This window comes from Paramormyrops kingsleyae, chromosome 21 (assembly GCF_048594095.1).
Source record: "Paramormyrops kingsleyae isolate MSU_618 chromosome 21, PKINGS_0.4, whole genome shotgun sequence".
In the NCBI taxonomy this organism is placed as follows: Eukaryota; Metazoa; Chordata; class Actinopteri; order Osteoglossiformes; family Mormyridae; genus Paramormyrops; species Paramormyrops kingsleyae.
The window spans coordinates 2953910-3017893 of NC_132817.1; the positions used below are offsets into that span (position 1 = coordinate 2953910).

The following is a 63984-nucleotide window of genomic DNA, read 5'->3' on the forward strand; positions in this document are numbered from 1 at the left end:
TCCAGCCCCACCCTCGATGCCCTGGGCCTGGCCGCCGGCCCGGGACTCCCGGAGCTGACCCCGGACCCAAACCTCACCCCCGACCCGCGGGCCTGCAAGCTCTTCACCATGGAAGGCAACGGCCTCACCTCCGCCTGCTACTCCAGCTCCACGGCCGGGGGGGGCGCCGTCCGGCTCAATTTGCCATGTGACCCAGCTGCCACCTAGCAGGGGGGGTGGGGCACTCAGGACCATGATGCACCTGGGCCTGTGGACCTGCCAGCTACCCATGGAAATCTCTACAAAAAGCTTTTTGTAGCTGCTCTCCACGCCCACCAACCCAGATGACATTGCAGGCTGCAGGCCACACCCACACAGCGCCGCGCCCTTTACCGGCCTCCCAAATGGCCGAGGAGGGGGTGTTTCAGAGCTGTCAGGAAAACATTGAGACCCCCAGCCGGTGGTCCATCACCTCCACTGAGAAGATTCAGCTTTGGAGAAGTGCTACCACTCTGAAGGCGGCTTAACAGACCCCAGACCGAACAGACAAACAAGCCAAACATGATGCAGAGATAAGGCCACAACTGTTAATACATAGAACATTATGCTCCGACTGAACGCGTGACACCTTTCCGAAACTATGGTTATGTTTTACAATCACTGTGTTTGTAGCTATGTAACATTTCTACGGTGCAGTACATGCACATACCTACTGCTTCCTGGCCTCACTATAGTGTCAGACAGCTGTGGGCAGGTGAATGTAAAGTAGCTTCTTCCTAGAGATGTATTCTCACTCAGAATGACAACACGGACATTAGTAATCCCTTAATAATGATAAAAAAAGATGAGGAAGCACCCGTCTGAGGCAGCCAGTGGGCCTGAGGCAGCCAGTGGGCCTGAGGCAGCCAGTGGGCCTGAGGCAGCCAGTGGGCCTCCGTGTTTGTTTTCTGAGTCCATATGTGTTGGTTGCAGCACATTCATGTCTTGTGGGGCTGTTCTGCCTCAGATGGTCATTATTCAGTTTCAGGGCCTCCCCCCCCCGCCCCCCAGTAAATATGGCCCCTAATAAGACAATAGACACTGACTGTTGAGATCCGTATGTCTTGCAGAGATGCAGCATGTTGGCTTGAGTCACCTGATGCAGTTCTTCTGCATTGCTGTCTTTACCGATTGGGTTTATTAATCACCATTTTTCCATGGAAAAGTCATTAATCATAAAGCCAAACAAGTAACTGCCCTTCGAGTTAAATATGTGGTAATAAGAACTGGCTGCGTGTGTAACACAGCATCACAGAGAGCAGCTGACAGTGACTCCTGTGAAATCAGAGGCCAGATCACAGCCGTGGGAGTCGGCCTGTGGGACCACAGCCTGTGGCTTCACTGGGAGAGTCAGGGCTGGGAAATCAGCAACACTGATGATGCACCAGTACCATGTAGTTGGTAAGGAGCCCCCCCCCCCAACCCGGCTTCCCATCTATCTATCTCTAATGAGTCAGTTTTTCCCAAAGGAAGGAAAGAAACAAGTGAGACGATGCCCAGGAATGGCTGAGGTGTGTCTGTGCGGAGGGAGGAAGACGCTGAGCGAGATGCCGCACTCCTGCTGCTGTACAATGAGCTACATCTGATGTAGATAGAACCTTCTAGCATGATGGAAATGTGTGTTTCGAAAACCATATCCTCTTTTCTATTTTGTGAGGCCGTGTGAGTTTATCTTGTGCTCATGTTGTGGTCTGGCTCACAGATATTCTCTGTATTTTTAGTGTTTTTTTTATTGATTGAAAAGCACAGTGATTGTCAGCAGATCTATCTCCTGATGATGAGAAGCGCCCATGTTAGTGGCCAAGGTCGGCATCCATGTAGCATGGTGCGTAAGTGTTTAGACTGAATGGTGAGTCCAGATAAGACGCCCCCTTCAGGCAGCGGGGATGCATCTCCAAACAGCAGCTGGCAACTTTCCTGCAACTGGGTCTCACCCTGGACTTTTGAGGGGGCAGCTGCTGAAATATCACATGACCTGTAGCTTCAACCAATCATTGAGCTGCAGCCTTAGCCAATCATCGGGCTGCCCAGACTTCAGCAGTCTCCCCTTCACTTGCTCTACCCAGTTAACTGTCCCCATTTGGGGACACAATGTGCCAATTGTCTAGGTCCAGTGACTTAAGTGGATGGTATTTTTCTCTACAAAAGAACCATCCAGTAAAAATAATGAGAAGAAAAGGCCCATAATGTGCTTTAAATTGCCACCGAAGGCAGCTCTAGGAGGAAAGGGGCATTTTAAACTAAGGAAGGAGGAAAACCAGCAGGAAGGAGCTGCAGAAACAGCCTTAAGTCTCAGGCTGCGGCTTGATGTCTGACGCTAACCAGAGCTCCTGCTTCTCACCAGCATTCGCACATTTTAAGTGTTTTTTCTAGTGAGAAATCATATTTGGGGGGGGGGGGGGGATTGATTCCTGCAGGGTCTTGGAGAAGTATTATTTAATCTCCTCTCCAAGGTTCTCAGGATTACTTTAAGTTTGGGTCAATAGAGGATTTAAGCTGTAAAAGCCATAGATGATCTACAGTATCTCAAAACCAAAAGTAATAAGAAATTACTGTTTCTGATTTGACTGAGGCGTTTTATTGTCCCCATTGTTGAAATTCTAGGAGTAATAATTTAAATCAAATTAGACTCCCCATATAGGCCTAATTATGTCCTCAAGCTTGCAGTTTCCAGACAAACTTCTGGGTTTATATCATCTTACACAGACAAACTTCTCCCAAACCCCACTGCAGACATGCCCGATAATGGTTATGCACCTGGGGAGGCGTGACCTGAAGCCGTAGTATGGGTGTGTGTGGCTTAGCGTGTGCTCAAAAAGCCTGTGTGCACATGACACCAGCAGGGGGCGCTGAGGGTGTGCTGCTGGCTGGCTGTGCTGTCCTGGAGGTGTTTCCTGTGCCTGTAGCGTCAGCCAATCACGCATCTCCCACGCTCACTGTGCCGTTTTAATTATTTGCTCAGCTGAACTCTGCTGGGGGCTGGTAAGCTGGGCTGGGCCGAGACGTCTGTTTCTGAAAGAGGCTGGTGCAGTGTGGCGCTCTGGCTGTGTATGGAAAGTTCCAGTAGCTCGGCCTGGGTCAGAGCACCTGCCATCTCAGGTAGCGCCCGCGGGCCCCTCACACAGGTGTTCTCGCGCCTTCAGCTGGAGGCCCTTGTCAGAGCGGAGAGCGTGGAGCACTGCATGAGAAAGCACAAGTTGCTCGGGCTGCGCTCCCACCTTAGCTGGTGAGCTCTCTGCACCGCACTGGCTAACCCTCACTGCAGGGGTGTACAGGCAACAGCAGTTCACCTCACAACCACAACCTTTTAACTCCACCTGCCTACCCTGTGATGATCAGGCCCGCAAAAGCTACCCCCAATTAGTGTTTTTTACGTTAGAAAAGCATCTGACCTTTAAAGCTTTTTGACATCCTACAACTGCACGGAGGAGAACGGGTCCCTGGCGTCTCGGAGGGTGGGGAGGCGACGTACTGACCGAGGTCTCAGGGGAAATGTCACGAGGGCTACTCAAACCTGTGTGTGTGCGTGTGTATGTGTGTGTACGTGCGTGTGTGTGCCTGCATGCACAGACCCCATGGGGACAGAGGTTACTGTCACAAATATTGTGGGGACATGCCAACAAGACATTACTTTAAAAAGTGCCAAAACTTTTCATGTATAAATTTTTTAATTTTGTGGCCCATTGATTACCTGACAGTGGGAAGCCTCTGCAAGCTGTTCACATCTGTGTCTGTCCGTCTGTCCACAAACAGCCAAACTGCCGCCAGTGTAAGCAGCTGTGTTCCTGTTACTATGGCCCACTGTGTTATATATGTGTTATATGAACTGTATTTCTCTGTCGTTTTAAAATCCTCTTTGGATTTCTCAGTTATATTTTACTCATTTGACAGTTTCTATAGCGGGAGATGTAAGGAAAAGCACTGGAAAGCTGTGATTGACTTTTTATGCTGTGTAACATGAACTTTGAGCAGTTATTGTGTATTATGTTCCTTGTTGCTTTAAATGTATCCATGTGTGTGTAAGCAGTGTACAGTATGTGACTACACAATACCTACCTGTGATGTGTTGATATCGAAACTCAGCTGAGCAATCAGCGAAAAGGCTCTGTGCTTCAGAAGGTCTCATGAATAAATACAGAGAGAAGCGCCACGTGTGACTGCTGTCAGATCTCAGTTCTTGTGGAGAAGTAAAGGGGGCCTGACAGACACACAGGAACAGAGATACACCGAGAGACACAGTCACACGGGAACAGAGATAGGCCTAGAGACACAGGCACACGGGAACAGAGATAGGCCGAGAGACACAGGCACACGGGAACAGAGATACGCCGAGAGACACAGACACACGGGAACAGAGATACACCGAGAGACACAGGCACACGGGAACAGAGATACACCGAGAGACACAGGCACACGGGAACAGAGATACACCGAGAGACACAGGCACATGGGAACAGAGATACACCGAGAGACACAGACACACGGGAACAGAGATATACCGAGAGACACAGGCACACGGGAACAGAGACACAGAGATACAGGAACAGAGATACACCGAGAGACACAGGCACACGGGAACAGAGATACACCGAGAGACACAGACACACGGGAACAGAGATACACCGAGAGACACAGACACACGGGAACAGAGACACAGACACAGAGATACAGGAACAGAGATACACCGAGAGATACAGAGATATACTGAGAGACACAAACACGGGAACAGAGACACACAGATATGGGAACAAAGACACAAACACAGACACAGGAACAGAGACACACATAGACAAGGGAACAGAAACACAGGAACAGAGACATACACATAGACAAAGGAACAGAGACACAGGAACAGAGACACACACAGACAAAAGAACAGAGACACAGAAACAGAGACATACAAAGTAACAGCTACGCACAGGAACAAAGATACACTGAGAGAAAAAGAGACACACAAACACACACTAACAAAGATACACCGAGAGACAAAGACACAAATACAGACATACACACCCAAGGCAGCTGTAGCTGGTCCACCTGCCAGATGCTGGTTAACACCCTGGTCTAAGCGTGTTGTTACAGCTCCTCAATGTGACAGACACGTCACTGAGGGAGAAGGCTTCTGGCTGATACCAGAGTGGAATTAGAACAGAGCAGGATGGGACGAGTGGTTAGAGACAGAAAAAAATACAGAAAAAATAGAGTACAGCAACCTGTGGCAGGTGGTGATGATGACACTATGTGAGGCCACACTGCAGCCTGCTGAGGTGGCAGACAGAACCGCCTCGCCCCTGAAACGGGCCCGGAAACCCAGCACCGTTTGGATCCTAGCAGACCCAGCTGAGTGCACTGCGGTTTACAGAACGCCGGACACGCTGACCATCCTGCTATCAGCTGACGGGCGACGTTTTCAAAGCCGCAATGCTGACAGCACCGCTAAACGTGGCTTCTAGCAGGAATTTAAAAACCACGACATCATAACAGCTCACTGCTGACTGCCAGCACTGGAACTGCCAGTGGAAACACGACTCAAGGACAGGAGCTTACCGTACTAATATACATGAAGACAGTGAGCGTCCAGCCGTCTGCCTTTACCGTGAATGCTTGGGGGGCACTGGCCTCTTTTCAGAAGATGGTAAAACTCCCTCCTCACTGCACCCACTGCATGTCTGTGAGGAAGCATAACCAACCGCTCTCTGATTGGGCAGTGTGCATGGCACCCAGGCATTTTAGCCAGTCAGCAATTGATCACCAGATGCTCCGCAAGCCAGTAAGTAGAGTTTTCACATATCAATATGTTAAAATTACTTTAAGGGGTAAAATTTTATTCTGTTTAATCAGTTTACTCCATACAGCAAGCAGTTATCACAGGATGTACAATAACAGGAGAGGATGACAAGCTGATCAATGATATCATCACAGTCTGACTGCACATGCTGCCTTTATAAAAGCCCACGCTGGTGTCGCGGGCCAGAGACGGTGGCTCACACTGGAGCTTCACCCCCCGTCACCTTCTCATGCCCTTACAGGAGCATTCAGTCATCCGTAGAAGCCAATCGGTATGTGGCGTAATCGGTTAGGAGTTAGTACCTGTGATCAGAAGGTTGTGGGTTCCCATCCCATGCTTGACATGTTGCAGTTAGACCCCTAAGCGTCACTCTGTGAGGGTGTGACTAGATATGCAAAAAGAAGTGTTACAAAGCACCTGTACATGACATGATCTGCAACAGAGTTTAACTGTGCAGATGTTTCTGGATTTGAAGCAGCTTTACTGAAGCAGCATCACATTTCATAAGAAAACTACTTTCTGATGAAAAGCTTGGTGTCTGTCTCATGAGGCTCAACTGGCCGCACACAGAATTCAGGGGGCTGCGGGCCGCCTTGTGGGCCGACCCAGCTGACCAGGCCACCTTCCCCAGGCGTGATCCTCAGACCCCTGGTGTCTGTCCCGTTTCAGTGCTCACTCACTGAACATTTGACTATTTAGCTGAATAAAACAGAAAGCGGCTGGTCGCACACCAACGCACACCCATTCACAATGGCAAAAACAACAGGGGGTTGCGATTAGTCTTATTAGGCAACAGCACGTCAGAAAGTGTGCTGGCCGCGTGCTCAGTGACGGCAGCGTGTGGCCTGTGACCCAGCGTCCGTGACGAGTCCCTGAATCAGCACGCGTGAGAGAGGCCTGCCACAGCATGCACAGCTAATCCACTACTTTGGCAAGATTCCTCAAGTGTACCATAATTTGTATATATTGCATTTATATATATATATATATATATATATATATATATATAAATAAATATGTGTAAAATGTAATTTATTAGTTTTTCAAAACTTGACACCAAGGAGCCAAATCTACTCTTTGAGTCATGAACAAATGCTGCGTATGTTAGGTATCTTTGTACTGTGGCTCCCCCTGCTGTTTGATGTTAAAATGACATGCCCTTTTCTCCACAGCACTGCTCAGTTCCAGCAGGATTACCAGGATGCTTCTACATTCCTGTAATGAATTTTCCTTATTATGCCCCTGAAGGACGCACACGCTTAACAGCTGTAAGGATGTCAGCGGCGGCTGGTATCCGCGATCCTCTGAGACGCGGCTTGCTGCAGTTTCAGGGCACTGCGGTAATCTGCCAGCAACCATAGAGCAGTAATCATCACATTATGGTTATTATCAAATCCCCCCTGAACCACGAGGACTGAAATCGGAGACACAGGATAATTACGACATAGTAAATGAACCGAGCCGACCCAATTAATGCCACTGCCTCGATTTGGGGGGGAGTTAATGACCTCCTACCTAGTAAAGGGACCCGTCAGGGCTGCCGCACGAAAGCCCGATGCACCTAAAGCAGGCAGAAGACGATGTGGAGTAACAAACGCAGACATTTAACGGTCAAGGAGGAAACAGAAATGCGGCCATGGCGGTTGGCGGCATAGCCTCGGTCGCATGGCTTACAGACTAAAGGGACCCAAAGCGGGGCACCCCCGCAACCTTGTGCTGCCTGGAAGCGCTTGGACGGTGGATGGATGGATATGTATAGCTGGCATTGTGAATTGAGTGATGTGCAAATTATATGATAATTTTGCGTTTATACTTTAAAAAATAAGTGTATGACCACGTGATGTCTTCTGTGTGATGTGTGCCACTCATTAATTCTAACCATCACAGGCTAACCTGACCCCTAGGACCCCCTGTGTACACGGTTCACAGAATCACTGCCCAGATTATTTTAGGTGGAGGGGAAATTATGTGATTAGAGGGGACTGTCATTCATTCACACAATTCGTAGGAAGCAGACGCTGGGTCAGCAGGCAGAGTCACTTGCGTTTTTTTTCGTCTCACTGTGATTAAGTTTCTCATGCTGTTGCGGATGTAATTTCATCCTAGCTGCTAACCTCCTTCCAGACACTAGAGGGCGCTAAGCTATTCCTAATGAAGAAGAAGGGGCCTGAAGTTTACATGAAGTTTACACTGGTGAGAAACTGCGCGCGGGCAGCGGAGGATCCCTGCCCAAATGAAATGTAATCCTTATTCCAGTGATTTGATCTATGTGGTAAATTCCAGTTGCAAACTATGCAAACAACTTCAAGTCCACCTAGATCTTCATGTTGCTTGATAATAAATGGTAATTATTTATTTATTAAAAATTATTTTAAATTATATGGATGTGTTTTAGCAATAACATGCTAGATCTCACCTCCGAACAAATGGGTCTTTTGAAAAGGGTTAGGGGAGATTTCCCCATTAAAAACAGCCACAGGGACACTCAGCAATGAGGAGTTTCCGCTTTTTTTCGTGACACTATATACGCTGTGTCTGCTCATGAAACCCCAGCATTTAACAAAGAGAACTGAAAGTCCTTTTCATACCGAAGGGAAACAAGGTCCATCTCAAACTAAATTAAAAGACAAAATACATTAAAAGAAGATGGCAGCGGTCTGTGAGCCGTTTACCTGGAGGCGGAGCGTGTCTCAGTTATGTTCCGAGCCACCTGAAAACAGGCCTCCCAGAGGAGCTCAGTGCCGCTCCAGCTGTGGTACATTAGAACAGAACAACGGCAAGGTTACCGCAGTGTCTTTGACGGGCCGCGGCTCCCATTGCAGTGCGCACCAGCGGCCTGCAAGCATCCCTTCCATTATTTCCTCCGTAATGTGTTTTCTCAGGGTGAGCCAGCGCCCCGAGACGGGCCGTTTGGCATCGGCGCGGTGTAGCATCGAATCAGCGAGCGGAGTGTCCCTCTGCGTCTCTGTGACTTTGTCTGTCTCTTGTTTTACGGCCGTCAGTTTTCCAGTGTCCCTCCAGTGTAACTATTGATAAGAATTATTATGGTGGGGGGTTAATGAGCAGATAACATGTGCATTTCACGACGCACAGGAAGCAGGAAGAAACCTTTAGGGAGCGTTGGCTTACAGATTAGCATGGTCTGGGGCACTGGGTGGGCACTGGGTGGGCACTGGGTGGACACTGGGTGGGCACTGGGTGGACACGGCACATCCTCACCTGCCATTATTTTCAAATTGTTTATATCCTTTATCTCATGTCTTATGCAATATTTACATTAACAAAATTGTTTTTCCACTACAGCTAAAGTGCCCTCCACCACGGCCAGGATAAGTGGTTATAAGATGGATGGATGGTTGGATGTGTGGATGGATGGATGGAGGGGTGGTGGATGGATGGATGATGGATGGGTAGGTGGATGGATGGATGGAAGGCACCATCAGCTTTATGTTGTGTAATAAGTCATTTCATTTGAGGTCCAAGTAGTCTTATTTATGTCCAATTGTGTGGTAACCTAACCTGCCAAATCAACTCAAAGCTTGACCAATTCCAAGCCGACGATCTACAGGAACTAGAGGTCAAGACAGAATATCCAGCAACAAAGAGCAGCCAGCTGAAGATTTATGCTGGTCTAGGAAATTCCTTAATTCCTTAACCCTCCAAGAGGTAAGTTAAAGAGCGGAGACGCTGTGGTGTGTAGTCTGAGCAGATGATGGACTGGGTGTCCAGTCTACACAGGCAGAATATAGCCTGAATGTGCCTGGATGCTGTTAGTGAATTTCTGAGGAACAACCAAGACTGAACATCAGTGTTTCCCAAGAAAACTTTCAGAGCAAAGGACTGAAGCTGCACTCCGGCGCGATGACAAGATGAATTTGGAGGTGGCCGACACCTCGGTGGAGGAGGCAGGAGAGAGCTTTGTCTTGCCATAATAATCCTGATCTGTTTCGTGACAGGAGCTACTTTAAGAGGAAGCAGGTCGGGCAGTGACAGATGCATGGGGGGTCCGACGTACCTGCTCCAGTGTCCTCCTCTAATGGCCTGATTGCTCAATTAATTTCCCGCCTCGTTCTGCACCCCCCCCCTTAATGTGAAAATAGTCATATTTCGTCCCAGATTAGTATAGATAGAGGCTGACAGTCCGTAGCGCTCAAGGTATTTGGGGGACGTAATTCATTCATAAAGCCGCAATGGACACATCTATCATTGTGCTTTCTTACCCGTCACTGCTCTCCCCCCCCCCCCTGCCGGCTCCAGCCTCTTAAGGGGCTGTGGGGGGCTGGGAGGTGGGGGGGGGGGGGGGTGGCTCTCGGCTGCTGATGTATTAGCTGCATATGCAAGCCATGAATTATCAAGTGAAAGGAGTCAATTATCCACTCCACAAACGAGTGCCCAGGCCAGCGTGGCCCCGGGGCCCCGGCTCGTATTTACGGAATCATTTCCCGGGAAGTGGATGGAGGGATCTGGGGACGGTTGAGTGGCAAGGAGGGACACAGGCTACTCCCCCTCCCCATATTGCCCATCCGCCCCGACAGCCAGCTCCCCCTCCACCCAGCTCCTGTCCCTGGCCACCACCTAGACCTGGGGAGGATCAGTACCAAACCCATAACGAAATAATCCATATTGCCCCCACTCCCCCCCCCTCCCCCCGCCGATGGCCAAGCAGGGCAATCGGCAGCCATTTTGCGGCAGATCTCTCGGTGGCACAGAGTCCAATGAAACGGGGCCCCGACTGACCGGGGGCCGACTAATGGAGTGGGAGACGCCCGGCCTGCTGAAATAGACCCCCCCCCCCATCCTGTCTTCTCCCCGCTCTGAGTCCCAGGCCAACTTGCCTTGTCATTTTCCTTCCCACCACTGATTTCTTTAACCTCCTTTTTGTGCGAGATGGGGGCGGACGAGACCCCCCCCGGACACGGTGGCTGGCGGCGGCTCGGCCTGCTGACTGACACAGCTGACACTTAGGGAAATGAGGTCATTAGATGGAATTACAGGAGGCTTTGATAGCTTGGTAATGGGTTTTAATGATGGAGTTTAACACGTGCCCCCCCCGCCCCCCCAAGGGACGGCCCCCACGCACGGGCCGACAGGTCGTTTAATAACGGCGCAGGGACCTTCGCTCCGGCGGCGGTGGTAGCGAGAATGGGCGGGACCACACCGCCTAGGACAGGCGCTAAAAATAAAGCGTCGGAGCGGCGGATCGGCCCGGCGTCATGGAGGGACAGGAGCAAAGCACTTTGGGAGCCTGACGGCTGACCTGATTTTTTGTGTCTCCTCTCCTCCCAACAGTAGACTTAGATTCCCTCTGAGAGGAGCCGGGCACACGCACCTTCAATCACGCGTGTCACATGCGTGCATGTCTCCGCACATGCCTGCATCCTCACGGATCCATCCCTGGGAGCGGAAGTGGAGTCTTTTCCGGGAATTCTGCGGGACTGTGAGCTGCCTGAAACACCTACAGAAGCCAGCCTCTGTCCATCCACCTTTCAAGGATGTGTGTGTGTGTGTGTGCGTGAATGTGTGTGTGTGTGTGTGTGTGTGCGTGTGCATGTGCGCATATATGCTACATGCAGAGATATGGGTCATACATACATACCATCCATATATGTGTGTAATGTGACTGACATCAGTGCTGATCCCCCCCCCCCCCCCCCCCCGGCATTGCCGCAGATCACTCTGCCGTGACGGCCCACAGCCCGTCCACCCGCCCGGGTCCCTCAGCCTTTTAAATCCTTAAGTTTTGAGGATTAAAATGAAAACAAAGTCGGTAAAGATCCTTCCGTTAAAGGATGATAAGTGACGTGAAGGAAAGCCCCTTCGGATGGCGTTCAGGGGATTAGCACGGGAATGCTAGCATGGCGCTAAGAGGAAGTGACACGGGCTGCAGCCTGGAACGGGCCACGCCTTCTCACAGAAGGTGACGCACGCGGTGCCGTGTGGTCCGAGCGCATGGTGTGACCCATTTCGAAAAATAGATCAACATTTTCCCCCTTTATGATTTGGCCTGCCATCCAGTAAGAGGCTCTTAGGACTTGAAGCCCCCTCCCTCCAACACCTCCCCCCCCCCATCAACCTGTCCCCCGCCGGCCAATCCCAAGGATTTCCCGCTTCGCAGATGAGAAAGGCTAACAATACAAATCAAGTTCCGGATCCCGCAAAGGCCGACTGCGGCCGAGTATCTCACCGCGAGGCAGCTACGGCTCCACAATGCAGGAAATTACTCTAGAGGACGGGGGGGCAGGTCAGGGACAGAACTGTCGGATGATACAGATTGTGATACAGAGAATGAAAGCCCCCCCATGTGAAGCCCATGACTTAATGAGCTCCTTGCAGATATCACATGGTGCGCGGGGGGCAAAATAGGAAAGGTTCTTCTTTTTGGGAGGGGGACACACAGCTCAGGCCCAGGTCTGCGGGAGGATTCTGGGTAAATACCGCAGTGAAGGTGCTACTCTCGTCTCACTCAGACACTCTGATCTGTTCACGCTGAGGCTGTGCTCTCGTCCCATCTCTGCTACCTCTTCCTGACATCAAAGTGCCACACGAAAATGTGCTGAAAGCATTTTAGAGTCTCGTCCACATTGTATTTGTTTGGGAGACACTTTTCTCCGAAGCGACACACATTTCTACAATGCGGGGTCTGCCAGTCCCTGCAGCAGCTATGGGTTAAGAGCCTTGCAAAATCACTCTGCTGACCCTGGGATTTGAACCGGTGACCTTCAAAGCACAGAGACAGTATCCTAACCCGCTGAGCCATGTACCCCCTCCAGGGCCAGACATAGCTCCCAGGTGAGGCCCCCCTGCACAAAGTGAGGACCCTGTTGTCGGGCAGCAGCCGTCACCTGGGCAGGAAAGAGCCGGTCTTCACTTCCTACTGGAAGGGGACCCCTGCACCAGACCAGGCTCAGTTGAGGTTGCGACTCTTCTCGGTTTGGGTCACATCATCATGCCATCATCTGTGAGGTCCAACAGAACCGCCTAAAGACACAGAGCTAAATCACCCCAACCCTCCCTGAAGACACCGGCAAGCTTCTGAGCCTGTAAGTGGAGGGAATAAACAAGAACAAAGCCTGTCTCAGGAGACAAAACGGGACTCGTACAAGTTGTCATCCCCCCTCCAGGTACTAACTGTCTCTGCCACGAATTCAAAACCAAACCAGATGGATGGAATGAGGCTGAGTTGAGTTTCCTCTGCGTGCTCAACTACCCAGAGGTTTCCTAACCCTCCCCACCCCCTTCTGAATAAGATCAGCACCCTATCAGCAATTTTACCATTTGTCATGAACTCAGATTGAGGTTAACAATCAAGTTAGCGATTCCAGTGAATTTTCATTTCTATGTATTGAGACACTTTTATCAAAAGCAATGTACATTTTTGAGAAAGTACAGTCAGACAGTCAAAGCTGTGGATGAAGGGTCTGACTCACAGCCGTGGGATTTGAAACAGCGACCTTCCAATCACAGACACAGCAGCCTGACCTCCTGAACCACGGTAATAACACGGTGACACCGATGACCTCCCAGGCATCTCTACACGTGTGGTGGTCAGTGGTCTTTCCCCCTGAGTGAGCATCACTTTCATCTTCTCACTGAGCACCACGTGCAGCTGGTCGCATGTCGGGACATTTCCAATGTCTTGGTGCGGCATACCATAACGTGGGCACATTACTGCTCTGCAGCTGCATCGGAAAATGCGACTGCGGCATGGACCAAAGCGAGCGGCCTTCCGGTCAGAGGACCGGCGAGCAGTGATTCTTCCCTCCGCTGGGGGGACACGCTTTTATTCCACATATATGCTGTTCAGAAACAGAATAACAGGTTGCATTTGTTGGCTTTCATTGCCGCCTCTCGCTCTGCGAACATAAAGCGCTCATTTAGCGAGACCGAGGACTGTGGGAGAGCGGCTCGCGTTTGAGGAGGTGCGCAGGATCGCGGGCGGCGCGTAACTGGCAGGTAAATTGCTGGTTAAGTGCAGAACGCAGCCTTTTAACAAGAGACTGCAGGCTGCAGCAAATCCCCTCAGTCTCTAATCTGAATACAAAAGGCTGCCTGAGGATTAAATCTGACCCCTGAATATGCTGTTTGTTCCATCCCAGGGCCGATTAGCCAGGATGAGAGCGGGACGGTTTGCATTTCCTTTTGTGTTCCCCGGCAGTATTTAGAAACAACGGCCCCCACAAAGCAGGCTCCTTAGCCCCTAATTTCCACGCAACAAAAGCAGCCCCCCCAGCCACCGTTTCAGCCCACTGCTGCTCGTTGGCTCAGGTAGGAACAATAGCGAGAGAGGCGTCCCTAAGGACTGTTTATCTAAAGGAGGTTCGAGCGCAGAGACAGGCTGCTATTGGCCACAGCTGCCAGCTCCCTGCCATCAGCAATCAGGGACATGAGCCCAAGCTGGTCCTGGGCAGCAGCCCACAGCCAGCGCAGTGGGAGCCGGAATGTTACCAGATCGAGTCCTAAAATGGCACTTGAGGCACCAGAATCGTGCCAATAAAAGGAGGCTGTAAAATTTGAGGAGCTTTGAATGAAAGTGTCAACGAAGCAGCGGAATAATGGTGAGGAATGGGAACTAAGAGCCATTCGGGCTGCAGGGACATAGTGACGTCAACAGGGGGCGCAGGGTGCCCAACGGTGCCCAAGGACAGCAAGGAAGAGAAAGGTCACATGGGAAGGTCAGGTGGCAGGCTGGGGTCTCCATCACCCACCACGGCCCCCCACCCTCAGCCCACTCGCCATTACCACATCCTGGGGCCAGCGGTGTCTGCCGAACCCCTCAATCAGCGGAAAGAAGATGGAGCACTCTGCAGGTGGGGGAGGGCTGCAATTACCCAAGGTGAGGACTTCCAGGGCAGAGCGCCCAGGACTGAGAGGCTTAGAGCACATATCCAGTGCTAAGCTGTCAAACGCGCTGGCTGTAATGGTTTGTTTAGCCACGGAGGCCGGGCCGCGGGCCGCTGAGAGCCATATTTTAGCAGGTATCGATCAGCACCCCCCCCACAAGCCCAACTGCTGCCAGCAGCCATCCTGCTTCTGCCCCTGATCCTGTAAAGTAATAACTGTACTCATGTCAGGGAGGTAATTATCATTGATTCACTGTAAGGGTGACAAATTTTCACAGTCATGGTGCGTGATTCATGGCCGGGTGACGCTGGCCGGACCAGAGCCGGCCCGGTTACTGGGCTCACCGGCTCGCTGCTCCTGGGTCCTGCAGGGTCGGCTCTGCTCGTTAACCCTGTCTGGGGGCACATTGGATGGCACAGCTATTCATGCTTTTGATCCTGCATACACGCCCTCAAGCTCGGGTTCAAACTGCCCTGCGTAATGACCACATGGCCTATTGTGTGCACATTCAGACAACAACACCTTGTTCAGTCGTCCCAAACTGCCCCTCCTGTCCCTCCCTGTCACTGTGATGTCTTCGGAGACTGAATTCCACATCGCGGGGAAAAAAAAAACAGCCTTTTGACAGGTCAAAAAATTATCTGGACAGGGCAACGCCACAGAATATTGTAACATTTATCAAAGAAAAAATAGGCGCTGTCACCAAAGCCGTGTAATTGTGCTTGCACAGGTGGGAAGGCTTCACTGCGTCTGCTGACTCCCTCAGACGGGGACCTGGAGCTCTCCCCTCCCTCCCCTGGGGGGCGCTCCGGCCGCGGCGCTGGGCTCGCCCAACCCCGCCGGGTCCCCGAGTTTCTCCACTTCACCCACCAAGCTGAAAGCTTAACCGCCCTTATTTAATCATTCCGTTCGACTGGCTTAATAATCCACAGCGCGTAATTACGAGGCGCCGTGTCTCCAGGGGGCGCCGGCTGCACTGTTAATTCCCATCGAGGGGAGCTTCCATTTGGTCATGGGTTGAAACTGAAATACAGAAATAGTCCCGTATATATCCCAGAAAAAGGCCATTGCAGCCATAGCAAACAGCACCTCCTTCAGATCCCTGTGCATTTATGAATGATGCAGGAATTATAACATGCTTGCCCAGAACACCAGAGTTACCTACGTGTGTGATTTCCAACTGTAGGCAGGCTCTCAAGACATGCCTGCCGTTTGCTCTGGGTCTTTGAGGAAACCTTATTGTGCATACAGTCCTGAAACGGTGCTCCCTCGTGCCACTAGGCCGCGAGTATCCCCAGCCTTTCCTGCGGAGGGGGTCCCTGGATGAATCTCTCAGCTGTACACAGCGAGCACCACCCTCCCCCAGAAAGGGCACAGCGTTTGAGCTTCTTGTTCTCGGCCTAGACTCACATACAGAGCTTAGCTGTACCAGCCACCCCTGCGCACCCCCCCCACCACCACCGTGACCCCTTGCCGAGAGCTGATGGATGACTGATTGCCGGGGCGGCCAGGAAGATTTATTACTGTTTATCCACCTCTCAGTGGTCACCTGCGGCGTGAGTGTGTGTGCGGGTGTGTATGCACTGTGGCGTGAGTGTGTGTGCGGGTGTGTATGCACTGTGGCGTGAGTGTGTGTGCGGGTGTGTATGCACTGCGGCGTGAGTGTGTGTGCGGGTGTGTATGCACTGCGGCGTGAGTGTGTGTGCGGGTGTGTATGCACTGTGGCGTGAGTGTGTGTGCGGGTGTGTATGCACTGCGGCGTGAGTGTGTGTGCGGGTGTGTATGCACTGTGGCGTGAGTGTGTGTGCGGGTGTGTATGCACTGTGGCGTGAGTGTGTGTGCGGGTGTGTATGCACTGTGGCGTGAGTGTGTGTGCGGGTGTGTATGCACTGCGGCGTGAGTGTGTGTGCGGGTGTGTATGCACTGTGGCGTGAGTGTGTGTGCGGGTGTGTATGCACTGTGGCGTGAGTGTGTGTGCGGGTGTGTATGCACTGTGGCGTGAGTGTGTGTGCGGGTGTGTATGCACTGTGGCGTGAGTGTGTGTGCGGGTGTGTATGCACTGCGGCGTGAGTGTGTGTGCGGGTGTGTATGCACTGTGGCGTGAGTGTGTGTGCGGGTGTGTATGCACTGTGGCGTGAGTGTGTGTGCGGGTGTGTATGCACTGTGGCGTGAGTGTGTGTGCGGGTGTGTATGCACTGTGGCGTGAGTGTGTGTGCGGGTGTGTATGCACTGTGGCGTGAGTGTGTGTGCGGTTGTGTATGCAATGTGGCGTGAGTGTGTGTGCGGGTGTGTATGCACTGTGGCGTGAGTGTGTGTGCGGGTGTGTATGCAATGTGGCGTGAGTGTGTGTGCGGGTGTGTATGCACTGTGGCGTGAGTGTGTGTGCGGTTGTGTATGCACTGTGGCGTGAGTGTGTGTGCGGGTGTGTATGCACTGTGGCGTGAGTGTGTGTGCGGGTGTGTATGCAATGTGGCGTGAGTGTGTGTGCGGGTGTGTATGCACTGTGGCGTGAGTGTGTGTGCGGGTGTGTATGCACTGTGGCGTGAGTGTGTGTGCGGGTGTGTATGCAATGTGGCGTGAGTGTGTGTGCGGGTGTGTATGCACTGTGGCGTGAGTGTGTGTGCGGGTGTGTATGCACTGTGGCGTGAGTGTGTGTGCGGGTGTGTATGCACTGTGGCGTGAGTGTGTGTGCGGGTGTGTATGCAATGTGGCGTGAGTGTGTGTGCGGGTGTGTATGCACTGTGGCGTGAGTGTGTGTGCGGGTGTGTATGCACTGTGGCGTGAGTGTGTGTGCGGGTGCGTATGCACTGCCGATTGAGAGTGTGTGCGGGTGCGTATGCAATGCAGATTGAGAGTGTGTGCGGGTGCGTATGTACTGCAGCGTGAATGTGTGTGCGGGTGTGTATGTTCAATGGAACATTACTGGGTTTGGGATTTCCCACAATGCATGCTGTCAGACAGCTGCTTCAGAATGGCACCAGAGAACTTAGAGATCCATCTAAGATCCATCCATCTGTAGATGAGGCTTCAGGTCAGTAATGTTCATAGTACACATTCATCCAGAGAACAAACTGCATATGAACTCAACAGTTAACATCTTATCCTTCAGGATCTCAGAATACAAGAATCATCTTCACAGTAAGGTGACAGCTTCAGATACACTGTTCCTTAACCACTACGGCATCTGCTGCTCCTGTGCTGCCATCATCCATGGGATGAAGGCTTACATGAAGTAGTGCAGTGTTTCCTAATCTGGTCCTCAGGGACCCAGTCGGTCTATGATTTTTGCTACCGCAGAGCTCACTACCGGACAGTCCACATTTTTGCTCCCCGAGGACCAGATTACCATAGTGTGTTTCCCTTCTCATAACAGGAAAATGGTGTTGAGAGTTTACTGGGAGCATAAAATTCAGCCATTCAACCTCTGAAAGACGACTTTCACTGCAGGGCTGTAAAAATGACAAGGTCCCGACTGAGCTGCTGATATAAAAGCCTTAAATGTGCCCAAAGTCCAATAATTAAGCAGGAATCACTGTGTCCCCTTAATGGCACCAAGGCGCACAGAAAGTGAAGCGGCATGGTGCCCTTAATGCCTGCACTTCAAACTGACTGCTTTATCTCCCGGACTGCCGCTCTGACATGTTCAACCAACCAAATAAACCAACATGACAATTTCTATTAGCTGGGAGAGCACTGAGATAAGGGAGACAGCAAACTGCGGCTGGCGTCCGGGAGAGACGCCCTACCCTTGTGCGGTGAAAGATGACCCACGTTCATCAGCGAGGGCCGCGGTGTGGGTTCCTGTGTGTGTTAGTGCCCCCCCCCGGCCTCGCCTTTATAAATCTGAAGACTGAAGCAGCTACATCCCCCTCGTAACCTTCCCCGGGTTCCACGACTGAGCGCGGGGCAGGGGTGGGGTGGGGGGGGGGGGGGGGGTGAGGCAGGCAATCAGTCCTCTCTTTGCGAGCGAGCGCTGGAGCAGAGAGACGTGTCACCCGCTACCCAAACCCCATTTCCTCTGATTAAGTCCTCCAAAAATATTCCATTTGTCAGTGCCAGACCCGGGTGCAGCCAGCTGCCTGTGTCTGTTGACTGTCGTCCCTCCGATTTACATCGGCCACTGACAACGTGGCGGCCCGCTAATGTCCTTCTGCCGCCCGTGTGCCCGCTCTCCATCCTCACCACGCACCACAGCCTATTTTTCTTTGATTTGTCCTCATTGCAAGGTTGGCTGGCAAGATTTCCGAAAAAAAAAGGCGGGGGAAGAGAGTAACAGACAAGCAGGCCTTCCGATACTGTCATGGCCCCTTTCAATGTCATAAATTTCAATTTCCAATCTCCCCGCTCCTACCTTCCACACCTCCACCCCCCCCCCGCCCCACCCACCCTCTCCAGCACACCTATTACCCATTACGTAGGCCGCGCTTTTGCAGCCTTACAAATAGAATGCAATTTCGACCCTCGCGTCGCGTAAATGAAACTCGAATGAAAGATCATTAATATTTCGTTTAAAACCCCTGAATGAATTCCTGCATCTCTCCTGTCCTGTTTTCCCCTCTCATCTCGTCGCCCCGCTTCCTCACTTTCACCTATGTGCCATTTGAACATTTGTTTCTATGACTACTAAAGACCAGCCTAGGGCATCTCGGCCAACACCCCCCCCCCCCCCCCCCAGCACCAAAAACCACGGCACGCAACCCGACTCTCACGCTGCTCGGCGGCAGGACGTGCGTTTCAGAGCACAGAGTGATGACATTATCCGGCAATGTCCCATTTTATAATTCATAAAAAAATATATATTAAAAGAGATAGAAAGGGAGAAGAGCGGCCTGCTAACGGACCGTCCCATTCCGGGGTCCGCGCCGCAGCAGCCATTTAAATAAAGAGGCGCACAGTGCCGTCGCCGTGGCAGCAAACCAGCCCCCGCTGATGCCTTCGGCCACTGTCATTAGCATCATCCCACGGGCTACAGCAGCACGGCGGAGAGGGACTGAGCCCCGACGAGCCCCCCGCATGCACGTCTGCAAAGGGACATGGCGCATCACGCAGCACATATCCTACATCATCCATTATACCGTACATCACAAACAACACAGCATATGGATTCAGCGAATTCACCTTAATAGGTTTGTAAAATGCTAATAGAAATAAAAGAATCAGTGAGACATCAGAATGTGGTGAGAAATGCTAAGAACTGACCGCAGACTGTGCTTTATATTAATGATATGTAATGTAAATACACACACACACACACACATACTGGGTCAAAATCGCTTTAGATAAAAGCATCTGCTCAATAGATGTACTGTATCCTGCAGGTCATAATTCCTGCTTTATCACCCTCCGAATCCTCCTCAGCCCGTGTCTCATCTCATGGACTGAGATCCTTAACATGGCATCCCAGCGGTTTCCACGGGCCCTGTTTGTGGTCATGACCCTTGAAATAAAACCCCCCGCCCCCCAAACCACAAAAAAAGCTGGATGCGAAAAAAACTTTTAGGGAAAGTTCCTGCATAAAGGATAACATCCATGAGACTGTAGAACTGCCCCAGTGCTCTGCTCTCTGGACAGGCCCCTGCTCTGCCGACGGTGGTGGGTGTGGGGTCTGTACTTAAGGGTATTATGAAGCACACTAATGAGGGGCTAATGCCACAACGTCTGTGCCACACTCGTGGTGGATCGTTAAGGAAAATGAATGTTAATTGGGACGACTTTCAGAGCTCGTTACTGACTGTGTGGCAATGCAGACGTGGCATATGACCACCTGAGAAAGCAGGGTATTCTACAAAGACTTGTTCTGGAAGTTGTACTTAAGGGTGTGAAACAACACAGCGGGGAGGCGGGGGGGCGGGGGGGACGCTCAAGAAAGAAATAAAACAAAGAAAGAAATGGAGAGAGAGTGAGCAGTCGCAAAAGGTAATTTAGAAATCAATCAGGAGGCGTTAGCCCTGCAGGCGGGGGGCGGGGGGCGGGGGGCGGGGGGGCACGCTGTTTGCCGCCTGCTAACCTGCCTCTCGCCCGGCACGCGGCCGCGTACTCACTGCTCACCGGAGCGGCGCCGGCCGCCTGCCGCCTCGCCACACGCTCCCTAACCAAACTTTACCCGCCTTCCTCGACAAAGGCCTCATCTGCATGTCATTAGTATCTCGTTAGTGTGTCACCCGCCGCTTTATCAGCCCTTTTCTAAACTCCCCTTACTTGCTCCCATTTTCGCTTCATGGCAGGAGGGGAGATGGGGGGGGGGGGGCTCGAGGGCATGGGCCATGTGTCCAGAATTCCCCATGCCCGGCCCCCAAGTGGCCAAACAAAGCAGGCTTCTGGCCCTCACCACACAGCCAGGTGGTATGATCCACATGCACCCCATATGCCAAGTTGTGTGGGGGAACACTGGAACCCCCCCCCCCCACGCACACACAGCCTCACACACTACTCAGAGCCCCCCTACTCCCAGCCCTAATCATCCAACAGCGGGGTCGACCTCAGCCAATTAAAGCGCAGCTCGACCACTGCTGTGCCAGGGCCACCTCTGTGGAGAGAGAGGGGCCCGCACAAACGGGGGGGTAAGCACCCCCAGCCCACCCAGGGGGACGGCTAATTGATTGAAGAGGGACAGTGAGGATCTTGGCCAGACTCGTTAACCCGCCAGCCTGCCTCGTCCCACAGCGCTTCGCTCTGACTTGTTTACAGGTCACGTCCTGAAGTGTCACCTGCGAGCCAGACCTCAGTAACCCTGTGAGCACAGTGGAGCGCAGCATGCAAAGTACGATTACTGATACTTGCAAAAAAATTATTGTCATTCATAAATATACTGGAATGTGTTTTCCCCATCTTGCTCTCGTTTATTAAGATAGACACACAGACATAGACAAACACACACACACAGAGTGAGAGACACACACACACAGACAGACCGACAGACACACACACACACACACACACAGAGTGAGAGACACACACACAGACACACACACACAGAGTGAGAGACACGCACACACAGACACAGAGAGACACAGAGACACAGACACACACAGAGTGAAGCCTGGAGCCCAAGCAGAGGGTCAGCCATGTATCCGGCTCACCAGAGCAATTTTCGAGGGGTTAAGGGCTTTGCTGAAGGGCCCCGTAGAGATGCAGTTACTCCACTAACTCTGGAATTCAAACCAGCAAACTTCCAGTCACAGCCACAGAGGCCTAATCCACAGAGTCACACCCCAGTAAGGTTATTAAATAAATAAACACAAAGCTTGATGTTTCAGATTCCACACGCAGTGCCGTTTCAGTGAGCGGTAATGAGTGTAGCGTCTCTGATCAGTGCAAGCTGAAGCTGGCCTGGTAATGCTGCTGTCCTTCTGATGGAGGTGCCACCTGCTGGCCAGGGTTCCTGTGCACGTTAAAGCAGAAATCTCGCATCCGCTCGCAGGCCACGTGGAGTGCTTGGCAGATGACATAGAAACATCCGGAAAGAACACCGTAACTGCCTGTCTAACCTGAAGAGAGTCTCAGGGACGTAGCAGAGTATATGGGAAAATATACAGGAATAGATGCTGAAAAAACACTCCTTCAAACAGATGTCAATGTGTTTTCAAATAATACGGCAAAATATTTTAACGACCATACTCTTCATACTCTGAGACCATTCCTTGCATTCTAACAGTCTAGGTGCTTTTAAATAAAGGTGTGTTCTCATTAGTTAAGGGAATGCCCAGCTGCCTTACTCCCATGTGGGGGGGGGAGGTAATTTTTAGGACCGGTCTGGTTATCACACCCTCCCACACCCGCCCCCCCACGCAGCTTCAGGTGGTACTAACTGGGAGCCCACATGTTCAGGCCGTCTTGGTCAGCTTTTCATTAGAATATTCGACTAATGTCACTGAGCCACCGTTTACAGAGTAATCTGCCCTCCTTCACGGTACAGGAGGGGTGGGAGATAAATGGACAGGGGGGCAGATAGAGGCTGTGACCTGCCCCCTCTTTTAAAACCATTTCAAAGCAGCAATGTGCCACGCACACACGCAGCACGCTTCAGAGGGGAATGAATTTTCAATCTCCTTTCTATCATTTTCAATATCATTAGTCCAAACCACTCCATTTTGCATGCTTGCCAACCAAAGCCCTCGAGAGAGGGAAGGAGGAGGAGAAGAGAGAGAGAGATAGAGAGATAGAGGGAGAGAGAGGCTCCAACAAGGTGGCACACATTATATATTATATATTATCCATCCCTTACTGTCACAACATGAAAATGAACGGAGCGAAAAATCAAAGAAGTGCAGATATAATATTAGCGATGTGTTATCACCTCGAATCGGACGGCCCCTCCCAGCCCTATCCCCCCCCCCTCCCCCACGTAATCATCTCCTGACAGGAGTGGGCCGGGCGGGCCTGCTCGATGACTCGACTCGATCACCTGTGACAGTTTTGATTTGATGTCACTTTCGCTGTCCGTGCTATTTGTTTGAACGGTTAAGAGGTAATTGTGTGACATTAGCATGGCGTCGGCGGCTGAGGCTGTCTCTCCGCGCGCGCTGGACCGCGCCGGACGCAGCGCCACGCACGCCCGTTATAAATGGCTCCTATTTCCCAAAGCACTCCATTCCATTGTGGAAGCTGTGTCGCCGCGGGGAGGGGGAGTGTGGGGGGCGGGGGAGGCGGGGAGGGAGGGAGGGAGAGCAGGCCGGCCGGCCGTCCCGAGGGAAGCCGGAATGTGGAGAGACTCACCTCCAGGTTCCCTGGCCCGCTTCCAAACGCGCCCGGCGGCCCCCCTGAGCCACGCGCACCATGTGAGGGCCGCGTCGTGGGCCGTCACGAAGGGGACTTATTCTCTGCAAAGTGACCACATTTTTCCGCCTAATTCAGCACAGACAGCAAAATAAATGAAGCGTGTCGAGCGCTCCGGCTTTGTTTCCAGATCCCGCCGCACGCTGATTGTGCTCCCGCCGCTCGCCGGCAGGTATGTGTAAAAGATCACGCGGCTCGCGGGAACGCTGCGCCAGTTCGGATACGGCCGTGGTCCGAACCGGCCGTGGACTGCAGCTTTTCACCCGTTGGACGGTGAAATACAGACACAGCGACGGCTGCATGTGTCTCCACATGCCGAGCACCAGAGCAGGGGGCTCCTCTGCCAAGATGCGTCTGCTGGAGCATCAGCTCTGAAGCTTCAGGATGGATGATTAATGCTGACCCCCCCCCAACCCAACCCCAGGTCAAAACCAAGAACCCTCCAAAATAGGCCTCGGTCTGTGAACGGGTGCTGGCCCAGTGTGGTTTCCAGGCCTGTGAGCAGCCTGCCCCCAGGGATATTAACCACTACACACGGCGTGTGAACAAACGCCCCCCCATGAAAGGCTCTTAAAGACCCCTAATGAGCTGCTGTAATTAGCCATCACAGAGTGAATCTTTTGTCTCCCAATTTGTTTGCTGGCTTAATTTGTCTGGTATGGATTAGCAGAACCCTGACCCCCCCCAATCTGTCCGCTTCGCTGTGCGAGGAGCATGATGGCAGGAAGATCATCTCAGGCTACATCCACAGCGCTACGCTCAGACAAAAATGATTTCCGTACACATTGAAAGCAGCAAAAACGTATATAAATCATAGCTATTAGCCTACATTGGGCATATGTATATTGACAGTGGTCAGTAAATTAGCTTCTTTTTGTGCAAATGCACACACAGTCACACTATGTAATATGATATTAGAGGTCAGCAACATAGACTGCATACAGGTCAGCAACATAGACTGCATACAGGTCAGCAACATAGACTGCATACAGGTCAGCAACAGGGAAAGCGCCGCTGAAAGCAGCTCCTCCATATCCGCCATATTGGAATACCGCTTATTTCCATGTTTGGCAATCCAGGTCACCAAGCAGACAGTGAACTTGTAACGTGTATGATCGAATCAGGGATGGGCCTTTTGATGAGTAGTGACCAATCAGTGCACTTGTAGAGTCTGTCATGCTAAAACAGGGTTTTCAGAAGAATATGGCTGCGAAAACTTTTACAGAAGTTCTTGCTTTTGGGAGCTTTAGTCTCCAGGGTAAAAATAGAGGATAATTTCTGCATTGTTAAACAAAAACATAGCAGTGTGGCATTAACCTCAGGCACATAGTAAAATTAGGAGTCTGAGTCCCTCCCGAAATGGGCTTGCCATAGATCAGACGCACAGCCAGTAACGAAAATCTCAAGTCTGAACCAACCTCGAAATTTGGCACAATCTACTGGGGGGGGGGGGGGGGTATCGCCTGGACCTTCTGCAGACCACCGCTGGGGGCCTCACTTTAGCCTCTCGCTGCGCCACTTTTTTCCTGCAGACCTGAAGGGCCATTAGTTTTTCGTGTTATTTATATTGACAACAGAAAAGAACAGCAATACTAGGATTCGGACTCAAGCGACAATGACGAGAAGATCCCACACATCAACTGGCCTTACCGGAAGAGGTTTACAGACTGTGCTGCACAGGAACAGATTCTCTGCGGTTCCCACAATCTAGCGTCCTGTTAGATCATCACAGGCCCCTACAGCCTGCCCACTGTGAGGGCTACACCTACCCATCAAATCATCCATTTGGAGGCCCTCTGCTTGGGAGGAAATTTCACCTCCTTAAAGTTTGCTAAACACCCACTGAGGTTCCTGTGACCCTGCTGAAAGCAGGACATGTGCGTCATGCTTCACTCCTCCTCCTCCTCCATCCTTCTTTCTTGTAGGAGAGTGACGCCTGAGCTGAGTGTTTACTCAGATGGGGTAACTGGGCAGCGTGGTTGGAGAGTGTGCAAGGTGTAAATGACAGGCAGTGCCAAAAACAGCCACAGGATGGCGCTAATCTTAACGGGAGTCTAACGGCGTCACTCAGCAAACTTAGGCAAGTTAAGTGAATGCCAAACGTCTCCACAGGATCTCCCCCGTGTCAGCAGTGAGGAAGCGGAGAGTAAACCCGCTTCAACAAATCTGATAAGACTGGCGGCCATTGTGAGACGATTTCACATGGAAGAACGATCGGAGATCCTCCATCTCAGAGTCTCCACTCCTCCAGCAGCTTGGAATGCTACCAATAATCTCCAATCCTCCTTTCTCCTTAAAAGAAAGAAAGTCTGCGGGACTGAGCCTCAATGCCGCAAAGCTGACCGGGAGCCTTACACCCCCCTTAGCATACAGCGTGCTGGGTTGCTAGGAATACTGTGAAGAGGGGGACTGCAGACCTGTCCGAGATATAAGTTGCCCCCCCCTGGTGGTTTTTGCCCCTCCCACCCTGGGACAGAGGCGAGGGCGACGGTGAGCCGTGCGTCGGGCTCATCCATTTGTTTCTTATCTCAATCCCGGATTTGTGGAGATACAAAGCTGATTAAGCCACAAAGCATATGGGCAGATAAAGGACACTTAGGTAATGTGCTTAGACAGCCTCTCTGGCAGCGCAAAGTCAGCCGCTTTCTCTCTGCTGCTCTAAATACGTTTATTATTCATCTCTTTGCAAAACTGCTCTGTTGAACAGAAGGCGTATTTTTTTTGTGGGGGGGGGACTGGTGGGAAAAAGAATGGAAAGAGAGGGCTCTGTCAAGGAAGCCTGAGGGGCGTGTGAAACCCATACCTATACACACCAAACCTATACACACCAAACCTATACCTACTATACCTATACACACCATACCTATACACACCATACCTATACACACCAAACCTATACACACCATGCCTATACACACCAAACCTATACACACCTTACCTATACACACCATACCTATACTTACCATACCTATACACACCATACCTATACACACCAAACCTATACCTACCATACCTATACAAACCATACCTATACACACCATACCTATACACACCAAACCTATACACACCATGCCTATACACACCATGCCTATACACACCATACCTATACACACCATGCCTATACACACCAAACCTATACACACCATGCCTATACACACCATACCTATACACACCAAACCTATACACACCATGCCTATACACACCATGCCTATACACACCAAACCTATACACACCAAACCTATACCTACTATACCTATACACACCAAACCTATACACACCATACCTATACACACCAAACCTATACACACCAAACCTATACACACCAAACCTATATCTACTATACCTATACACACCAAACCTATACACACCATGCCTATACACACCATACCTATACACACCATGCCTATACACACCATACCTATACACACCATGCCTATACACACCATACCTATACACACCAAACCTATACACACCATGCCTATACACACCATACCTATACACACTATGCTTATACACACCTTACCTATACTTACCATACCTATACACACCTTATCTATACACACCATACCTATACCTACTATACCTATACACACCATGCCTATACACACCAAACCTATACCTACCATACCTATACAAACCATACCTATACACACCATACCTATACACACCTTACCTATACACACCATACCTATACACACTATGCTTATACACACCTTACCTATACTTACCATACCTATACACACCATACCTATACACACCATACCTATACCTACTATACCTATACACACCATGCCTATACACACCAAACCTATACCTACCATACCTATACACACCATACCTATACACACCTTACCTATACCTACTATACCTATACACACCATGCCTATACACACCAAACCTATACACACCATACCTATACCTACTATACCTATACACACCATGCCTATACACACCAAACCTATACCTACCATACCTATACACACCATACCTATACACACCATACCTATACACACCATGCCTATACACACCAAACCTATACCTACCATAACTATACACACCATACCGATACACACAATACATATACCTACCATAACTATACACACCATACCGATACACACAATACATATACCTACCATAACTATACACACCATACCGATACACACAATACATATACCTACCATAACTATACACACCATACCGATACACACAATACATATACCTACCATACCTATACACACCATACCTATAACTACCATACTTATATAGACCATACCTATACCTACCATAGCTATACAGACCAGACCTATACACACCATACCTATACCTACCATACCTATACCTACCATACCTATACACACCATACCTATACCTACCATACCTATACACACCTTACCTATACTCACCATACCGATACACAAAATACCTATACCTAGCATACCTATACACACCAAACCTATACCTACCATACCTATACACACCTTATCTATACCTACCATACCGATACACACAATACATATACACACCATACCTATACCTACCATACCTATACACACCATACCTATACACACCATACCTATACCTACCATACCTATACACACCATACCTATACCTACCATACCTATACACACCTTATCTATACCTACCATACCGATACACACAATACATATACCTAGCATACCTATACACGCCATACCTATACCTAGCATACCAATACACACCTTATCTATACCTACCATACCTATACCTACCATACCTATACACGCACCATACCTATACCTACCATACCTATACACACCATACATATACCTACTATACCTATACACAACATACCATACCATACATTTTTTGCAAGTTTTGGGAGGAGTAGCATGTCCTGTCCCTTTATGTAAATTTAAAAGAAAAAGAAAAAAATCTATTAAATACACTTTAATTACTATTACAGATGGGTATGGGCGGTCTAATTTCGAAAAGATAGAGTGTCATAGGTAATGTTTTCTCAAATTTATTTTATCATTGTCAGAGCAGCAAGCTGCTTCGGCCGAAAACAGTGCATTTTACAGATAATTTCAAATAAAAGGCAGGGCTGCCAACTTTGGTCAGCTGGCTGGAGTGAGATTTTCAATTCGAGAGAAGTCTGCACGCGTATTTACATGTATGTAACAGTTTTATTATCTTTTAAATAGTCATTAGGGTTTGCAAACTACTCCAACGCTTTTGATGTCGCCAATTTCAGGTTTATAATGGAATAATATATACAGTGGTACCTCAGTTCTCTAACTCATCAGAATTTAAATTTCTTAAAAGTTGAACCAACCAGTTCGGAAAAAATTACCTAGTACTCGATCTGAATCTCAGAAGTCAAACCGTGAACGCCGACCTAAGATAACTTGTATGCACGGGGAAATGAGTCACATGGCATGTCTCTCAGCGGAAACAAAGGGTAACCCTTCAGTCTCAGCCTCGCATTCGTTGTGATAGCATCGTGCATGTTTACACAAGCTGAATACATATATTTAGACAGTAAAAATATATTTAGACAATGATAGACAGTAACAGTAATTATTATTATATAATAAAATACATTTTAAAATAAAGATTTCTTATTAATTATTTTAATATTAATAATAAATAGTCCAACTTATCTGTGGACTTGTTGCTATGGAGTTTTATACATAAAGCATGGCGCGTTATGTGTTATCAACTGATATTGCTAACAATGGCAATTAACCGGGCTAGAATTGGATTTCATGACTAGTCGGATTATTTGTCGGATTTACAGTAGTTTGGGCTAATTGTAAGTGAATGCAGATACAGACCATTTAAACTGAGGTACCTTAAATACGACAAGTTGTTCGGCTAAGCAAAAAATCTTACTTTTTGATATGGGTCCATGGTATTGCCCTTCTGTGGCAGATGGAATGCATCCGACTCGTGTTCAAGATGTTCAATAAACATGTTAAGTGTATATATATTCCCTTTTTTCTTGAGTCTGTTTGCTCATGCAAAATGAATTGTGATTAATATAGATTAAAAATGAATGATATTTAATCATGATTAATCTAAATTAATCCACAGCAACCCTGTGATTAATCTGATTAAAAAAATTTAATCGTTTGACAGCACTAATAATAAACCATTTTAATTATAATAATATTGTCAAGCCTAGCGGGGACAGAATGGAGACAAAGGCGCAGATGTCAGGGTATCAGGGAATACGGGGTTTAATTACGGGTAAGGCAGGCAAAACGCAGACGGACAATACAATGACCGGACTGGGGAAACAAACTGAAATGCGGACGAAATACAGAGGACTCATGACAACAACCAGAAAAAGCTGATCACACGGGGTTAACGAGGGGGCGTGGCACACGGAAGGAGCGGAGGATGGAGGCAGGACACATTGGTTTTTTTTTTTACTTTACACATTGTTTGGGTACATTTATTTTCTTACTTTACAAATTACTGTTTTGATAAATGTCTTTAGATGTGTTTAGTACAGTATATGTTTTATCTGGTTCATTTTGTGTTTAAATGCTAAAAAAAAAAAAAACATATTTAGGTGTAATTTTTTGGGGCCGGGAACCAATTAATTGGTTTTCCATTTTTTCTTATGGGGAAAATTCGATCAGAACCCGAACTTTTTAGGATTCGATCCGGAGTTATGAACGGATTAAGTTCAAGTTCTGAGGTACCATTGTATTTGACGTAAGATTTCTTTGGTGAGCGCGAGTCTGAAAGCTTGAGTGTCACGACAAATGCATGAGAGTTGGCAGCCCTGATAACGTACGTTTTGTTGATTTGTTTGTAGCATTTCATAAAATACTGCGTTTGAAAACTTTTAATTTTTACGATTCCAGGACAGAGCAGCCACTATGATAGGAACATTACAGGGTTTTGGCGGAGGGATTAGATTCACTGCCGTTATTAGCGCAAAGAAAAGGGCTGCATACTAGTGATGGGTCGTTCTTGAACGATTCGTTCATTTTGAACGAATCTTTAATGTGACTCGGGAAGAACGAGTCGTCTCGTGGGAGTGATTTGTTCAATCGCGGATGCGCATTTGCGCAACTTCCTATAGTTTCTGTATTGGAATTATTGGTTCACCTGTTTCCAGTCTTCGGGTTTTTCGAGTTGTTCGTTCATCACGTGACCACCCCATAAGCTTAACTTATGCAGTCTGAGCCGGAAACAGAATTGATTAGTTCATCTCTCGAGTCTTCGGGTTTGAGTCGTTCGTTCATCACGTGACAGCCCCATAAGCTTAACCTATGCAGTCTGAGCCGGAAACAGAATTGATTAGTTCATATCTCGAGTCTTTCGAGTCGTTCGTTCTTTTGTCACGTGACCACTTACCGGCTCAGTACCTCAGTCAAATACTAACGTAAAATTCCATTTGTTGTATGTTGGATCATATTTAGAAATTATCAAAAATATCTAAAATGCATTTTCTTATAAATAAAAAAGGTCAGTCAATTTCTGTCACTATGATTTTGTTACTGTTTCTTGAGGATCTGTGGTGTGTTATTTTATAAATAAATAATCCTGTTGCAAATAAATTATTGATTAATTTGCCCTTTCATTGTCTTTGTCTATCAGTAAACAAACACTAGGCTATATAATAAAATAATCCAAGCCTACAATTACAAAGTACTTATAGTTAATAATCGTACACTATTCTATAGCAGTGTTCATTTTTACTCCAATTTTGAGTTTCCTGGTATAATAGTTGTTTTTCCTATGCAGACTTAACATATTGATCTAATATTTGTATAAAAAGATTGGTCAAATAGGACATAATGACAAAGTAAAAGCAAATAACATTTTGAATTTGAATGATTAAGGTTAGTTTAAAATATTAAGGTTATGATAACTTAAACTAATTAATAATAATAATAAGAATAAGAATAAGAATAAGAATAATAAACTATGCACCCGTTTGTAAGGAAGGTTGTAAATTAGTAACTAATTTCTATATCCAGTGCTGTCACGTCACATAACATAAGAAAGAACGACTCGAAAGACTCGAGGAATGAACTAATCAATTCTGTTTCCGGCTCAGACTGCATAGGTTAAACTTATGGAGCTGTGACGTGATGAACGAACGACTCAAACCCAAAGACAGGAGAGATGAACTAATCAATTCTTTTTCCGGCTCAGACTGCCTTGGTTAGCTAATTGGGCTGTCACGTGATGAACGAACGACTCAAACCCGAAAACTTGTCAGATAAGAGGCGAGGTGAGCAAATCATATACTAAAGACCCAGGTAAACAATGAATTAATATTTTCTGTTTCTTATAGCATTATAGTTTTGTCGTTTGTAGTGTGATCAACATTTGTGTAACTGTATACGCAGTAGATGTGTTAGGGACGGAACTTAACATTTCAATTATATTTTGCTAAAATGAACGAAATGACTCGAAAAAAGATTCATCCATTTTGCTGAACGAGACTGAAAGGTCCGAGTCGGTAAAATGATCCGAACTTCCCATCACTACTGCATACGCTGAAGTACGTCTCGCTTAGAGGTTAAAGGCATTTGATGTTCATTGGCTTGAAAAACGGGCGGTTCTAGTGTTAACTGGGTAGTTGGGCCGTTTACCACGCACCTTGCATTAAGGTAACGGCGCATATGTGCTGCTTTAGCAAATATATTTCCTTTTTTAATTTGCTGCTATATATATATAACATCTGTTTATTTTGAAAATTGTTAATTTGCTGTTGCAGCACTGCGTCAGAGTGCGTTTGATACAAAATTCCCACAACGTTGTAAATAAAATGCTTTATTTTTTAAATAAATAAGATGTTGCATCATTTAAATGTTGAATTCTCACATTGTTAACAGAATAGTGTAAATACATATCGTGGCAGAAAATCACACCGGTAATAACTATGACACCCTAACCTACACACACCATACCTATACAGACGTGGACAAATTTGTTGGTACCCTTACAGCTCATTGAGACAATGCTTCATTTCTCCTGAAAAGTAATTCAATTAAAAGCAGTCACTTTCTGATTGCACCATCTGCCGCATTTTTAACAATAATGAGCTCCATGGAAGAAGGCCAAGGAGGGCTCCACCACTGACAGAATAACATAAAAAAGCCAGAGTGGAATTCACCAAAATGCATGTTGACACGCCCCAAAGTTTCTGTGAGAATGTCCTTTGGACTGACGAGACAAAACTGGAGCTTTTTGGCCAGTTACATCAGCTCTGTGTTTACAGAAGGAAAAATGAAGCTTGGAATGAAAAGAACACCATACCTACTGTGAAACATGGAGGGGGCTCGGTTTTGTTTAGGGGCTGCTTTGCTGCATCTGGCACAGGGAACCTTGAATCTGCAGGGCACAATGAAGTCTCAAGACTACCAAGGCATCCTGGAGTGAAATATACTGACCAGTGTCAGAAAGCTCAGCCTCAGTCGCAGGTCATGGGTCCCCCAACAGGATAATGACCCAAAACATACAGCTAAAAGCACTCAAGAATGGCTGAGAAAAAAAACATTGGACTATTCGTAAATGGCCCTCCATGATCCCAGATCTTAATCCTATTGAACATCTATGGAAAGATCTTAAAATTGTAGTGTGGAGAAGCCACCCTTCAAACCTGAGACAGCTTGAGCAGTTTGCTCAGGAAGAGTGGGCCAGACTACCTGCTGGCAAATGCAGACGTGAAGTACAGAGATCGCTTGTTGGCAGTGATTGCTGCCAAAGGTGGTGCCACGAAATATTAAATTAAGGGTACCGTCTTTTTTTTCTGTGCCATTTTCATTTGTTTAATTATATAAAGCAAAGCCTGATTTGTGTTACATATGGAATAAACAATAAGGGATGCCATTAAACTGTTGTCAGTTTCAAGTTATTTCAGAGATGGTTGTGTTTTTTGGGGAAGGGTACCAACAAATTTCTCTATATCTGTATACACCATACCTATACTAACACACCATACATATACACAGCATACCTATACCAATACACACCATACCCATACACGGCATACTGATACACACCGTAACCATACACACAATGCCTATACCTATACATACCATACCTATACACACACCATACATATACACAGCATACCTATACCAGTGCACACCATACCTATGCACAGCATACCCACACCAATGCACACCATACCTATACCAGTGCACACCATACCTATACCAATACACAGAATACCTATATACACAATGCCTATACCTATACACACCATACCTGTACACGCCATTCTGATACACGGCATAACTATACACACAATGCCTATACCTATACACACACCATACCTATACTAATGCACACCATACCTATACCAATACACACCATACCTATACCAATACACACCATACCTATACCAATGCACACCATACCTATACCAATACACACCATACCTATACCAATGCACACCATACCTATACCAATACACACCATACCTATACCAATGCACACCATACCTATACACACCCTGCTTGATGCAGCACCTGAGTGGGGACAGGGCTGCTCGTATTTGGGTCCTGGGATCAATTCATTAGTTAATTTTAACTTACCATTCTTATTGTCTTGCATAATTTTGTTTTAAGCACCAGCTAGTAGAGTACATTAAGACTTTGTTGAGTGACAGCCTTTGGTTAAAGTGGTGTGCTATTTCAAAAACTACCATGATATACAGCATTTAAGTGCCCTGTGTATGGAGCAACCATGAAAAAATGCATTCACAGCATCGTAAATCATTGCATTTTCATCTGCTTGGTGGGAATCATCCTTCATACAGGACTAAACAAACCCAGAAGTCATGAAGTATATGAGAGTGTGGAAGTCTGAATACAAAAGCCTATAGTAGGAAGCTTTAACGTTTCAAAGAATCCCCAAGATTCCTTGACACATATAAGAAAAAATGTATCATTTTGATTTTTGCATGTATATATAATATATTCCTTTAATGACTTGGGGGTTAATATCTGTTTATATGCAAAAAGACACTAGGCAAGTCCGCACACACTTTTCACCAACAGAAACTCCTAGTTGACGTCTCCTGTTGTCACCTGACTAAAGTGAGCGCGTACATAGAGTGTTTGGTGCCCCTGCTGTTTCCTCATATGCTAATAGTCCTCGAGAAAGGTGCTTACTGAGGCGAGATGAAGCGCAAGATGGGAAGCAGAGGAGGCGGATTAGAGGACGCAGACGATTAGGGCCGAGATGGCCGGGTGGGGCCCAGGAGTGGAAGTCTGGGATGGCTGGATGGGGAATATTAATCCAGGCTTAATGCGAGCAGGACCCCACAAACGGCTCAAGCAAACAGGGCTTAGGCAAGGCCAAGCCTTGAGAAAGTCCTAAATCTTCACATTAGCTCCCTGCGTTTCTACAGCTGAACCCATAAGCTCTTTTTCTAAAGGATAGCACAAACAAATGCCCCCCCCCACCACCAACCCCACCCGCCTGCCAGAAAAAAAAGCTCTCGCCAGTCCTTCACCACCAGACGCATACACACTCGCGAAGGAGAGGATTTGGGAATCCAGATTGCTGAGAATTTATAAATCCAAGGACCAAGTGGATACAGGAAGATTAGGCTGGTCCTTAAGAGCCACTTCTTAAAGCGACAGCGCGCCACCAAATGGTGCCCTACTTAAGTGTCAGTCAAAGGGAGAGAGAGAGCTGGAAGCTTGCCAAAATTCAGCTGGTGGTTGGGGGGGGGGGGGGGGGGGATCTTCAACAAGGCTTTAAAGTGTGGAGCCAGTGTCCTGATGAGGTGAGGTGGAGACGAGACAGTAACCCAGAAGCAGGAGCCTGTAAACAAGGCTGACGTTAATATCCAGAGAAAGGGATGCATTAGGCTGTAGTGTTTAATCAAACACAGTGTTAGCTTAGCCCCTCAGCTCGTCCACTGCAGAGCTGCTCAGGAACCGGATCAGGGAGCTCTTAGCCTAAGGAAGCTAATTATAGCCGGTACACCCGGGCCGCAGGAAATCCGTCCAAAGGCAGATATACCACCTCAGCCACACACGTAAATAATATGAATAATCAAGCACTCTGGCTGCGTACGGGTGTAAATTGAATTCCACGGCACGGAGGCAGAGGTCTCGGATCATTTCTGTTATTCCTCAATGAAAACACTTTTTTTTCTTTGGAAAATGAGAAAAAAACGGCACAGATCTTGACGGTTCACTGGGGCCCCCTGCAGGATGGGGGCCGACTGGGATCACGTCTCTGCTAAAACGGCTACAGTGGGTGGGCCTCGTTTGGCCCCACCCCTCAAAGCCACCGTTTCCATTTAGCGTCCGTTGTGACTGACGGCGGTGGGCCGGCGCGGGAACCTCCACGAGGTCGCCCACTTGACCGCCATTCCTGCACACTGACAACTGGGTCCCGGGGGGCATTTCCAGCCCCCTCACCCCCGCTGCACCCGTTTGCCCGGTACGAGCAGAACGCCATCGACAGCGTGACAGGATGAAATATGCGGGGCGTGGGCAAACAGCGGCAAATGCCAGAGCCGTGTGAGCTTTACCGATATCACTCACCGGCTCATGCTCACCAGATAATGTGCAATTGACCAGCAACCGATAAATAATTCACAGGCCAGCCTGCCTGTGAACAGTATTTAAATGGTATTGATAAGCTGATCTGCAGAACTATATTATGCTTTCAGTGTGTGAGCTCTGGTATTGATTATGGGGGGGGGGGGGGGCACGCTGAAATAGCACAGAGCCAAAAAACGAAACAGCGTGTTTTTCATGGCAAAGCGATGGATGGGAGGGATTTTTGCACTGAACGGCTGGCGAGGAGAAGCGCTGCCAGAGGCTCTGAGCAACAGGAGGACGGCCGCTTCTCCGCGCGGTAATGAAGTCATTGATGCCGGTGTCAGTCTGGGAAGGAGGGGCTCCATCATGGAAATGAAATGCCAGAGCCCATCATTCTTGAGGCACATGAGGGGCCCAAAGCCACTTGCCAGCCAAACAGGTTAAATATGGAGGGCGCCCCACCCCCATCATGCACGCAGGCCCTGTGGGCAGCGGCACCGTGCATCACATTTATCTGCGACTTCCTGGCACCGTTTACCTCTCATCACTGACACAAAATGGAATGAGTGTCAGAAACATACACAGCTATGCAAATGGTCATTTTATTCTAAATAGGATCATCCATCCTTCCATCCATCCTTCCATCTATCCATCCATTTTATAACCACCTATCCTGGTCAGCGTCATGGGATTTAAATTGCACCTTCAAAGCAAATTTCCAAAGAGCTGGAGCAGTGGACAAGAAGCCACAGAGACAGAGGAGTAAGGAACAGAAATGGAAGGCACAGGTAACCGAGACAGAGAAAGTGACAGACAGACCGAAACCAGCAGACGAAATGAAGCTGACAGACAGATACTGAACCTGCCTTAACAGCACCTCACTTCAGTTGAGCACATGGAAACTCCAGAGACAGTAAAATGGGCTGCCTTGACACTGGGAGGGCTGGGGTTTGAGTTCCGCCTCTGCTCTGTGAGTTTGTCTGTCCTCCCCATGCCCCGCAGACGTCCTCCGGGCTTCTGCTCTGTGAGTTTGTCTGCCCTCCCCATGCCCCGCAGACGTCCTCCGGGCTTCTGCTCTGTGAGTTTGTCTGCCCTCCCCATGCCCCGCAGACGTCCTCCGGGCTTCTGCTCTGTGAGTTTGTCTGCCCTCCCCATGCCCCGCAGACGTCCTCCGGACTTCCAGGCCCCGGAGCACGATGAGCAGTTAGAAGATGGAGGGTGGGATTTTAGGCCCCTAACCAGCCTGATGTTTACTGGGACCGCCAGTCCCAGGTCTGAGTTATTGGGAGGGGCTGGCCAGCAGCTGCCTTCGTGCACTGAAGGCTTAGTGTGCCTGTTGCTCATCTCAAAGCATTAGAAGAACCTTACTTAAACCCTACTGGAGATCTGCATCACTGAATTGCTATCTTTCATCTGGTACATGCTGGAACTCTGGCCAAAAACCAGAATCCACAGAGATTCAATAAATACGCATCATGTCACATCATTTAATGCCAGATTTGTACCTACAAAATAAAGGGATTTTGGGGGTTTATGATCTGACTAGTCATCTAGTAAAATATTTATACTGGTATTAGTATTTGTCAGCGAGGACAGAGGGGTGAGGCCGGGTGCAGGAGTCTCAGCCTGCCTTCCTGACCGTGCTGAGCAGAGATCTCAGCATTCGCCCTTCCAGAAGGGCTCGTCCTCTGCAGAATACAGGGTCTGCTCTGACTGGGACACTTGACTTACTCATAAATCTGTTATCAGGTGTTTATAGAGAGCACTGAGTAGAGTAATATTCCAGCAGATCCCGGGCACAGTGGGAGAGAGGCCGCCATCCCACTGCTTGGCGGGGCGGGTGGGGGGGGGGGGGCTATGGGGGCGGGGCAGGTGGAGAAGAGTGGAGATGAGGTTGCCAGTAGCTGTGCTATCCCAGTGCACGCAGCTTCCAGGCAGGGCGGTTCATCCCTGCCGAGTTTCATTAACTTGACCGTGCAGCCCAAACCCGCGGCATTGCAGATAATCAAATAAATCTCCTCACTGCACCACGGATCCTACCGGAAACCTTGGAGAAGCCAGTCTGCTGCTTGGCAGTGCAGGCAGGACACCAACCCCCCCCCCCCCACCCAGCCACCCCCAGCAAGCATCAGGTTAGGCTGCCGTGTGTAAGGAAGAGGCACCAAGCGCTGCGCTAAAGATTTGTTACTGGTACACATCAGAGCAATGCAAGCACAGACCAGCAGGTGGCATAGTGGTTAAAGACCCAGCTTTCAACTGCTTATCCTGGTCAGGATTGCGGTGAGGAGGGGCCTGGAGCACAGGGCAAAAGGCAAGGGTGGAGCCTGGACGGAATGCCAGGCTATCAAGGTGTTAAAAGATAGCAAAGCTTGTTAACTTCCCCAAATAAAGCCCTCGAAGGTTAATGGACATAAAAAAATAAGCAGAGCCGCTGTAATTGCAGCGCCTCTTCCTCTCCCGAACATCGCTCCCCATTTGTACACGTGTACATACATCGCGGGTACGTATACAGTACATAGCCCCAGCAAATAACTAAATTAATCTAGTCTCATACACTTCGGTCACACACGTTATAGCTGAACAAGAAAATTCACGAGTGAATTTTAAATTTAATTTGCTAAGTTTCCCCTTTTAAATACATATTCAAGGAGCGATTCTTATTTCACTGCCGCTTTCCCTCTCCCTGTGATAAACAGCTTTTCAGCATAAATAGCAATTATGAAAATATATATGTGGGCTATATTTACTTCTCGCAAAATCTGAAAGCAGAAAATTCCACCGCGCGCTCAGCTAAAATAAATAAATAAATACAAATACATAAACATGCAAATAAATAAATACAATAATAAGGTTAACTACTCTGGCTTTTGATATTGATATTCTCGGGAGGGTCCAAATTAATAGCACTAGATCGGCTGCCATTTCCATATGTGAAGTGTGTCCAATACTTTAAGTCATGCCGTTAATGCAGCATTTGAAAGAATGTGATTTGAACATCAAACAGTACCTTAAAAGTCACATTTTGCCTGCTCCTGCTTCAAAAGTTTCCGTAAGAAATATGCAAACTTACGGTGGGCTTCCTCCTCTTGTCAGCCGGACTAATTAAATCATCGTACGAAGCTTCGCTCCATTAAATTAAATTTAAGCTGCACTGTTTGATGATACGGGACTTGGTAATATGAGATCTAAGAGAAAGACTAAGGCGTAATAAGGCTTTCTGAGATAATTACCCCTGAAATAGGTTTTAAAGGACGGGGGAATCATGTTCAATTCTTTTAGCAAAATTTCAAAGACGAGCTTAATCAGATTTATGAAGATTAACATCGTTCTAAATATGCGCGCTTTGTAATACACTTTGGGGGTACATGGAAAATTGTACTGTAGGCATTAAATACTAAACGCATTCATGTAACATATGTCTTACAAATGCCTAAACACGGTCATAATTTTAGTGCATCACAGAAACGTTCCGTCTGACTACAGGATTCAGACAGTGAAGAATACAGCTATAAATGTAGGATGTATATCCTGCCGTCTTTTTTATAGACAGAGGAGGCTGCCATGCAGAGGGAAACTGGGAAATAGAGGGTAGAAGGAAAGGCAGTTTCAAAGCCCCCCCAAAATGTGCCTCCCAGAATCATCTGCCAAGGCAACTGCCGAACAGCAACATGAAGTCCAGGAAGCACGTCTGTGAGAGAAGCCTTCTCACCTCCCCATCACACCTCTCCACAGTGAGCCTGCACTCTCCTGCAAGCACCCCCAGAGCCATCCTGCCACAACCCCCCCCCCCACCTTGTGGGTGTGTTTCCATGCACCAGTCAGCTCAACAGCTGGTGCTCCGCGTTGGGCCTCGCCCTTCAAATCAAGCCTCAGGCTGCGTGGGAGTGACCAGGCCTCACTGCCCGATCAGCTCCTCCCAAGACAACCCTCATCAAGACAGCGGCTCCAACAAATCAATCTTCTCCTGACAGTTCATTTAGACTGAATTAATTTGGAATTAGAAGCCATTATGGCAATTGGCAGGCACTGATATTCCCCAAATGCTAGCCGTTATCCGCACTTGAGAAGGCACAGACTCCGAATTGACCAGATAAGGCTTTTCCAGCCACGGCATAAAGCTGAATAAGTGGTTTGATTTTTAGTTTAACCAAGTCATCATTACTGTTAATCAACTAAAAGAATGTGTAAGGAGTTTTTCTGCGTTTTTGTCACGAGACTCAATGTGGTCAAATCCTGTTTTTTAATGAATGTTTAAGCTCCATTGATTCACTGTCTGTCAAGTCAGGCAGTGGAAATTTTTTACAAATGAACACAAAAGCATCACTTGTGACCACATTATCTGTGTATATCTATATGTTCGTTGCTGTCCATGCTCCCAGATGATGGGCTCCTGATTTCTGCTGGTAGATCCTGGACTGAATGATTCCACAGTGCAAAGATTTTATTTAACAAAATGATATAACTTAATGTGAATATTTTATTGTGCATTAACTGTTGAAAATTAGGTGAGTATAAGTAGCATGTTTACAGTTAAACAAAGTCAGTCTCAAATGGAAACAGCTGAGCATATGTGCTGCTCGGCGTTCGAGGGCCGTGTTAGGCTAACGCTCGTAACCCGCTCAGTGTTCGAGGGCCACGTTAGGCTAACGCTCGTAACCCGCTCAGCATTCGAGGGCCGCGTTAGGCTAACGCTCGCAACATGGTTGGCGTTCGAGGGCCACGTTAAGCTAACGCTCGCAACATGCTTGGCGTTCGAGGGCCGCGTTAAGCTAACGCTCGCAACATGCTTGGCATTCGAGGGCCGCGTTAGGGTAACGCTCGTAACCCACTCGCTGTTTGAGGACCGTGTTAAGCTAACGCTCGCAACATGCTCGGCGTTCGAGGGCCGCGTTAAGCTAACGCTCGCAACATGCTTGGCGTTCGAGGGCCGCGTTAGCTAACGCTCGCAACATGCTTGGCGTTCGAGGGCCACGTTAGGCTAACGCTCGTAACCCGCTTGGTGTTCGAGGGCCGCGTTAAGCTAACGCTCGCAACATGCTTGGCGTTCGAGGGCCGCGTTAAGCTAACGCTCGCAACATGCTCGCCATTTGAGGGCCGCGTTAGGCTAACACTCGTAACCCGCTCGGTGTTCGAGGGCTGCGTTAGGCTAACGCTCGTAACCTGGTCACTGAGAAATAAAGGATGCTGGGTACAATGCAGCCATGAGCAGCGGCGGAAAGGAATCATGTCAAAGGTCAGCTGGCCTGGGATGACCTCTGCCGCAGAGCAGCCGCACCACTTCCCTACTTAGAGGGATCAATCCTAGCTGCTGTGACTGGACAGAGGAGCCCAGAGACCATTATTCTGCAAATCCGGTCTATTACTGCTGATCCCATCTCACTCTGGGGTCAGGCACCAAGGGAACCGCGAAGCAGAGTGGCTCCGCCGGTCAACAGGTCCCTTGGGCCTTTATTCATCTGCAGGCTTCGGAACACTGCTTTAATGGACAGGCCTTCCAGCACCCCAGAGAGAGGAGGACAGGGGGATCTCCAGTAGAACTTCATCCAGGTTGTCCTGCTCACCCAGTGCTGGTCTCTTGTGATTCGTATCCCAGTGTATGAGTAGGAGTGTAGGAGTGCTGGTCACCATGAATGAGTGAACCAGCACCTAAGTGCCAATGTTCACGCAACAACCAAAGAAACCAAGTTTTCTCTCAGAGAGTCAGAGGCATTAGCTACGACCTGGTGCTGACAAAAGAGTGAGTCAGTTTGATGGGCTTATTGCCTGCTATTCACATGTTCAGACAGGGCTGTTGTTTCTGAGGCTTGCACTGCTGGCCCTCATTCCTATAGCATGCGTCCCTGCTGACGGCCCAAAGAAGGACCTATTAGACCAGTGGCCACGGTGTCCAGGAGATAAGAACTCCACACTGTTAGGGATGCATGGTTTAACCTCTGAGTCACGCTCACCGCTTCAGTCCAGACTGGGGGACACAGGCTCAGCCACGACTTCCGAGCCAGTCAAGGCGAGTCTGGGCTGATGTTGGAGTCGAGGACCCTTGGTGTCCCTCCTCTGACCCCCCCTCCCCCCCCCAGCAGGTTCATGGCCACTGGCCCAGTGTGTCCAATACTGACCAGGAAACTGAGAGGCACCGAGATAGCCCTTGAAGGAGCTTAGCTCTCCACAGCAAACTTAATCTCTTTTTAACGGTATCTGAAGGATTCCCAGAGCCGCTGAATGAGGCGGGGAGGGGGGGCAGGGGGGGAGCTCGCGTGGAATATCACAGCGCCCACATTGCAGCCAAGAAAAATCTGAATATCTGAGCAGCGTGGCTGAGTCCTCGCGCGCCACTACGGGAATTAGCGATCCGGCGGGCCACGCTAAATCCCATCTGCCACCTCTCAAGTGCCCCCTGTCTGTCTTTGCCTGTTACTGCACACGACCTAATCAGCGGAGAAGATGAACAAGGCTGTGCAGGAGCCACAATCAAGACGCACGGGGCCAACAGAGAAGCTCCTCCCTCCAGGGTGATTAGTTAGCTTTACCACCAGAGCCACACTGCACTCACCTATGCCACCCGCTGCCCCCATTTCTGTACATTAAAGTAAAACCATCACCGTATAAACTGGCATGTCAAGCTATAAGCTGCGCCAGCTGGTTGACTGGAGTACTAAATATAGACGAGGTTGTTAAATAACAGATTATTTGTGAGATATTTCGGGTATTAAATGGCAACATTTCAAAGGGACATTTAAGCAAAGGGGAGGAGGGGAGCAGGGCAGGGGGTGTCATTTCGCACCTGTGACATCACCAGCCTGTAAGGAGGTCACCCCGGCCAACTACATGCTATAAGGGGAAAAAGATGGAGGGCGAGGGCAGAGCTTTCATCTCACAAGTCATCATCAAATACCTTAAAAAAAAAAAAAAAACGTAAAAACAGGCGAAACTTCAGTGAGAGGCACAGAGAGGCTAAGAGGAGGCACGAGGAAGGAACCTGAGCCTCACACGTCAAACGGGGGCCACGGCAAATATTAACACTGACGCACGCCTGCGAAAATCCCCAGGCCGTGCAGATTACTGCAGGGGGGGGTTCCCGGGCTGCGGCTGGCTGAACGCGGACTCAACACCCCACCGGCACAGCCCTCCAGCGCCCCGTAGGGTTAATATTCAGAGGGCAAACATGGCCGGGGGGCTGCCCGGTGGCAGGCGTTCCCTGGGCCAGCCTCATAAATTCTCCCTGAAAAGGATTTAACAGCATAAGAGTGGGGGTGTGAGGGGGATAAGAGAGAGACACCCCAAAGAGGCCTCGGACAGCTCCCACCCAAGCCTGCTGTTTACCTTTGATCTGTTTACAAGGCTTTCTTTCTTGGAGGTTAGTCTGTCACGCATTCGATTTTCCTCCCGCCTGGACAAATAACATTCCTCTGGGAAGAGCATGAGGGACAGTAGCCTGGTATTTGTCTTAAGGGGGGGGGCAGCCATGACCAGTTTGACAGCAGAAGCGCTTTTGCTGGAATCACAGCAGACTGGGTGTCCGCAGAGACCCAAAATAAAGATAAATGCTTATAAATACCCAAGATTACGGTAAATGTTTGTCATAATATTGTTCTGGTGTAACTTTATGGGTCTGTGTGGTTTGTATTTGTCTGAATAACATACTAAGAAAATCTGGTATAAGATGGTCAGTTGGATCTGTGCAAAACCCGGAAAGGAGGTGGCCAAGCAGGTATAGCACAGCTGTCTGGACAAGTGTCAGACAGGGCATGTGAGGGGGGCTGCTGTGTGTACAGGAGGGGGAGAGCGAGTACATGTGAGCGGGAGAAGCCGAGTGTGTTTCTGTGAAAGACAGCGGCGCAGAGCGTGTGCTGTGACATGAACGAGGGAGTGAGAAAGAGAGAAATCTGCCAGCAGGTCAAGGCACAAGGCTGCAGGACGGAGGGGAAGTTCATAACAGGCATTTGCAGGCGGGGTGCGACATTCTGGCGTACGCGCGATAATGGAGCCGACACAAGCTGCAGAGGCTTAGAAGCGGAATGGTGTCTATGAGGAATGTTAAAAAAGGCACATTAAAAAGAAGACAAGCCCAGGTGGGGCTAGATATGCATCTATTCAACTGCAGATTGTCTGATTCTGTCATGAACCAGGCAAACCTGCACGACTGAGAGCCATCATTTCCAGGCAGACCACTTCTAGGACCTTCTTACAAAACGAGGCTCCGCTTGATTGAGTCTGAGAGAGAGTGCAGCATGGCTGGACTGTTCTGTCTGACTTTAGTAACAATCTGCTCCTTAGGTTTGTGAAACTTCACATGTGGTCATCCACAGAAGTGTCTTTACCCATTGGATATTTTTACTGACACACGTGTGCCTCCCCCCCTCCCCAGACTAAACCCAACAACCATCAGAGAGTCACCTGGAGCTTCACACCTGACCACTGACCTCACAGGACAGAATTCCGGGCCACGAAGCCTGGAACTAAGGCCCAGATGGAGGAAGAGGAGAAAATGCTGGCTTCTCCTACTTCTGCTGGCCCCGGTTCCTCCTCACACTCCCAGCCAGGCTGACCCGCCTGTTGACTTTGACAGTTTGCTGACGGCATTCATCTAACAATGGATGGTTTTCCTCTCCAGCACTAGTGAGGAGGTGCACTTTCCTCTATGCTCAAGTGCCCAGTAAATACTTGCGGCATTCTGGTCTGCTGTGCTCTTTAGAGGACTCCATGGTAGTTCTGCAGATTTGTATTATTTTTCATTGCAAAAGTATTTCAGAGTGCTGCAAAAACATCCAGCTATAGAGCAGCTAGTTCTGAAACATTCTCATGTATCTCTCTCTTAAGGTTAACTGGCATAGCAGGGGCGACTGAATTTACAATGATATGGAGGTCGATCATCTCAGATTTTCAGCAGGCTGTAAAGTTAAGCCCTAAACATGATATAAATTCCAGTATTTTACCAGGAAGCAGTGAGGATCATGGAAGCTGACCGATTGCAGAGCGGTGGTGGGTGGTAGGCCTTGTCTCGCACACTGTCACAGATATGACCCAGTAAATACCGCTTACACACCCTGGATTTAGGACTTATTTGTCCTTAATGTCTAGATTTTCAAGCATTTACTCAAACAAATCCAGTAACTAGCTGGGAAAAAATCTGCTTTGCTGCTCTTAATCACACAATCTTGTTTGTCAAAAGGAGAAGATTAAGTGCTGCTTCACTGAGCCTCCAATGAAACCTGTTTTTTTAATCGGTGCTACATGCATCAGAATGACTGAGAATTTGGCCATGAATTATCACTCGCGTCATTCAGATCACAGGAAAGACCTTTTACACTCCAGTTTTGGGACAGCCTATCAGGATTTGCCTCAGGAGTGAATCTGAAAATGACCCCCCACAAGCGACAGTGCGGCTCCAGGATGTGAGCCCCAGTCCTGTCCCTGATCTGTGTGGGGCTCCGGGATGTGAGCCCCAGTCCTGCCCCTGATCTGTGTGGGGCTCCGGGATGTGAGCCCCAGTCCCGCCCCTGATCTGTGTGGGGCTCGGGGATGTGAGCCCCAGTCCAGCCCCTGATCTGTGTGGGGCTCGGGGATGTGAGCCCCTGATCTGTGTGGGGCTCCGGGATGTGAGCCCCAGTCCCGCCCCTGATCTGTGTGGGGCTCCGGGATGTGAGCCCCAGTCCAGCCCCTGATCTGTGTGGGGCTCCGGGATGTGAGCCCCAGTCCAGCCCCTGATCTGTGTGGGGCTCCGGGATGTGAGCCCCAGCCCTGCCCCTGATCTGTGTGGGGCTCCGTGATGTGAGTCTCAGTCCAGCCCCTGATCTGTGTGGGGCTCCGGGATGTGAGCCCCAGTCCAGCCCCTGATCTGTGTGGGGCTCCGGGATGTGAGTCTCAGTCCAGCCCCTGATCTGTGTGGGGCTCAGGGATGTGAGCCCCAGTCCAGCCCCTGATCTGTGTGGGGCTCCGGGATGTGAGTCTCAGTCCAGCCCCTGATCTGTGTGGGGCTCCGGGATGTGAGCCCCAGTCCAGCCCCTGATCTGTGTTGCCCCTCTGAGATTTTGGGTTTCCTGTCAAAAACAGGATTCTCCGGTAGACAGCTGACCCTGGATTTCTCTTAATGATGATGTGTGTGTGTGTGTGTGTGTGTGTGAGTGCTTTATTCAGTGATCCACTGCCCTGAACCCTATGATTTATCAGACTGCCCTGAGAGCACAATGACGACTCAGAAAGTAGTCTCTAAAAATGGATGGATGCAAAGATAAGTCTGCCTTGGCTTCACTCAGTTAATAGTCAGCTGGGCCCCTGACCAGCCCCCACAGACAACCCCGACCACCTCCCATGGACAGCCCCAACCGGCCCCCACATTCAGCCCTGACCATGTCCCACTGACATCCCCCTAACCGCCCCCCATGGACAGCCCCGACCGGCCTCCATGGACATCCCCGACCGGCCCCCACGGACATCCCCGACCGGCCTCCACAGACATCCCCGACCGGCCCCCACGGACATCCCCGACCGGCCCCCACGGACATCCCCGACTGGCCTCCACGGACATCCCCGACCGGCCCCCACGGACATCCCTGACCGGCCCCCACGGACATCCCCGACCGGCCCCCACGGACATCCCCGACCGGCCCCCATGGACAGCCCCGACCGCCTCCCACATTCAGCCCCGACTGCCTACCACGGACATCCCCCAACCGGCCCACACTGATAGTCCTGGCCAACCCACATGGACAGCCCCAGCGCCTCCCAGTGGTCTCCTAGGCGATGGTTCTCCAATACATTTGACTCAAGCGCCTTTGGAGACGAGAAGAAGGGTGAGTAGGTTTACCTCTCCCGGGGAAGGGGGAAACCAAGGGCCCCCCCACCACAGCGGAATCTAAATTAATTCATGAGAAAACCTGGCTATTTAGGTTAATCTGTCCCCAGAGAGGACAGAAAAATTGGGAGGGGGGACAGCTACTCTGTTTCCCAACAATAAAAAGCATGGAAGCTGACCGGGTCTGATGGAACCAGCTTGGAGGGAGACGTCCTACAGTTCGGTCATTAACGATGCCTCCTAATTAGCGTGACAAGCCTGCATTCAGGTTCTCATGTATAATAAAGGCAGTCAGCTACAGTGGGACTGTTTCTCCCATTTTCCCAGTTGCCAGCGAGAAGGTGAAGGAAAGGGAAGCGCTTTCAGGAAGCGTGGTAGGTAGCACCAAATGGCCGAGCCACACCATCATCACCATGAGGAAGGGCTGGGCTCCGATGGCTAAGGAGACAGGCCGACCATTCTCCGCAATGCAAATACATTAATTGGAATCCAATTCCACTTTTACCTGGCTGTCCGCCTTTAACCCAGAGAAGACTTAGACACACTGGACTGTGAAAGGGTCCACACTTTATTTGGGGGAAATCATTTACTTTCCCACTGGGGTCTGTGCTGTCAGCTGGGGGACTTGGGCTAATAAGTCACACAGCTAAGAGGCTTATGATCACTTTCGGGGCCTCTGATGGGGGTGCACTAATGCAGCTGATGGAGGCAGGGAAGAATATCCACCGCACCGTCAGGACCCATTTGCTCAGAGCTGATCTCCGGAATATTCCATCCCCATTCAGGAGGTGGTGGGATTTCCCTCCGCCCGCCCCCTACCTCTTGTCCGCCTGGTGCTAATGGCAACCAGCGGGTCTGCCAATCCGATCCCGACTCTTTGCATGGGGTTGGTGGGGTCTGGTGTGTCAGGCCGAGGGGGCAGTGGTTGGATCCCAGCTCTGTGCCTGGGAGATTGTGGGATGTGATGCCTGACGCTGCTGGTGGCTTTCAGGAGTGGGGGTGATGAACGGGCGGGTCGAAGGATCCACAGACCGGGTCTCCTTGATGCAACAAAGGCAAGGGTTGCTTAACGACTTGATGGCACAGACAGTCAGAGGTCCCGGGTCTCAAAGCCAACATGGAGTAGAGAAATATTCCCATACTGGACAAAACTCAGCCTCATGGAAGCCATGCTGCCAGCGATGGGCCAAATCAGAACAGACCATTTCCCATGATGCTAGACGGCGGTGGCTGAGATCACAAGGTCATCGGTTCAAATACCAGGGTTGGCAAAATGATTTCACCATTGGGCCCCACAACCCTACTTTCCCAAAAAAAATCTGCTAAATAAAACGTTAAATGATATCGGGGTGGATTAATGAAGCAACGTATAATGGTCCAAAGGTTCACAGACAGACCCAAATCCCTGCAGTGGAGGGTATGTTTCAGGTTATGAAGCTTTAAAACTTTGTGTTGCTGCCGAGTTTCAGGACCCCTGGCCAAGGTGGGCCAGCGAAGGCCCCAAAAATAACACAGAAGGTATGGAGGTCCTGTGCAGCCCGGCTCGGCCTGTTAGCAGGCGGGAAAGCAGATTAACTGGCTCCCTAAGCACACAGCCTCCGATCTGTCTCCTTAGCTTAAAGCGAACTCGGGCCATTCTCGGGTAGAGGGTCTTAATCGTGAGGCCCCTCCCCCGGCATCGGCGGGAGCGTGCTATTGGCTCCCAGACAGCCACGTCTTTTCGTCAGCAAGGGGCTTTCATAGAGCCCATTTTCCACAATCTGCGGATCAGCCCTGTGCCCGGGCCTTATTTGCCAACAAGAATCCCACCCCTCCAACTCTCCGAGTTCTTAAACACATCTTTAATTCTGTAACTTTGAAGTGGCACTTTGGCAAAGGCACTCAATCAATTATAAATGAAATAATCTCCTTATGATATTAGAGATTTTAAAGTCTAAGAAATACTGGGAGATTAAGGAGCCCAAATCAGTTTTAGCAGTATCTAAAGTGACAGTTGGAGAATAATCAGCAGGAATGGGGAGACATTTAAAACGATTATGTAGATCTGTGTCACTGGCGTATGTTTCGGCAAATCCAGGCCTGATCTGCTGCTAAAGTGGAAACAGATTATTCCTGGCCTTATTGGAAGGGCCTAGGCTCTTAAGTGGCTTTTTCTTGAGCGAAAAAAATATAAATACAAGCACATACATGCATATATAGCGACACACATATATCTGAAGGTGAGAGGTTGGCAGGGCCGGGGGGGAGGGGGGGAGGGGTCTCGCCCACGCTTGTCACTAAAAACAGTGACCAGCATCTAGCACACGTGACGGCCCCAAATTCGATGTGACTTCCACACGATTGCCACGGACACGCCTCTCCCCGTGCCGCAGCAGGAAATATCTGCTGAAGGAAGGCCGGCGTGACACTAATCAGCTTCTGTGTGGCGATTCCCGGCACACGGCTCAGCCCGAGAAGAGCTTTCATCAGCCCGGCCTGCACTGGCAGGGAGGGCACCAGGGGCCACGCTCCCAGCCAGGGGCCACGCTACCAGCCATGACCGTGGCCCCTGGAGTCACGTGACACTGGTAGCAGGGGGAGGGGCGCAAAGGAGGCACTGAGGGAGCAGATGCCAGAGGGTGTTTGACAAGTGTAAATGGGGCCTTGTAATAAAGCCAGTAAAACAAAACAGGAGCGAGATGGAAATCTCCATGTCCTGCTAAATACTCGGGGGGGCTGGGGGGGTTAAAACAGTGTTTATTGGCTTCCCTGACTGACTAGATAGATGAGTGTCCGTGATGTGTGGAAATCTCAAGCAGCCCTTTCCCTCAGTGCAGAAAACGCTGTGAACTCTGACCCTGCCGCTTCCCGCAAGCCCCCCCTTCCCATTCTGGCTTCATAACTGTCCGGCTCCCGGCTTACAGGCTCCGCTTTACCCTCCCTGCTTTTGGCTCCCACATTCCAGACCTGAACAGCCTAAATCATTTGCCTTCGATTCGCTCCGTTGGGAAAGTCCCACGCCTCCCGCCCCAGCCGGCCGCAGGGAAAGCGCGGGAATCAATAACGGGCCGGGCTGCCGGGCTCAGGGCTTGGCCAGGCCCTTGACAGACGTGTCAAGCTCACCTTGACGTTTGCCGTTCTCTAGGCCGTTGCCGGGGGGGTTACCAGACCAGCCCAGGACGACGTGGCCGGGATGTGTCACAGCAAATGGGGATACAGCACTGCGGTGGTGACACTATGATGATGATGATGATGATGATGATGATGACGCGGGGCCTTTCTTCCTCCAGGGAGGGGAGGGGCCACATCACCTGCAGAAATCTCCATATTGAGACAGCGCCCCCAGCAAACAGCTGCTGTCACAGACACACGGTACTGAGCGTCTCCCCAAAAACTAAAATGACATTTCAGACCAAATAACCTTGTACTGGACTGTGTGTGTAGAGAGGAGAGCGGTTTGAGGTATGGAATACCGCCCCCACACTGCAACACCCCCTTGAGGGGCTGCGCATGTCCACCTACTCCACCACAACCCCTACAGAAGCTGCAATGAATTTAAGCATTTTGGGGTAAATTATGGCACATGATCTTTATAAAAATCATAAAAATCAACATGATGTATAAGTCACTGAGCAGCTCTTGTTTGTTTTTTTTATTCCTCCCCCTTTTATTTCCACCAAACATATAAAACTAATGCATGAAATCAGAGAGGTGACTGAGCATCTTTAGACGGGAGCCATCTTTAAAGGCGCCCTCCGTGTGCAGCCGCATCCTCCACAGCCTGCATGCGGCCGGCTTCCCAGTGCAGCCGCATCCTCCACAGCCTGCATGCGGCCGGCTTCCCAGTGCAGCCGCATCCTCCACAGCCTGCATGCGGCCGGCTTCCCAGTGCAGCCACATCCTCCACAGCCTGCATGCGGCCGGCTTCCCAGTGCAGCCGCATCCTCCACAGCCTGCATGCGGCCGGCTTCCCAGTGCAGCCGCATCCTCCACAGCCTGCATGCGGCCGGCTTCCCAGTGCAGCCGCATCCTCCACAGCCTTAATGCCTTTCACTAATAACGTGTGACCAGGGTTGAGGCCTTGCTGCCTTAGCGCTGAGGGTAAGGAGCCGGCGCTCCTGCAGCAGCTCCAGGCTCCGGGGCTCCCTGTGGGCGTCTCCAAGCTGTTAAAGAACACCGGAGTGTGCAGAAAAGCCGCTGCATTTCTGGGTGGGGGGGCTGGGTGCCACGGCACGCTTCAGTGTGGTTGGATTATGCTGACATTTTTGTAACATCAGATCGCACGGCTTGTTTAGGTTGCACGCTTCCACCTGTTCTCCGTGTAATTTAATGTGTCGCACATCAGGACACGCAACCTTTCCATGCACATGCAAAGTTCACGCATAGCGGCCAAGCGGATTCACTGTCTGCCCCTTTGCACTTTTTAACCAGAGGCTGAGCACTTCCCCACCATTCACTGCAAAACAGTAATATCTTGGTGAGACTGCCTGACCAATCTTTAATCAGATGACTTTTCAGCCCAGGAACTCAGGTATATTGTGGGGTGGGGGGGGGGGGGGGACAGGAAGTCAATTTAGCAGCCCTGGCTGATTGACTGACATCTTCATGAGAGGGGTAATTATCACAGCTATTCCCACAGAGGTGGGCGGGGGAATGCGCTCCTCCTGCTGTGTGAGAGCTGTCTGATTAAACACTGTTTTTGTTAAGTGATGATGAAGGGGAACCTCTCTCGGGATAGTGGGGGGGGTTGGGGGCTGTTGTTGCTCATCCAGCTGGCCGCTTCCCCTGACGTCCAGGCCCCTCGTGAGAGTGGGGTTCAGCTGGGGGAGGGGGGGCAGGGGAGGGGCTGTCAAAAGTGCACACGCCACATGACAGGCCTGGTTAACTAGATAAGTTAACCCCCCCCGCAAAACACACACACTCCTGGGATGTGCTCTTGCTGTGTTAATGGCCGGGGAGCTGAGCTGGCAGAACCCCCCCCCCCCCCGCCCCCAACAGCCGGTGCGTCCTGACACATCCTACCCACAGCCACCGCTGCTAACAAGACGGGGCCATATCATTCACCAGCACAGCTTCAGTGGAGGACGTACGTGGTATTAAATTATATATGCAGCTTCTAAATTATCTAGATTTTTCACCAAGGTAAGATTAAATAATTTCATTCATTTAAGAAAATATTAGCCTACACCAGGAGTCTCATTTTCCTGACAGTGTCTGTGTCTGTTGCCTTTCATTCTAATCAGAACCCCTGGTCCAACTGGACTATCCCGTCCCAAAAACACAGCAGGACAAATACAGCCAGCACTTAGTCACATAAGCGACGGAGCAGGTCTGCCCACAAGCCTGAAACCGCAGCCGGTGTGGTCTACACAATTCCTAGCGCATAATATTAGTTCATAAATTCCAATATTTCAGGTAAAAACAGAGAATATGCTCTTTAAATGGCCAATAGACTGCAGAGCAGCAGCAGGCTGCTGTGACAGGCAGAGACACTGAAATCCATTTGCAATTTAAATGGAAATTTAATATCCCCCACGGTGGCTTTGAATTAAGTCACTAATCAATCGATCATTAAGGACAAATAGGTAAACAAACATGTCCATTAATCCGGGCCTCTCTCACGGCCCTGCTGGGATGGCTAGTAGGGATTAGCAGCAGGGGCATGGCCAGCTAAATGAGTCCCACCCTTGCCCCCCTCCCCCAGCTACTGGGACCCGCTGTGATGGCCCTGCCTATCTCTTTACATGGGCAGTTGGGCCCAGCAAGAGTCCTTTCATGGGTGGGGGGGGGGGGTAGCGGAGTGAGGCAGACGCCCCCGGGATGAACAGCCAGACAGGCACGGGTGGGGGGCAGGGGGAAGGGGGTTGGATGGACAGGCACGCGGAACCAGCCCTGCTAATGCTACCTTCGCTAGCAGCACTGTCGTCTGGCCATTGAGGGGACCGGATCCCCCGGCATCGGGGGGGGGGTCTGTACGGAAAGGTCTGGAAGGCGTGGGGAAACACAGAATGCTGGCTTTGCAGGAACGGTGCATCAAAGGAGCGGAGTCACTGGTAGAAGACAGGATGGAGCCCTTGGTGTGGATTGGCTTTGATTCCTAGGGTTATAGCAAGTCTCACAGACATATCTCTGTCGAGCTAGACCAGGTCAGGTAGGACCAGTCAAACCATCATCTAGTCCAACATTACTTCTCTACTCTCCTTTATCCTCTGTGCTTACACAGGACAACAATACTAGAAATTAATTAGCAAATCAGATATAACACAGTCCCTTGTTAACCTTAATGACCAGATGATGCTGCATAATCTCCGTATCCATCTGTCAGTTTCTGAGAACTTGGGTATTTGTGAAGCCTGCAGGTCTCACAGAAGGGTGCAGTCTACCTCCCTCATTAGCACTGATACCTCTTCAAAGGTTTATTGACCGCTCATGAGACAGAGACGGACTGCTATCAGATAAAACCTGGTCACTGTGCTCAGTAAGGCCATTTCCTCCCCGCTTGCTCATTTGGCTACTGGCAGCTCGATTCCTCCTGCTGTGGACACTGATGGTCTGGTCAATCCCTACTAATAATTTAAGTTAATATGGTTCAGAATAGGGGGTCTCAGCTTTTAAAATAGGCTTCTAATATCAGTCTAACTATAGCAGTAAAGTCTATGTCAGACTTGCTAGGTTCTGCAAGAGCCATTATCACATTTCTAAATTTCTGCAGACATTTGCACCTACAGAGTAATTGAATCAGCGGTTATCTTGGGAGTCTGAGATAGCATTCTCACAAAACCCCTTCAACGTGGCACGATGTCATGATGGCATGTCTAGGTTATCTAGATCAGGAGGGAGAGTATGGAAAACCCCACGCAGAACGTGAGCATTACAGCGGATCAGTACGGTGCTGTCGGAGCATACTTGCCAGACTGGAAGTGGACGCCTGGCATCAGCATGGTGGTGTCTCTGCCCCCGCTGTGGCCACAGCTGCCCTCCACCCCCACCCCAGACTGGAAAGCCCTTACCCTTAACCTGGCCACCCACCAACTGGCACACTTTTTGGATTACTGGTTCAACATGGGACAGGAATTTTGCAGGCCAGTAACTGAAAGCTTTTTGGTAATAGGCCATTTGTAAGGTAAGCAGTTAAAGCCAGATTAGAAGGCAACAATAAAACCATCCCTCATGTTCGTCCCATAATACGATAAAAAGGGGGTTTCACATGTTAGTGGGCTGGACAATAGGAGGTCATACCAACCCCTGGGCTCGTACCAACGGAAAGAGGGAGACTCTTCCAAGCATGGCTCTCAACTGAGAGGCAGGGAGGGTGGGGCAGGCAAGCCTGAAGGCGATTGGCCGATCCATCGCAGCCTCATTTCTGTGCTGCTCTTTCGTCGTTTTCACAGCAAAGCCCCGAAACGTAACAGGCTTAATTGACTCTGTGGAGTAAATTGGCCATGGAGATCACATCATTAAACTGTGATTAGCCTGCACATGTCCATCCAGGGAAGGGAATGACTAAGATTAGGCACAGCTGGCAAGGCTGGAGAGGGCTGTACGCACAGGAGCACCAGTAAAAGGCTGCCATGGTGGACAGTAGTTGGCATTGGAGGTACCTCCACATGCATGATCACTGAAGGTCCTAGGTGCAATATGAATAAGAATATATGTAAAGAATTAATAGTAAAAAGCCCAGAAAGACCTCATGTGTGTGACAGGTGGTTCACAGGGCATCGGATAGCCCTAAATAAAGAGTTTGTTACAGCAGGTACCCAAGCAGCTGGCAGAATGAGATGTGGAAGCTCAGCTCTCCATAGGGGCGGCTTGCGTACGGAGCGTTTAAAACCCGCCACAGATAAGCCTCAATTTCCTAAATGTCGCGAGTCAGATGACTTACTGATGTTACAAAGCAGAGCTGATCGGATTTCAGGACAAAAGACAGATGTTGTGGGTTAGCGGGAGTTAGGGATCCCGCCTGAGGGTGGCGGGCAGGTGTATTGGAAATTGGACATATCAAGGTGCCCCAAAACCTGATAAAACAGTGAGGGAGAGCAGAATAAGCCTGGGATCAGTGATTTGGAGGCACCTGGCAAGCACTGACCCCCCCCCCCCACCACACACACAGGTTTGTAATTATATCTTTGTGGGGACTCATTCATTTGTATGGGGAAAACTCTAACCCCAACATACCTTAACTAAAAGTAACCAAACAAAATACAAGTCTCTTGGCATTTTTAGATTTTCGATTAGATTCACAGATCTTTGTGGGGACCTGAAAAATGGTCCCTTCAATGTCAAAATAAAATTTGCTTCCCACAATATAATATAAACCTGATCGCCCCCCCCCCCTCCAACACACAAACACACACACATACAGACTTAATGACGGAAGACCCACAAGTTCACAAAGTGTGTGGTCTTTCACTGATGGAAAACAGCCCCCACCCCCATGCACACTGAGAGGTGGTATGGACCGGAAGGTGTCCGCCCCCATGCCCCCCCCCCCCATGCACGCTGAGAGGTGGTATGAACCGGAAGGTGTCCGCCCTCATGCCCCCCCCCCCATGCACGCTGAAAGGTGGTATGAACTGGAAGGTGTCCGCCCTCATGCCCCCCCCCCCATGCACGCTGAGAGGTGGTATGGATCGGAAGGTGTCCGCCCTCATGCCCCCCCCCCATGCACGCTGAGAGGTGGCACGAACTGGAAGGTGTCCGCCCTCATGCCCCCCCCCATGCACGCTGAGAGGTGGTATGGACTGGAAGGTGTCCGCCCTCATGCCCCCCCCCCCATGCACGCTGAGAGGTGGTATGGACCGGAAGGTGTCCGCCCTCATGCCCCCCCCCCCCCCCATGCACGCTGAGAGGTGGTACGGACCGGAAGGTGTCCGCCCTCATGCCCCCCCATGCACACTGAGAGGTGGTATGGACCGGAAGGTGTCCGCCCCCCCCATGCACACTGAGACGTGGTATGGACTGGAAGGTGTCCGCCCCCCCCATGCACACTGAGACGTGGTATGGACCGGAAGGTGTCCGCCCTCATGCCCCCCCATGCACGCTGAGAGGTGGTATGGACCGGAAGGTGTCCGCCCTCATGCCCCCCCCCCCACCCCCATGCACACTGAGAGGTGGTATGGACCGGAAGGTGTCCGCCCTCATGCCCCCCCATGCACGCTGAGAGGTGGTATGGACCGGAAGGTGTCCGCCCTCATGTCCCCCCCCCCCCCCCCCCCATGCACACTGAGACGTGGTATGGACCGGAAGGTGTCCGCCCTCATGCCCCCCCATGCACGCTGAGAGGTGGTATGGACCGGAAGGTGTCCGCCCTCATGCCCCCCCATGCACGCTGAGACGTGGTATGGACCGGAAGGTGTCCGCCCTCATGCCCCCCCTTGCACACTGAGAGGTGGTATGGACCGGAAGGTGTCCGCCCTCATGCCCCCCACCTCCATGCACACTGAGAGGTGGTATGGACCGGAAGGTGTCCGCCCTCATGCCCCCCCATGCACACTGAGAGGTGGTATGGACCGGAAGGTGTCCGCCCTCATGCCCCCCCATGCACACTGAGAGGTGGTATGGACCGGAAGGTGTCCGCCCTCATGCCCCCCCCCCCCATGCACACTGAGAGGTGGTATGGACCGGAAGGTGTCCGCCCTCATGCCCCCCCATGCACGCTGAGAGGTGGTATGGACCGGAAGGTGTCCGCCCTCATGCCCCCCCCACCCCCATGCACACTGAGAGGTGGTATGGACCGGAAGGTGTCCGCCCTCATGCCCCCCCATGCACGCTGAGAGGTGGTATGGACCGGAAGGTGTCCGCCCTCATGCCCCCCCCACCCCCATGCACACTGAGAGGTGGTATGGACCGGAAGGTGTCCGCCCTCATGCCCCCCCATGCACGCTGAGAGGTGGTATGGACCGGAAGGTGTCCGCCCTCATGCCCCCCCCACCCCCATGCACACTGAGAGGTGGTATGGACCGGAAGGTGTCCGCCCTCATGCCCCCCCATGCACGCTGAGAGGTGGTATGGACCGGAAGGTGTCCGCCCTCATGTACCCCCCCCCCCATGCACACTGAGACGTGGTATGGACCGGAAGGTGTCCGCCCTCATGCCCCCCCCCCCCCCCCCCCCCCATGCACACTGAGAGGTGGTATGGACCGGAAGGTGTCCGCCCTCATGCCCCCCCATGCACGCTGAGAGGTGGTATGGACCGGAAGGTGTCCGCCCTCATGTCCCCCCCCCCCCATGCACACTGAGAGGTGGTATGGACCGGAAGGTGTCCGCCCTCATGCCCCCCCATGCACACTGAGAGGTGGTATGGACCGGAAGGTGTCCGCCCTCATGTCCCCCCCCCCCCCCCCCCCATGCACACTGAGACGTGGTATGGACCGGAAGGTGTCCGCCCTCATGCCCCCCCATGCACGCTGAGAGGTGGTATGGACCGGAAGGTGTCCGCCCTCATGCCCCCCCCACCCCCATGCACACTGAGAGGTGGTATGGACCGGAAGGTGTCCGCCCTCATGCCCCCCCATGCACACTGAGAGGTGGTATGGACCGGAAGGTGTCCGCCCTCATGTCCCCCCCCCCCCCCCCCCCATGCACACTGAGACGTGGTATGGACCGGAAGGTGTCCGCCCTCATGCCCCCCCATGCACGCTGAGAGGTGGTATGGACCGGAAGGTGTCCGCCCTCATGCCCCCCCCACCCCCATGCACACTGAGAGGTGGTATGGACCGGAAGGTGTCCGCCCTCATGCCCCCCCATGCACGCTGAGAGGTGGTATGGACCGGAAGGTGTCCGCCCTCATGTCCCCCCCCCCCCCATGCACACTGAGAGGTGGTATGGACCGGAAGGTGTCCGCCCTCATGCCCCCCCATGCACGCTGAGAGGTGGTATGGACCGGAAGGTGTCCGCCCTCATGTCCCCCCCCCCCCCCCCCCCCCCATGCACACTGAGACGTGGTATGGACCGGAAGGTGTCCGCCCTCATGCCCCCCCCCCCCCATGCACACTGAGAGGTGGTATGGACCGGAAGGTGTCCGCCCTCATGCCCCCCCATGCACACTGAGAGGTGGTATGGACCGGAAGGTGTCCGCCCTCATGCCCCCCCCCCCATGCACACTGAGAGGTGGTATGGACCGGAAGGTGTCCGCCCTCATGCCCCCCCATGCACGCTGAGAGGTGGTATGGACCGGAAGGTGTCCGCCCTCATGTCCCCCCCCATGCACACTGAGACGTGGTATGGACCGGAAGGTGTCCGCCCTCATGCCCCCCCATGCACACTGAGACGTGGTATGGACCGGAAGGTGTCCGCCCTCATGCCCCCCCATGCACACTGAGAGGTGGTATGGACCGGAAGGTGTCCGCCCTCATGCCCCCCCCCCATGCACACTGAGAGGTGGTATGGACCGGAAGGTGTCCGCCCTCATGCCCCCCCATGCACACTGAGAGGTGGTATGGACCGGAAGGTGTCCGCCCTCATGCCCCCCACCTCCATGCACACTGAGAGGTGGTATGGACCGGAAGGTGTCCGCCCTCATGCCCCCCCATGCACACTGAGAGGTGGTATGGACCAGAAGGTGTCCGCCCCCATGCCCCCCCCCCCCCCCCATGCACACTGAGAGGTGGTATGGACCGGAAGGTGTCCGCCCTCATGCCCCCCCCATGCACACTGAAAGGTGGTATGGACCGGAAGGTGTCCGCCCTCATGCCCCCCCCATGCACACTGAAAGGTGGTATGGACCGGAAGGCATCCACCCTCATGGTCCAAGATGCTGCTGTGACGCTGGCAGGCGATGGCAAAACCCCCAGAACAGTGGCACGTTCCTGGCCATGCTGGGCCACGCTGGCTAATTTCCTGGGATCTTCCCAGGGAGGTTTCATTCCCTCTGATTTAATTGCAGTACTGGTACAACTCCAATTACATGAAGGTTCCTCCTCCCCCTCCCCCCGCCGTAAGTGCCTGAGATAACCCTGACAAATCAATTGGCAATCTGTCAGGCAGGTCCGCCGTCTCCCTGGCCCTTCCCTCCCTCAGTATAAGCTGCTGTAATGAGTCACTAATCACACAGTCACTGATGACATTCCACAGCCCGTTTATCCCCCTAATTACCTCACATAAGAGGCCCTGCTGCTGGCCAGCAGGGGGCGGCCTGGCCAACTCATCTCCAGTGCAACACACAATAGTCACTGTGGATAAACTAACAGACAAACAAGGGTGGCTCTCTTCATTATTTATGCACTTCAGTGTTTCAAGGTTACAAGAGACCAAACATTTACACAGATGGCGTTTATGTCTGGCCAGAAACCAGCATTAAAACTATCCATCGTTCATCTGAGCACTTTTGCTGACCATGCTGCTGGAGGAACCTCATGCCAGGCCGCACACAGTGAGCTACACCCAGGAAGGGATATCGGTCCATCAAACGGGATGCATGCATTCCAGAGGAGGCAATTTAGCAACCAGGTAGCCTATCTGTACATCTCTGGACTGCTGGAAGAAACCAGAGCACCCAGAAGGAAACCATTCAACATGGGGCAAGCATGGAAATTCCAGAACACCCAAATTATTATCATGGACCAGGGCGGATTTGGGGCGATGGCGAGGCATGATGCAGGCAGATAAGTGGACGACCCACTGGGGACTCAGAGGACAACCGGGGATTTATTAACAAACAGGAAAAAACACTAGAAACTCATAAAACAAAGACCACGAGGGGTCAAAAGTAAAAGGGGAAAACCAAAGACTAACTACAAATGGGGCAGGTAGGTTACATACAATGACACACTAGGGAACAGAACTCAGGCAGGAACTTAAATACGAAAACTGAACTGGGTAACGAGACAGCAGGAGTGAGACAGACAATTAACCAATCAGGGAGGATGCAGAACAACGAGCAATCAGGAAAACACACAAGGGCAGGCACAAGAACAGGCAACAGGGGGAACTAATTAACTCGGGGGCTGGGAGGGGAAAACTAAGACACTGACAGAAACAAGGAAACAGAATGTACACTATGGGAATAACAGACGGAAAAAACACAAGCACAAGGCAAGAAATCAAAACCAAATACAAATCACAAGACACAGGGATTAGAAAACTCATACAAATGAAACACTAGGGAACAAAATACAAAAAAGAGGAGGCGGGATTTGAACACACAACAGGGGGGTTAACAGGTAGCCACATGCTCCGCTTGTTGAGCCGCGTGGCTGATGGGGAACAGGGGCAGACAGGAAAGACTGAGACAAACAGGTGCTGACCCTGACAATTATAAAATCACTAAAGCTATATCCATAGTGCTATATCCATAGTGCCAGGACCATCCAGGGCCCAGGAAGAACGCAGGTCTCAGCTACATGAGAAGTTGTTACAGTAAGGAGCTGCTAGTGTAATACATAATACAGCTACATACACCAGGTAAAGCAAAAACCGACAAATGCTTAGTGGGCATCCGGGCCAAGCAGGGCTCTCAGCTGGGGCCAAAGCTGCTGGTCTCTGGAACACCTTTCCAGGTGGGTAACGAGCCACAGCCTTCAAGGAGGCAGCGTTCAAAGACACCCCGCATCTACAGCAGGAATAAAACAAGTGGCCGCTTCAACAGCTTAACATGATTTAAGGAAACTTAAGGAAAAACACGCCAACTGAAATGGCTCTGTACAATAGGACATACCTGGCCTTTGCAGCAGAGATGGAGACCTGGACCACACAGACATGAGCATCAGGACTATCGACAAACAAGGTTCATCTGAGCGAGCAGGTTAACAGAGGCTCAAATTTCCGCATAATTAGGGATCAAAGAAAAGAGCCCAGAATGCACCAGGCCTGGCAGACATGAGCATTGGCAAGAATCTTCTGAGGAACACAGGAGCTGCACTGTGCAAACGGCATGCATGGGCGTAGATGGCCATCTTAAATTTGACCGTAATCTCTTTCACTGGTGATGTTGCCTCACCTCTCAGCCTGGACTAGCCTGGACTAGCGACGCTAACCCTCCCTTCTCTCTGTTCCTTTTGGGCACCCTGGGAATTGTGTTTTTTACTGGAGGTGAAAGCCTGTCAAAAGCAGTTAGCCCCCTTAGCAAAATGACTCCTTTGGATGCTCACTCCCGGTTCAAACCCAAGTCCACCCAATTTTTTCCCCCCCTTGTTTTTTCATTCTTTTTTATTTTTGAGTCAATGGCGGATTAGGGACGAGGGGCTTTGTTTAGATAAAGCGACGGATTAGAGAAGATTTGCCCCCATAAAGTTGTGGTTTGATGAGGCTTTTATCCTGCCATGTTGCTAAAGCTGTGTTGCCTCTGGATTAGGGCAGGACAAAGGAGGCCCTTGTGCTGGGGATCGAGCCAAAGGCGAAAGAGAAAAGAGAGGGAGCGAGAAGGGGGGGGCGGAGAGAGAGAGGGAGGAGTGGAGGGGTAGAAGAAGAGGAACTAGTTGTAGAGGTGTGGGAAAAACCAAAGTGACAAAGAAGGATGAGGGAGAAGAATTTGTCAGAAAAGTGGAGAAATAGGTTAACCAGGTCAGGTGACAGCGGACTGGCATAAGTTAACTGGGTTATGTGAATGGCAAGAGAGTGGGTTAACCAAGTCACTTGAAGGGAGAGCAGTGTAGGTTAACTGGGTCATGCAATGGGGAGAGGCACAGGTCAACCAGATCATATGTTGGAGGAGTGGTATATATTAACCAGGTCATGTGATGGGGAGAGGTACAGGTTAAACAGATCACTTTGGGGGAGTGGGTCATGTGATAGGGGAATGCCGTAGGTTAAATAGATCACATGATGGAGGAGTGGCGTAGGTTAACTGGTTCATGTGATGGAGGAGTGGAGTAGGTTAACTGGTTCATGTGATGGAGGAGTGGAGTAGGTAAACTGGATCATGTGATGGAGGAGTGGAGTAGGTAAACTGGATCATGTGATGGAGGAGTGGAATAGGTAAACTGTATCATGTGATGGGGGAGTGAATTAGGTAAACTGGATCATGTGATGGGGGGAGCGGTGTAGGTTAACTGGATTATGTGATGGGGTGGCCACAGTGAGTGAACTGGGCCACAAGGACAGTTCAAAATAGTTCAAATAACATCAGTCTGTGTGGACAGGTGGTTGTGAAATACAATCAGGTACAATGTACAGTATACTGTATAAGAACAAGAGACAGCCTGTGCTATGGGGAGATTGCTGAAGCTGTCACTGGTCCCAGTTAATCCTCACCACACAGTTAGATCACTGGGATAACAACATACAACAACACCAGAGCCACACAAAATAAAAACGGAACTGGGTATTTTAAAAAGTGCGCACATTGTGTAGCATACAACGATGCCAAGGCTCAGCTAAGTTAAAAAAAATAATAATAACAGATTTCTGCAGTTATGTTTTCTGGGGGTCAACAGGAACTTCGAGCTAATCTAAGTAAAATCATTCAATCTTGACCAATGACGAAGATTACTCCGTACAGCGCCGCCAGTTATTGACGCTGAACCAATGCACTGGCGTATTCAAACACTTCGTTTCTTTTGCCTGAATTACTCACTAATACTGCATCGCCCGTTTCTGTTCTACAAAGGCCATTAATACCCATTTAACAGGTATTGATCGTGCCATTCTGGACTACACAGGCTGCACTCTGGCCGCGATGTAAGACCCCGTTTAACACCAGCATCTCAAATACGGATCATAAATACAGGTTGTTGACTCCATCGCGAACCATCGCTCTCTGCGTTGCTCCTTACTATCACTCACTGCCCAGAAATGAATCGAAAACGCGTCCGCAGTTTTAAAATAAATAAAACGATACCAGTTCATATTTTGCATTTACCTCTGAAGCTCGTTAATTCACTCATGATCTGGTCCGTTTATCCAGCTGCGGGCGACTTGACGCGATAAGTAATGAGACAGGCGATAGAGGAGCAGTTAGCATATATTTAAAGTAAATAATCAATTACGGCTGAACTGGTCGAAAACTGGTCGGTTAAATTTGACAAAATACTTCTAAATTGGCACGTTACTGGTAGAGACATAAAACATGCTTATGGAACACAACATACGCGGAATTTCTGTAAGTCCTTTTCGCTTCGATTATAAGGACCCAAGATCAACCAAGTTAAAAAGCTTTTTATCATAATATATGTGAAAGCGCTGAAGAACACCAATCGTATTTTTAATTAATTTAAAACTATCGCGCTTTATGAACATGTACGGCGTAAATTTAGGAAGGGTGCACGTGTGTCAGTTTATATGTTTAGATCGTTATTTGCTGACGGTAACTGAAATAGCAGGTGCACAGACAGCGCATGTATGCTTGTGCCCCTTCTGAGAAAGCCCGTGTGCTTGTGCAAGAAAGACAGAGAGAGATTTAAAATGGAATTGACGTTGCGCGCAGGTAAAAACTTTCTGTGCAGAGATTTACGGGGGAGATCCCAGGCTCTTGTCACGAATAAAGGGATTTGAGGGGAATCAAGGAGAGATGGTGAAAATTAAAAGAGTGGGCCGGTCCCTTTAAAGCAGGTATCTAATTCGGTGAAGGAAGAAAAAAAACTGTAAGATGAAGGGTCCGCTAATAACATGTCTAAGAGAGGCTCCTGGCAAATTGCTTTGTTATTCTTGTCAAAAAGGTCCCCAGGAAGCAGTCAATTTTAAACCATACATCAAAATGATTAATTGCCCTTAAACGAGCAGATGCTGGAATACCCTTGAATGGAGGCTGAAAGGCTAAAGCTTTTTGGATTGCAAACGTAATGTATTCATGAAGTTGCAGAAACATCATTAGGACTATTAATTAGCTATTACCGACCAACATTAGCTGGCTCCGAGGTACCTTTGTGTGTGTGTGTGTATGTCTATATATTTATATAGCCTACATGCACACACTTGGTATTTTCTTCCAAAGTCGGTGAGAGGATGCCCATTTTTCCAGCTCTTTTGCGTAAATAACACAAAGTCATGATGATTGTCTTGCTTTAAAAGGCAAAGATAGTGGGATCTGGTCAAGCAGCCACTAAAGTTTCACCTGACGCGCCCCGGCCCGTTTGTTTGCCATAGCGCTTCTAAGGGTATGAATATAATACTACGCTACCGAGGTGTCAGTCCATTTCTCTCTGTGAAAATACCAAAATGTTCTCAATCTTTTTTTTTTTTTTTTTTTTTTTAAAAAAAACAACATGTTTAAAATCAGCAACGCAACAGAAAAGTTTGTGCTCACTGCAGAGAAACGAGAAAAGAAAGCGAATCAAAAGTCAAAGATGAAAGTAAAACAAAGAACGAAACAAATACGTAATAAACCGGAGAGGAGGGGCCCT

General features: G+C 50.0%; 2 protein-coding genes across 3 annotated transcripts in view; both read left to right on the forward strand.

Annotated features, from left to right (window-relative positions):
• The window catches only part of tmem275a (transmembrane protein 275a), an 8233-nt gene extending 5819 nt beyond the window's left edge, over positions 1 to 2414 (forward strand). For both annotated transcript variants that reach the window (XM_023815821.2, XM_072704426.1), the window contains exon 2: positions 1 to 2414. This exon is cut by the window's left edge and continues 521 nt beyond it. In XM_023815821.2, the coding sequence (XP_023671589.1) occupies positions 1 to 207 (207 nt within the window). In that variant the 3' untranslated portion in view covers positions 208 to 2414.
• A 23866-nt stretch (positions 2415 to 26280) lies between these two features.
• Positions 26281 to 31171, forward strand: LOC140581433 (uncharacterized; the record flags this gene model as incomplete). The annotated part of the gene is made up of 2 exons (XM_072704000.1): positions 26281 to 27213; positions 31166 to 31171. Coding segments are annotated over 2 exons (939 nt in total), but the record flags the coding sequence as incomplete, so codon positions are not given.
• Between the last annotated feature and the right edge of the window lie 32813 nt (positions 31172 to 63984).